Source organism: Coffea eugenioides, chromosome 6 (assembly GCF_003713205.1).
Source record: "Coffea eugenioides isolate CCC68of chromosome 6, Ceug_1.0, whole genome shotgun sequence".
NCBI lineage: Eukaryota > Viridiplantae > Streptophyta > Magnoliopsida > Gentianales > Rubiaceae > Coffea > Coffea eugenioides.
The window spans coordinates 16,592,194-16,657,064 of record NC_040040.1 but is presented as its reverse complement, the minus strand read 5'-3'; the positions used below and the strand labels follow the sequence as shown (position 1 = coordinate 16,657,064).

The 64,871-nt window shown below is 35.2% G+C and overlaps 3 protein-coding genes and 1 non-coding gene across 4 annotated transcripts in view; all 4 read left to right on the top strand.

Annotated features, from left to right (window-relative positions):
- LOC113773705 (U6 small nuclear RNA (adenine-(43)-N(6))-methyltransferase-like) overlaps positions 1-78 on the top strand; it is a 4,406-nt gene extending 4,328 nt beyond the window's left edge. The window contains exon 7 of the mRNA XM_027318329.1: positions 28-78. Coding sequence (XP_027174130.1) covers positions 28-78 — 51 coding nt within the window. The remainder of the gene's footprint in view (positions 1-27) is intronic.
- A 5,591-nt stretch (positions 79-5,669) lies between these two features.
- LOC113773704 (disease resistance protein At4g27190-like) lies at positions 5,670-9,921 on the top strand. The gene is made up of 2 exons (XM_027318328.1): positions 5,670-8,324; positions 9,100-9,921. The coding sequence occupies exons 1-2, from the start codon at positions 5,670-5,672 to the stop codon at positions 9,919-9,921; spliced, it is 3,477 nt and encodes a 1,158-aa protein (XP_027174129.1).
- A 38,577-nt stretch (positions 9,922-48,498) lies between these two features.
- LOC113776555 lies at positions 48,499-48,605 on the top strand. Its single transcript, XR_003469041.1, has one exon. It is a non-coding gene; the product is annotated as a small nucleolar RNA R71 (small nucleolar RNA).
- A 10,448-nt stretch (positions 48,606-59,053) lies between these two features.
- LOC113773703 (disease resistance protein At4g27190-like) lies at positions 59,054-62,089 on the top strand. Its single transcript, XM_027318327.1, has 3 exons — positions 59,054-61,286; positions 61,334-61,926; positions 62,069-62,089. Exons 1-3 carry the CDS (start codon positions 59,054-59,056, stop codon positions 62,087-62,089), a joined length of 2,847 nt encoding a protein of 948 aa, XP_027174128.1.
- The last annotated feature ends 2,782 nt before the right edge of the window (positions 62,090-64,871 follow it).

Sequence of the window (64,871 nt, the reverse complement as noted above, 5' to 3'; positions counted from 1 at the left end):
TTCTAATTGGCAAAACCTTGCCCACAGGAGGACCCGCCATGGGGTCAAGTTGTTGACCAAAATAACATTATCATCTGACGTAATAATATCAGTTACATTTTCTAGAATAAGTAAGGTAAGTTCTCTTTTATCGGTTGAACGGAGGATTCATTTTATATGGTGGGATGTGGTTGGTGGTGCTATTCTGCTGATCCCAAAATCCAGTTGTGTAAATTAGCACAATTTTGATGTAAATTAATATATTTTAATGTAATTATAAAATTTACACCAATTTAGTTATAATTCACGTTTATATTAAAATTATACCAATTTACACTAAATTCTATCAATTTACACAATTGAATAGAACTTGAACCTTTCCAACTTACACCAACTAAGTCCGAGTGGGAAGTTTGTAGACGGTGATTTTGTAAGTATTTTCTGTTTTAATTCTATGGGTTCATACTACAAATACTTTTTACGCGATTAGCCAAAACAAATTGTGGACGGGTTAGCAGTCATTTTTTTCTCAAAATTTCTTGCTAATCCAAATTGCCAACTCCTCAGCATTGTTCTTACTGTTTAGCATAGTATGTGATGGACATTAATGAATAGGATAAATAATCTACTCTAAAAGCTTTGTTCTATTCAATTGGAAATTTCCAACTCTATTGAACAAACTATACATTAAAACTATTTTTGGAAGATCTTGCGTTTCACATGTTAACCTGGCTTTTGCGATTTGGAACTTCAATATTCCTTTCTTGGATGAGATCTAACACATTTGCCTAAAGCATACTTTGCTCCTCTTGATTGTTTTGAGGTTTTTGATTCTTGACTTGTCTCTATAATATAAGCTGTGTAACTTCATTTCCTCTAGAACAGTGATTGGGAAAAGAGTAAAACTGATGGTTACCAATCCAAGGAGCAAAGAATAAAGTGTGATAACTACTAACCAAAATGGGATTCCCATTTGCAGCTACATAAGAAAAGTATATATCTTCTCTACCCTATATTTGCCTTAGTTTTCATTGTAGTTTCTCAAAATTCTCACCAACAATTTGTTGTCCATCACTCTATCTATAACCATACCAAGACCTCATTAGTACATTTATTATTCTATCTCTCAACAATTCTCTGTGGGATTATCACTCTGGTTTTAAATCAAGCAAACTAAAAAAGGTATGTGTTTATGTTTCCCAATCTCTTTCTATGTGTTTATGTTTCCCAATCTCTTTCTCGGTTGATCTGTAAAGATATGTTTGTATGGACATGCAAAACACCAGATTATAAGCATAGTTTTACTTAATTTGCCATGATAAAAATGCATTGCTTAAGCAGGAGTAGAAGAGCAAGAAAGTACTTTGGTGGTTTCTCACAATTGAATGGCAAGTCTTTTAAGTAAGTAACGACTTTGGTTAAATAAATAAATAAATACAAAAAGTGGAAAAAAAACAAAGAGAAAAAAGTAATAACTTTAGTTATAGAGATAGTAAGTTTACTGCAATAAAATATTATTACAATAAACCTAATCTTACTATTTTATAACCAAGCTCTTTTTTTTTTTAAATAAGTGGGAGATCTTGAATTCAGAACTCCTACTTAAAATTACTTCTACCTTACCATCTAACCCAACTCTACCCTCCCCTAACCAAGTTAATCATTTACTTAACAAAACTCACTAATTACTTTATGAAATTAAGCATCCACTTGCAGTGCAACATTGTTAGAGTATTGGTACAACACATATAAGTGATTCAACTCTTTTTGGATTTTTTAGGGTAAATTTTATATACATTGATAGTGTATGAACTATCCCGGTTAGATGTATGATATATAAGCAAAATTTAGATTTCAAATTTAAATTCAGATGAGTTGTTATGCATTCAATAATGATGGTATATACATTGTTAATGTATAAAAAGTTAATCTTTTTTTTTTATCAGTTGATCATAAAAGTAATGGATTAGGTAGTTAACGTTTCTCGAACCCCAAATTAGGTTGATGAAAGTTATTCAAATGTTCTTTTGATCAATTAACAAATAAAAAATGGATTTGGCTGTTAAAGATTCTGAAACCCCGCATTCTTCGCCATATTTTGTGTGTTACTAATAGCAAATTTATAAGTTTGACAGTTACTGTCGACTTGAACTCTTTGTGAAGAAATTTCCTTCTAAGCTAAGCTAGTCAGGTTTCCCTAATAAGAAACTAAAAAAAAAAGGGGAAAAAAATCAATTAGGGTCATGCAAAAATGAAGAGGAATAAAGTACATTTTCTTTTTGCCCCCTTAAGAATAAGGTAGTTTTCAAAAAGAGAAAAAGAAGATTCATGAGGTTACTTTTTAGTTGTGGCTAGCCACACCTATGGAATTTTTTAATTTTCCAATGATGTAATGTAAGCTTTTGATTTGGAAGCATTTTTTTTAACTTCTATAACAATTTATATCTCGTAGTGAAGCTGTGAAATATAGCAAAATCATGGGTTAATTACAGTTTGCCCTTTTGACCTTGACCCTTTTAACACTTTGCCCCCCTAAACTTTAAATATATATATATATATATACTTTACTCCCTTCATTGACTAAGTCAAATGTTAATGATGAATTCTCCATCCAAATTTTTAGGTTAAATTACATTTTACCCCCTTGTGGTTTAGCATTTTTTTACATAACCCCCTTATGGTTTCAAAAGTTTTACATAACTCCCTCATGGTTTTGATTACAGTGTCAAAGTGACGGAAATAGTCATTCGTAACAGAACTTCTAAAAATATCGAAATTACCCTTATAAATACATGACACATTAACCCGTATGATTTTTATATTTTACCATATAACCCCCTTATAGTTTAATATTTTACCATATAACCCCCTTATGATTTTTAAAATATACACATAACCCCCCTTGGTTAATAAATAATTTTCAACTTTACATGAGGGTATTTTTGACATTTTAGGTGATTCCGTTAAAAATGATCATTCCCGTCACTTTGACATTTTAATCCAAATCATAAGGGGGTTATGTATAAGTTTTGAAACCATAGGGGGGTTATGTAAAAAAACGCTAAATCACAGGAGGGTAAAGTGGAATTTGCCCAAATTTTTAACAAAATGACATTAATGCCCTTACATAATAGTTCTAAAATAATGCAATACTTTTAATCGGAATATGAAATATTTTATTAGAAAAAAAACAAAATCATATGATTTAAAAAATTTTTTAAAAAAGATGGTATAATACCAAAGATTTGGAAATTTGAATTGTGGATAAAAAGAAGTTTAAAAATTTCTAAAGCTTGCACAAGTTTTCTGTCGCTTATCTTTCTTTCTTTAAATTTTAAACGGATTAGTTTTGATAATTTTCATTTACTTTGCAGTTTTCACAAGATTTTCACGAGTCAATAGGATGCTATTTGATAATTTTATACTACATTCATACCTTGCTTTTATATTTTCTTTGCATCCTACATTTAAAAAAGTAAAAATTCTCTAAATATATTTTTCAATACATTTTTATTTTTAATCACGTTTTTATCTCATATAAAACACATTAAAAAGTTCTACGATAAAAAATATAAGCAATATTTTTCATTCCAAATGCACTAATTAATTTTATTTTATTTAAAAGAAGTGTTGCTATGGCATTGAAATAAACACATTGAGTTGCTTAAACTTTTTTTTGTGAATTATATAATTCATTTTAGCATTAAAAAATCAAATGCATAGTGTAATTTTGTTTAAATGCATTTAGCAAATATTAAAGAAATTGGTATTTATTATGTTACAATTATTATGTGTGTTTAAGAATTAGTCAGGGATGTTTTGGTCACAAAAAATATAATTTCATCTTAACCCGTCGAAAAGAAGGGGTAAAGAGTATATATTTGGAGTTTAGGGGGGACAAATTGTAACAAGGGCCAAAGTTCAAGGGGGCAAAGATTAATTAATCCCAAAATAATCCATTAGTAATAGGTACTGACACGATGTTCGAACATCTTGAGCCTTTTTATTTGCCCCTATTGTATATCATCTAGTTTTTGTATGGCAATCAAGTGAAAATTCAAAAAAAAATAAATAAATGTACAAGGGAGTAAAAAAAAGAGTATCTTGTGATCATTTAAATATTACATCTTACTAAATAATTTTTTTGATCATAATGTGTTGGAAAAAAGTGAAGTTTCAACTAAATGCCATTGAACAGAAGATTAGTTGTAGGTAGGATCATTTAAACAAGAATTGCATCTAAAAATCTAACATAGTTATACATGAGGAATCCACATGGACTTTGATGGTGTGAGCTTCTTTTTTCTTTTTTTCTTAATGTCATCATAAATAGAATTTTCATAGCTTATTAGCTATTCAAAACATTTCAATGCATTCAATCCAGCTAATACCATAGTAAACAATTTAACTCTTTCTAAGAAATTAAAGTTCTACAAAAATGGAAGGGATTCTTTTTTGTTTGAAAGTGCGTAGTAAGATTTAGACCAACAAGCTTTCTACTAGTAGTTTATAGATTTGGATACACATAGAAGATCTGTGATATACATTAGTGCAGAGCTTAGTCATAGTTTTATAAATTATTAGTCGAAAGCATCATCCGAACAATGCATAGATGTTGATTAGACCAAATAAATCATTATTAATTCTTTCTTGATGTAGTGTCTAATCTCCCATTAGAAATTCTAAATTCTGGTCCTATAATAGTTTTACATATAGTGTCTAATCTCCCATTAGAAATGCTAAATTCTACTGCTATAATAGTTTTACTTGCATTTTTCCTATAATGACATTTTTAGTGATTGCTCCATGACAGATAAAGGGTTTTCTTCTATCCTACAACTCCTAATTTCTTGACTTGCTTCACGCATAAGACTTAAAAATATTCAATTAATCTTGCTATTAAACACGCAGAAACCTAATTGAATATTTGGAGACTTTTAGTGGCTTGAGATAAAATTTATCTAAGACAATAGATATATGCACATTATTTTTATCAAATAGCCTTTACACTATTTTATTGATTGTTGGACATATGAGATTTTAGATTTTCATCAAACAGGTGAAAACATACACATATCTTTGCACCTTAATTACTTTATATAATGTATTTTCTAAATTCTTCAAAAAAATCACGAGTTTAAATAATGTTGCCAATATGAGAAATGTGTTGATGGGTAATTTGCCTGCTCTGACTTATAGTGGTCGCTGAAGTCAAAACTAACTATTCATAATTTTTCCTCCAAAAAGAGTATTTTCTAAATTAATATTGGATAAATCTAAACTAATATATGAGAACAACTGAAACATTACTAGCATCCTTTACGTTTCACCGAACATTTAATTAAACTTAGTCCAACGACCATTAATTAAACTTTGTCTCCTTCTGTTCATAGTCATCATAATCTTTACTCTTAAGGATTTATCATCATCATCACCATTATTATTATTTTGGTTAAGGAAGGCTCTACAGCTTACATGAGAGAAAGAGAGAGAGAGAGAAACAAAGATACGCTTTGATAGTCAAACTAGGAAATTCATGATCATCTGGCCACATCAACTGAATTAGGCTTTGGGGACATCATCACCTCATTTGCATATTCATAAAATATTTTCTTATCTGTTATAAAACCAAATTTTTCTAATTTCCGTAATAACATGGTTATAGACATTGGAACAGAAATATTGGAATAATGGCCATGCAAGATATTGGCGTTTCGATTGTGGGGAAAATCACAGAGAAGTTTATTGATCCAATTATGCGTCAATTTCAGTATTTATTTTGCTATAGAAGCAACGTTGAAACCCTGAGGAATGGCATCAAAAAACTCGAGCTAACGAAAACTGAGGTGCAACGATCGGTAGATGCAGCAAGAAACAATGGTGAAGAAATTAAACCAATTGTTACTGATTGGCTAAGGCAGGCTGATGGTCTAGAGAAAGAGGCAGATACTATTTTTGAGGGTATGGAGAATGTTAAGGTGAATTGCTTTAAAATTGTTAGGCTCCCGAATTTGAAGTCACGTTATTTGATAGGCCGCCATGCTGCCAAAAGAGGAAATGATGCTGAAAAACATCTCAGAGAGAGGCGGTTTGATGAAGTTGGATACCTTCCTCCACTGGGGAAAATGCCTTTTAGTGAATCAACCCCATCCTTTGAGGAAAGTCTAATTACAAGGATGTCAATGAAAAGGGAAGTGATTGAAGCTCTAAAGCAGGATAAAAGAAGTCTACTCGCAATTTGTGGTATGGCCGGCGTAGGCAAGACTTTTTTGTTGGAGCAAATTGCCGACCAGGTTAAGTCTGAGAAACTGTTTGATGGCGTAGCCTTTGCAACTATTTCTCAAAATCCAGACATGAGAAATATCCAAAATCAACTTGCTGAGCAGTTAAGGATGAAATTAAAATCTGAGCACAGTGGTCGTGCAAGAGCTGAACAGATTTATACTAGACTAATCAATAGTGACAAGAGAAATCTTGTTATGCTGGATGACATTTGGGAAGAAGTGGATCTTAGGAGTCTAGGAATTCCCATTAGATCAGGTAAGTGCAAGAGCTTAACAGTTGTATTGACATCTCGGTTCTCTCATGTGTGTAGGAACATGGAAGCAGAAATTTTTGAGGTGAATGCCTTGCCTAAGGAAGAAGCATGGCATCTTTTTAAAGAGGTTGCGGGAATTTCCGATGATTCAGCTTTGAGTGACGTTGCAAAACAAGTTGCAGAAGAATGCAAAGGATTACCTCTAGCAATCGTTGTTGTTGCCAGGGCATTTAGGACTAATTATACAACACCAGAATCCTGGAAACTCGCCCTTGGACAGCTAAAGAAGTACACAATGAGAGACCTAGAAAGAGTTCAAGATTTGGTGTTTTCCAGAATCGAATGGAGCTATGATCATTTGAAAAGTGTTGAAGCCAAGTCACTACTACTGTTTTGCAGCTTGTTTCCAGAGGATTATAGCATTCCAGTCGAATGTTTGGTTAGGTATGGGAAAGGGTTGAAAATGTTCCAAGATAGAGAGACTTTGGGAGATATGAGATACAGAGTAGACCAGAGTATCAGTGACCTTAAAAGTTGCTATTTGTTGCTAACCGATGGTGGAAAAGAAGACCATGTAAAATTGCATGATGTCGTGCGAGATGTTTGCTTGAAAATTGCATCAGAAGGCGAGCATGTATTTTTGGTAAGGAATGTTGGAGGAAAAGAAGGGCACCCGCAACCTGATTCATTTGGTCGTTATACAGCTGTTTCGCTGACATGGAAGGGCAATTCTAATGGACCATTTCCATTGGGAGAGGAATGTCCAAAGCTTAGGCTGCTGCGTTTGGTCTTCCAGTCAGGCAAAATGATCAGCCTATCACCAGATTCTTTTGCAGGGATGGAAGATCTCAGGGTCATGGAGTTTAACAAATTACAAATTGAATTTTCACCATCAGATCCTGGCCAAATGTTGATGAGCCTTCGGACATTGTGCCTGGATTATTGTGAGTTAGGGATTGGAACGTCGTCGATGATTGGATACATGACGCAATTGGAGATTTTGAGCTTCTTTGAGTCCAGACTTCGGGATAATCAGTTTCCAACCGAAATTGCTCAGCTGAGTAATTTAAAGGTGTTGGATTTGAGGGTTGAAAGTAGCCGCCACCCGTTGTCTCTTGGTATCTTGTCAAGCTTGAAAAAGCTAGAAGAATTGTATATGGGATTTCATCGTCCATTGCGGCTAGGGAGAAATGCAGAAGAAGAAAGAGGATGCATTAAAGAGATCACATCACTGGCTTGCCTTGAATGTCTCCAAATTAATTTACATGGCATTGACGACCTGCTTCTATTATTACGCGAATTCCCTGTTGAGAGGTTGTCAAGATTTAACATTAGTTGCAAACAAACTCAGACAAAAAACGGTGGAGACTATCAATTTCGGAGGAATTTCAAACTTTATTTGCCTGACGAGAAAGATTCCGAACTAGCATTGTGTCCTGCAGTTACTAGCATAATCAGGAGAACTGAGAATCTCATTTTGGACCTTGGGTTCTTGTTTCGCTCGGGGAATTTTGTGAATGACTTAGATGAAAGTGGATTTGTCAATTTGAAAAGGCTCAGATTGAAGTCGGGTTCATGGGAATGCCTTATTGATTCCACCACCAACCTAGCTCCTCGACATGTTTTTGAAAATCTGGTGTTCATGGAATTAACATCTGGCAAATTGGAAGAAATATGTTATGGAAATCTTCCACCTCGTTGCTTCAGCCAACTTCAAGAGATGAAACTCCTGAGAATGAATTTTATTGAGTACTTGTGGAAGGGGCCAATTGAACCTCCGTCACTTTGCAATCTCAGAGGTATTGAGGTATCTAACTGTCAGCGAATCACAACTCTCTTCTCACAATCAGTGTTGAAATGTCTAGTGAAACTCCAAAAGATAGTCGTATATAGTTGTGAAAATTTGGAAAGCATTGTTATGAGGGAAGAAAATATGAAGGATCAAGTGCTTGAGTTACCCCAACTCAAAGTAGTAACACTTAAATATACGGGCTTAGAGGGCTTTGGCTGCGAAGGCGATACATATTCCAGAGCTTTTCTCAACCAGGTCTCTCTCTCTCTCTCTGTATTTCTATATGATATACTTCATGTCAAAGAAATAGTTGACCATGAATTTAGGTGATTGCCAAAAACTCATGACTCAAGCATTTTGCTCCAAAAGTGTTAATTAAACATATATAGAAAATTTTTTTAGTAGTCATATTGATCTACTCCTTCAATATATGATCAGTATAAAAAAAAATGTTGTTTTGTGTAGAATTTTTTAGCACCCGTAGAGACCGAATGATAAATTAATGAATAAATTGTTGACGACAATATTATTTTGATAGCAAGGACTAATGCCATTGGTAGAGTTACGTTTCCTACTTGATGTCATTGGCAAGGCTAGTTTCCGTCCCTGGATGTACTAGAACTGTTCTATTATGTAACAATTAATATCGTGAATACATTTGATCGATATTTGCAATTTCTAGACATGCATTTCAAACTTTAAGACGAAGTTAGATTGAAGAGAAATTAAACAAGCTTGCAAATGCCACACTCCAGTTGCATTTGTAATCAATTTACGTTTTAATTTTCAGGTCTCACTCCCTCGGTTGGAAATGCTAGACCTTACAAGTCCTGGTTATCGCCCAGAACAATTTGTAGGAGGTGAAATGCTTAGAGGGTCTCTTGAGAACTTAAGATCTTTGGTGCTTTCAAGGTGCTATGTTATCAGATGCATTGCGAAAGCTGATGGTGTGGCATTGTTAGAGAATCTGCAGAGCTTTTCTATGGGTGATTGTCCTTCGATGGAATTACTTTTCGACCTTGAGGGTCTAAAAGTTCCCATTCCATCAAAAAAGGAGCTTGAAATTCTTCCCAATCTAAAGTCACTGGAATTGAGAGGGTTAACAAGATTAGCCCACATTTGGAGGAATTATCCAAAAGGGATTCGAGTATTCCAAAACTTGAGAATATTACAAGTAGAGGGGTGCAGTTTACCATGTTTGTTTTATCCACCTTGCGTGGCTGATATGCTTGTAAGTCTTGAAGAATTGAAAGTTGGTCTTTGCCCGGCAATGTATGCAGTTATAGCGGGGGAAAATGAAGAGACCAGTCAAGAAGATCATGATGGTGGGGAAAAAAGAGAAATTTCATTGGGAAGAACCAACAAGGAGTTTTTGTTCCCAAAACTAAGCTCCTTAAGCTTTGTAAACCTCCAAAATCTTCAAAGCTTCAGTGGTGGTCACCACGAGGGTTGTGACTTCAAATTTCCTTCACTGACCCAATTGGAAATAATGCGTTGCCCGGAGTTGAAGAATTTGTGTCCCGGAAAATTGGATGCACCATTACTTAAGAAAGTCAAAGTGGAAGAGAATGATGCCAATATTCCTCTGGATTTAAAGGTAGACATATCCTAATACAATATTTAAATTACCCTTCAAATTTTGTCTCTGTACTTCACTATAGTTATGGTTGAGAACTTGCATTTATTTAATTATTTGTGAGTGAGTATTTTCACAGGATAGAGAGATCATCTTTTTTACCTACTCAGAGATAAGGGGGAATAAGCACCTGTTTTGATCCTTTGGCTGTTCACGGCCTAGCCGTACCGGTCGTCCTTTTTCTAGTATCAATCTCAGTAATGCAATTCATCCAATGATAGACCTACAATCGAACCATGGAGGTATGATACAATCAAACCCTAAGGAACAAAACGCTGAATTGAGTCATACTTGTCTATGCTCCATAAATGGAGTTGTTCCTGTGGATGTTAAGGTACACAGTTTTCATATGCTTGCAAAATCAACTCTCTCTTCTTTTCCTTACTTTAAATTTTATCTCTATCATTTTTTTGGGGGTAGGGATGGAGTATAGAGGTTTAATTCTCAATGCGCATGCTTTTATCTATATGAGCGGATCAGTGAATAGTGTTACATGACAAAGAACATTAGCCTATGTAATCCAATTTTTCTTATCTTTTGAAATTTATAATTAAGATCACCTTTCCACGTAAAAGTAGTCTTTCCCTTTATATATGATAGCACCAATGACAGAAGGAGATAATGTGATCCTTCTTCTTCAATTCATCTGCCGAAAGAGCATTCGCTTCCTATTCCTTATTTAATTAGATGAAATGTCACTTCTAAGCCTTATGCACGCTTACATGTAGAGGTATGATTTGATTTGTCCAAATGCTTAGTTAAGGCATAAACATATTTTGACCTCAGATAAGCACTTAATTGTATTACATATTTTCATTGAACCATATATAGATTGGTTCGGATTTGTGCTAGGTTACATACAAATAAATGATATCTAGCTGGCGTTCTGGAATTTGTATTGTTTGTGATCTTATCAACTTCTTTGATTTAAATTTTAGTATATTGGAGTAAAACTATTGCTTTTGAATCCTACTCTTCTTTTGGTCTTGGTTGTATTTTTAGTGTGAGATCCCGATTCGTCCTTAATTTTGAATAAGGAATATTAGTGCTAAATTTTGCTATAAAATTTGATTTTAAGGATGATGGTAATTCTTTACATGTGATTTTGCTTTTTAGAATCGAAAAACCTTAATTTGGAATTTTATTAAAACCCTAATGGATTTACACCTTTGATATTTTTACACAAAACCCTAGTTTACGTATTAATCATAAGTTTATGTGGTAGTAAATATTATGCATGCTAATGTATGTTTTCGTATGAGTAGATACCGGATTCGATTTCTTTTATAAAGGTTAAGTAGGATTAGAAAGCTAAAAAGTCTTACACTAGTAAATTCCCTAGTGTTTTGCTAATTGAACAACCTTAAGTTGGGTATAAAACCCTTAATCTAGCTAATGTAAAAAGATTTTGGTTTAGTTGCTTTTATGTGGAATAAGGAATAATTAAGGATGGGTGATTAAGATAATAAGGTGATTAGTGAAATGATTAAGTGTGACAAAGTATTTTGGATTAGAATAAGTTGTATCCTATGGAGTTAAGTGCAAGAGTTCCAAACATTTGTGGGCAAGAGTGTGAGAAAACAAAAAGGAAGTTGCAAGGACTAGGAAGTGAATAATCATCTTTTATGTGAATGGTTGGTGGAAAATATCTACTAATGGTCTTGACTAAGTATTAATTCTAGAACATCCAAAAGAACACAAGACATAAACCAAATCAAAAACTAAAGAAAGAGAGAGAGGGAAGGCCGAGAGAGTGAGAGAGCAAGAGAGGGGGAAGATTTCTTCCACAATTTTTCAAGTTTCACCATTAATCTTGAGCTTGGAGCCTAGAACAACAACTTTGGAACTTGATTGGGGTGGTTTGATCATCCACAAAGTTTATTTGAAAGGCGGTGACGGGCTAGACGGAGCCGGTGGGGCCCACTAGCTGACGACTTGAATTCATTTCCGTACTTTCTCTTGTTATACTTGCTCTTTAGGTGAGTAATCAGGGTTTCTGTGTAACTCAATACTAATATGAGTTTACTATGAAAAATGGGCACTTAGGCGAGAGTGTACTTTATCGCATTCGATCTAAACCCTATTAGTTGCTATTGATACCTGTGAAATATGATTTTGTGATTTGTTATGGAGCATTTATTGCTTGTGAAACATTTACGGAGCATTTATTGCTTGTGAAACATTTACGGAGCATTTATTGCTTGTGACGCAATTTGGGAGCATTTATTGCTTGAACTACGATTTTAGAGCATTTATTGCTTGATAATATTTTAGAGCATTTATTGCTCATGACTTGAGCTGAGGCTCATAGTCTCTCTATGTGAGATCCTTTAAGAGAAGCGAGCTGTGTGGCTCAGGATCTCAAGGGTCAATTAGTGATCAAGCTCGACAAATGAGTTGGCTTGAGAGCCACCCGTATCCTTACCATGTGGTGTTACTTTTCTGCTTTTGCTTTGCTCTCACTGTGCAAATGTTGACATGTAAAAATTACATTTTTACCCCTGGTTAGTGACTAAGCTTATAGTTTACCCCCTTTTCTTTTGTTTTCCTTAGCAGGGGCCGACGTGGGAAATTTTGGCACCATCACTAGTATAGTTGGGTTTTGTTTGTAATAACCGAATAGTTAATATGTTTTTCCCTATTATAGTGCTCCATGTAAGAACCCTTCTTAGGGTCTACTCTTTGGTTTTGGTTATAATCATAAGGATGTAATGGTATGGGTAGTTACTTTTGGGGATGTAAATAGAACTTTTTTGCCGATGTATATAATGTGAATAGTACTCTTTTGGTACTTTTAGCTTTTATTTGCTTTTGACTTCGAGTTCTGGTGCGAGTTGGGCAAGCGACCCGCTAAACCCTCTGGTTCGCCTTAGGGGGAGGTGGGGTCGTCACATTTAGCACTCTACATATTTCTTTTGAAATTTTCTTTGTTTTTATTTGTTTGAAAAGAAGTCCTAATAAGTGTGCATTTTGAGTGATTTAAGTGTATTTTATTATTTAATTTTGATGTGTGTTACTTATTTTCATAGCTAATCAGCTAGGATTCAAGTGAAGTTGACATTTTGTGGTCTAAGTGTAACAAATTGCATTTCTATGGATTAAAGTGGTGAAAATTTCATATTTTTATAGGTTTCAATGATTCAATCATCAAATGGAGTGAATTGAAAAGATATTTGGATGATTGTTGATGATTTGAAGTGATTTAGAGAGAATATGAAGTGCAAAATATTCAAAAAATGAAATGCAATCAAGTATAAAAGAAGAGAAGCTTGATAACTTTGACACCTATTGGTATTCGCCTATATCTTGAACTATAAGCATCAGACTGAGGTGATTCTTAAGTCATTTTCAATCTAACAGATAGCTCTACATTTCTTATGAAAACATCGAAATTTAGTTCATGAGTTTTCCTAGTCAAAAAGTCAAAATACAGTCGGCCATTTTTGTTATCAAAAGCTGAAACAGGGGATTGACTGGTCAAGAGTATTTCGATCATTTTTTAGTTTACAGAGCTCCAAATTAGATGATTCTTAAAGAATTGAAAATATAACTCAAAGGGTTACAACTTTTATGTTTTGCAAAAAAGGTAGTTCAGCCTCCATCATCAAGAAAATATCAGTTGAAATTGGTGCAAAAACAGAGTAAAGTTGAAGACTAACCAGAAAAGAGCAAACCTGCAGGGGAGGTAAAACGCACCCACAATGCGCAACCTCATGGGTGCATATTTTTCAATCGATTCTGCAACTTGAACAACAACTTTCTCAGTTTTCACACAGCTTTTTCAGCTCATTTACAAATCAATTTTGGCTGGTTTCTACAGAAGTAAAATTGGAAACTTGAAGAAGTAACTTTTGATGACTACTAGAGCCAACTAGAACCAACTTTAACATAATTGATTGGAGCTTGATTCATCTATAAATAGAGGCCTTGGAGAACATTTCATATAACTTTGGAAGGCTAGAAACACTGCAGAAAATGTAGTCTTTACTAGTTTCTCTTAGTTCATTAGTATAGTATAGTTAGTGTAGTTTATCGTTCTTGTACTTGTAACTAGATTTGGATAAAGAATTAAGGAACAAGATGGAGAGTTTGAAATTCATGTTGTGATGAGGGTGACTTCTCTTCTATCACTTTCTCTTTTGTATTTGAGTTCATATTTAGCTAAAATACAAGTATGGTCTTTTCTTTCATTCTCTTCATGTTTTGCTAAAATTTATGCTTAGAGTTATAGATGAATTTTCTATATCTTGTAAGTGATATTTACTTGGTCAATTGATGATATTATTTTGAGTAAGTTATTTAACACTTTTGCTTATCTAATCATGATTAACTGGCTATTAATTGCGATAATTTTAAAATGTTAAGTTTACAATAAGATTGGAATTTAATACTAGTTTAAGAAATTGCTAAATCTAGAGAGTACACTCATGAGAGTAAAGATACACCTTTGCAGCTTTAGTAACTTGTTTTATGTAATTTCATAGAAAAAATGAGTTTGTAGTTAATTTCATAATCACGAGAGTAGGTATGGTTTAGTTACAAGTATAGTTGATTAATTATGAGAGTATGTTTCACATATATTAAAAAATTATGCCATAATTAGCCAAGATAATAATATTCAATTAACCGATAATTTCACTTGCAAGAGTAATAAGGAATTTCGTAGTTCTAGGAGTTTTCTATTGTTATTTTTATTACTTTTATTTCATGCTCTTAGTGTAGATTTCATCTCTTGCAGTTGTGGTAGTCTAAATAATAAAGGAGTTTGAAAACCATCGGTAATTGACAATCTTTCCTGTGAGATCGACATTTAGTATCCTGTACTCGATAAACGATCCGTATACTTGTAGAAAATAGGGTATTTAGATTTTATTAAAATTTGGTGCATGATAGAACTTCGTCAAGTCCCACTATGGATATTCATTTATTTACTTTACGATCTTTATAACTAAGCTTTCAAAAGCTTTCAACCTCTTCAAATCTCTAAAATTGAAATTTTAATGTAGGAATTGGAAAAAAAAATTGAATTGAAAATGCAAGAGTAAACTAGAGCTACAAGTGAGTTGTAAATTGATTTTGGAATTCCAATGTCTAACCATGTACATATATTTTGGACATCATAAGTCATGTCAAAGTTGTAATATTCATGCCTTATTTTTTTTAATGTTGTAGGAATGAGCAAATTAAGCAAGTAATATGGTCCGCTTACTATAGTCTTGATTTGATGGATTGGGATGCTGGACATGGATGGAAATCTTAGCAGTGGTAAAATATGTCTTGAATTTATATAAGCATATTTTGCTTATTTTGTTTTTTATTTTTAAATTATAAAAGTATTTTATGTGTTGTATTATGCCGTTAGGATTGGACTTAGTAATTGTAATACGCAATCATGTGAAATGCCTTTCACAATGTACTTTATCTGCAGTCACAATATATATTTTCTACAATAAATTATGCCTTTGTATATTTGGGTGCCAAAAAAATATCCTTGATAAAAGTCTTTTATCAAAGCCCTTACAAAGGAGTGATATTCAAGAACTATAAGGCATTTACACATTCAATTTTAACTCTTTTGACAACTTTTTTCTTGTTTAATAAAGTTTGCATTTTTTATACATACTTTGTTCAGTGTGAATTTAATTGTTATAGTAATAAATTTAATAACTTTGCTAGATATTGAATATGGATTGCTACGTCTTCTGTATTTCATTTAGAACAATTTTGTAGTCCTAGATTTAGAATCATTGGAAAAGTTTAATAACTATATCAAACAGTACTTGTTAATTTTTTGGGTATACATTGCAATATTTGATGAATATTACCATATTTCAATAAATTTATGTACAAAAGTTTTAAAAATTAGTATGGTAGTTGAATATTTAGAAAGCAATACTTTTATGGAATAAATATGAGTAAATATGTTACAATACTTGCAATCTGACCCGTGCTATACAAACATTTATATTTTAAATTAGAACAATAGAGGAAAAAAAGAGAAGAGTATCATTTTAGTGTTAACTTATGTGAAAATGCATTGTTTTAATAAAAACAAAGTAAAAAATTTGAAAAGAGAAAGCTAAAGAGCAAGTAAAATTTAGTGTCAATTTCTAACCTATTGTGGTATTTAAATAAAATCAAAGGAAAAATATAGTCTAAAAATCATGCATAAATAAATATTAAAGAGTAGAAGAACATTATTGTAGAAATACAAATTTATTTTCTAATTAGTGCTAGGTTAACATATTAAGATCAAGCGAAAAGCATAAGACTTTAAATTTGTAAAAGTGTAAAACAAGACTAAAACAACTGTAGAGAAGATCTTGTCTATAGGCTAAAATTAAGGTCTAAGGAATTAGAAGTCCTAGTGTCAAATCCCCCTCCCTTGTCTCCTTTTTCAAATCCTGTTACTCTCTTGCTAAAAAAAATTAAGAGAAATAGTTACAAATAAAATAAATGCCTAGAAGTAAAAACCCAAACAATTTATTACTTAATATTTAACATTGAAAAAGAACAAGTATAGTCCTTAACTTGGCCTACCCCTTGATTCCAAACCACCAAAGAGTTTAGCCAAACCAAAAAATGAAAATAAGAAAATCAAGGAGCAAGAAAAAGTAAAGAAAGGGCAAACAATAAAACAATTGACAGGTTGTCGAGCCTGTGTAATAATAAATACCTGTTCAAACAAAGTATAATTTTTGTAGATAGTGATAAGTAGAATCGAATCCACAGGAACTGGGGATATTTGTCTCTTTTGAAGTTCAAACTAACAATGGGGGGTTTTTTTTTAATAGCAATGGAAATAATTAAACGGTTCGAATAAAAATGAATAGCCAACTAAAAATTAAATGACAATTTATTAAAACCAAATTAACAATAACTAAGCTCTAGCCAAGAAATAACTTCAACAATGGTTCTCTTAATTGATTATCGATGCAAAGGTAGTTCCAATTATTAACTAATAAATAAGTTATAACTGCCAAACAAGGGATGACAGTCAACTTCTCCTTACTGTATCAGTGATTAATGTACGCCCGTTAATCACTACCCTAATCGAGAAATAATTCTAGGTATGCCCGTAAAATTTAATTCTCCAATTGCTTTACGTATTAGAGGAGCCCTATTCTAACCAAATAACACGTTACCAAGATTATTTTAGATTAGTCTGCGTATTCCCCTGACTCAAATCCAATCATGCCAGTTGCCACTATTTTAGAGCAATTAAACAATTACAAATTTAACGCTCCAATTGACATTAGATTGCTAAATTAATTCAACATTAGGGCCCAGGATACTCAATTAATAAAACAACCATAAGCACTACAATAAAAAAATATGCAAATACTAGTGAATAAGAGAAATAAATAAAATTAGTTCGATCTCACAACTTTTAGATGAACCAAAACCTCTATTGTTCTTTGACTAGAAAAGAAATTTAATTGTGCATAGCCAATTGAAGCAATTCACACTATTTTATCAAAACCAGCCCCGCCAATTATGTCTTTGATAGGCAGCAGAAAGACTAAGCAGGAAAACAAAAGATTGGCCAAAAGGCCAAGCGGCCGTCGTCCCTCTTGCAAAGCAAATAGTCCTCACACTTTTATTTTTAGTTGAAGTCCTAATCAAATGGGAATGGCCTTTTCTCTTCTAGCTTCCTAATTCAAGTCTACTACCAAATAAAACTAGTCTCCTAAAGCCACAAAAGAAAGTATTTCAAGTTTCCTACTTCAATCATAAAACTAATAATTATAATTCAAATCTTCCAAATCTTCCTCTAAGGCTGCCTAGAGTTTGAATCGAACTTGGAAATAGGTCCCGAACGTGCCACTATCAAATTAATTGAAAAATTACCCCTTTTTGTCACGTTTTGCTCCTTTTCCTACAATTAGCACAATTAACCAAATATAAGTAGAATTAATCAATTAACGCAATATTTGGTAAAATAAAGGAGGGAAATAACCATAAAATTGATGACAAAAATGCAACCTATCAATTTCCCCCACACCTAAACCATATTTGTCCTCAAGTGTGAGAACAGCAAATCAAGCAATCAAATTCAAATAATGGCTACTGCTCGAATCATCTATTGTCAAGATACAATTAAAACATATGTCAAGTGTTAGTAGCAATTTTCAAGAAATATCTCTCCAGTTAGCTTTCAAGATTAAGGACTCTTTCAATTTCTGACTAACTAATCTAAGAATATAAAATATTCAACCAACATCCATTAGCAAATGGTTCGACTATTAAACAAAATTTCAACATTGAAATTCATGGATTAGCGGGCTAACAATTCATTAAACGCTTCCACATTTTTCACTATTAGCACATATTTTTTTGTTTTCTAAAATATCCCTACACTTGAGTTTTTTTTTTCTGGGGGAATACTTAGTCTTTAGCCATTTAAGCTTTTTAATGCGAATTCCGACATTTGCCAAATGAAAGAACCCGGTTACTCAATCCTTGATAAGTGACTAATTTATGCTATATTTGAATGATATTTTATGTTATTTTTAGTCACTTTGGCTATATTATTGGGAGAAAATGGATCATTCTGGCTATAATTAATTTAAAATGCTTTCAAGTGATTAAATGAGGTTTTTGTCACTTTTTACTTGCATTTTATCCATAATTTGTATAGGAGTTAGAAATATACTTCATTTGGACGCAAAGGAAAGTTGACAGTTTTGATATATTTTCGTATTTTGACTATAACTTGAGCTACAATGATCAGATTGAGATGATTCTGGAACCATTGTGAAGATAAGAGATAGATCTACAAATCTTGTGGAAACATCCAAATCCAGTTTGAAGGTTTTCCAGCTCACAAATCCGAATTACAGTAGCTAATTTTCTATAGTCGAAGCTGAGACAAGGCAGTGAGCAGTCAAGAGTATTTCTATCATTTCTCTACCTACACAAATCCAAATGAGGTGATTCTATGCATTGAAAGATAACTCAAAGGGCTATAAGTTTCATGTCAAGAGTTAATTCAGCTTCTATCATCAAGAAAAGTTCAGTTGAGGTTGAGACAAAATTGGAACAACATTGAAGATTGAACAGAAATTGTACAAGAAGACAGGGGAGTAATCCGGCCGACAATCCGACCAAATTCTGGCCGGATTCTTGGTTAGAATCTGGTCAGAAATGGCTACTCTCCACTTGCACAACTTGTTTCCTCCAATAATTCACAGCTATTGATGGACATTGACAACCGCGCAATTGTAAAAAGGGATGTTTGAAGCCTCATTTCTTGACTAGAGTCCTCTATATATAGCCATAGACTTTCAAGATTAAAGAGAGCTTAGAGAGTGCAAGAAACACCACAAAAATGTAGTTTTTTTGTTCTTTAGTGTAGAGTAGTGTAGGATAGTTTAGTTTTACATAGTTTATCCTTTCTTGTATGTTAGCTACATGAAAATGAAGATGGAGATGAAGAAGGCAAGGAAATAGCTCATGTGACAAGGGTTACTTTACTTTTCCAACTCTTTATCTTTTGTATTGGATTCTAAGTTTAGTTAATATACAAGTTTTGGATTTTATGTTTATTATATGTTTCTAAAGTTTATGCCTTGGATTTGGTTGAACTTTTTATGATTGTTAGTGTTTATTATTTGGCTATTTGATGCTATTATTTTGAGCAAGTTATTTAGCACTTTAACTCTTTAAATCATGATTAATCTAAAGGTATTGTTTCTTCAATGAAAATTGAGATTTAATACTAGTTCAAGAAGTGCTAAACTTAGGGAGTACACTCACGAGAGTAGACGTGCACCTATATGGTTTTAGTGATTCATTTCATGTAATTTCATAGAAGAAATGAACTTGTAACTAATTTCATAACCACGAGAGTAGGTATGGATTAGTCATAAGTATAGTTGATTCACTATGAAAGTAGGTTTCACATGCATAAGGAAATTACGCCATAACTAGCCAAGATAGTAGTACTCAATGATCCAAAAATAGCACTATAGTTAGGAATATCATAACCTAAGAAGTTTTCATTTGTTATTATCTTGTATAAGTTTAGCATAGTTTTATCTCTTTTAATTCATTGATCATCTAAATAATAGAGAAGTTTTAGTAGTGCCGGTAATTGTTCAATCTTTCTCGTGGGATCGACCCGATATATGTGCTAACTACTAGTTGACATGTATACTTGCAATCAAAACGGGTATAAATTGGATTTAAACATGTACTTATAGTAAAATTCCGTGAAGTTTTTGGCGCCGTTACCGGGGAAGATTTGCCAATATCGGTACCAAGAACAACTTTATTAATTTAGACATTTTTCTTGTTTTTCTTGTGTTTAGTGTCCTTTTGTTGTGTCTTATATGTTTGTTGAGTCTTTATTTGTATGTTTTCATTTGTGTGTCAAGTCATCTATTCTTCTTGACTAAACTTGTTTTTGAATTATTTTAAAAGCATGTTTAGGGGCTCAAGGAGAATAGAATATATGGGCAGACAATGCTTGAGAAGTGGAAGGTCTGCAGCGAATGGTTACTACGTACAAAACTCCTTTGATAGAGGTAACTAAAAAATTACCAAAGGTATGTCTTTCGAAAATGGTTTAAAGAGTTTAAAGGCTAAATTTGATGTTATAATGTTACAAGTTCAATTGAACACCATTATGCATAAAATTGAGCAAAAGAGGAATGTTAATACTTTTAATTCTTATCATATGATTTGTGACTTGTGTGGAGCTTATCATGCTACTCATACATGTAGAAAAGTACAAAATATGAATTATTATGGTGAATTTGGGCATTATAATTCTTGTTTTGATCAAGAAAACCCTTATCGGGGGAATTCTTATACTTATGGTTGGGATAATCAATGTGCATATAGTGATTCTCCATGTTTTTATGATTACCAACCCAAATGTGTCTAATTTGAATCTAAACCCTCTTGGGAATTGGCAATAGAAAGGTTAGCTAATGCACCTCTACCTTGGAAATTAGAAAGTGAAACATTAACTAATGGTTCTAATGCATCTTGGGAGCTAGCTGTAGAAAATTCTATAATCAATTTTATCCATAGAAAAGCTAACTAATGCGACTTCTGGTCGTTTTGATAGGGTTGAGGAAAGATTAGATGAATTAACCTCGCACTTTTGTAGAATACAAGAACAATTACATGTATTGTGTGAAGTTATTTCTTCTAATAATATGCATTATGACCCTAGCATGAATGACGAGCATGTTGCAAGTGAAAATGGATTGCATTTTGATGAAAATGATAAATTTCAATTGTGTTTCAATGAGAAAATGTCCATTTCACATGATAGTACTTTTGGAACTAACCTTGAACCTCAAGAGATGAGCCTTAACGACTCATTTTTCACCCCTCTTGAGAAATGTGTTGAAAGTATAGGTTTTAAAGGTATTATTCCCCAAAAAAGCCATGAGGACGTTCCTTTGGTGAGTACTCAAGTGATGCACATCTAAGGTAATATCTATGACTCACTTGAATTAGGTAACCTACTTTCACCTCTCATATCATTAGAACACGTGGCTCTAGTTGTTAAACCACCTTTTAATGATCCACTACGACCTAAAATGGTGAATTATTCATTAATTAAACCTCCTTAAAAAAATGAGGTGCTATAGTCAAGCTAATGACTATAAAGAAGTGCTTATTGGGAGGTAACCCAACGATTTCTTGTTTTTAGTAGGTTTTAGTTGTTTGATTAGTATTTTTATGTGTTTTGTAGGTGGCAATGGCAAGGATTCATGCAAATGATCTCAATTGTAAAAGTGGCTATATTGAAGCAAAATGGGAGTTTTTATGTTCATTTGATTCATTTCATGCATTTAAAATGTTTCGTTTAAAGTTATATTAATGCATGATCATGTGTTTCTAAGTGTATTTGGTTGAGAAAAGTACATTTTTATGGTTTAAAGTAAATTTTTCTTGAAGAACATGAAAACAGTTGAAAATCGGGTGAGTGTGAAAACTTGATCAAGCAGAAAATTGGACGAAAAACTGCAGAAATAAAAAATTTCTGCAGCAAATCCTGCCAAATATTAGCCGAATTTAAGGCCGGATATACAGGGGAGGACAACAAATTTTTTTTGCTCTCTGGCCAGAATCCGGCCAGTATCGAGCACAAGAGGGATTCCTCACAATTCCCCTTTCTTTCTCCTTCAACCTACACACACTCACACGTAAAACACACATTACTCACTAAAATCGCTTTTTTCACTATCCAATCTTCAAACCAATTTCACCAAAACACTTCTCTTTAGCTCTAGAGATGATTTCATAATTTAAACTTCAACAAAAACAAGTTTTAATTCGAATTTGAGTTTGGCAAGAACAAGGGTTTCAAATTTTGAACTCTCCATTTAAGGCCGAATTAGAGTGAGATTTTTTGGGATTTCTTCACCATTTGCATCCATAATTATCAACCAACAAGTTTGAGGTAACAAATCTTCACCAAATATTGTCATTTGAATTTTGTCATTTTTCACTTTTTTCTAATTTTTTGGTCATTTCGAATTTCTTTATTTTGTGAAGTTTGGTGCTTTCCATTGTGCTTATTAAGGTTATTGATGATTATTGGTGATGTTTAACTCATGGGTTTGTGATTATTTGGTGAATTTAGTAATTTTTAGCTAATTTTGAGAATTAATGTGACTTGATAATTATTAGCCAATTTCTTGAGTTAATTGGATTGAAGAAAATTTTATGAGATAGATGGATTGCTCTAGAATATTTACATGCTAAGTTTATGCCTAAATTGCTTATCGCTTGATTTTTGGCATGTTTATTCTAGAATTTTTGGTGAAAGGTGAATTAATAACCATTTAAAGCTTAAAACTCATGGTTAATGTGCTATTTAGTATTTAATTATGCTTATTTAGGTCATTAAGATGGGAGTGAGTTGTGTATTTGCTTAATTGTTTCGTCTAACTATTTGGACATTATGTGCTTATATGTTTCATTTGGAAAAAAATATAAAAGCACTTGTTGTTGAAAATCGATTTTGATACTTACGTATGGTGTTGATTGCTACTTATTATGTAAGTAAGTTAGTGAATTTGTCTCTTTAAAGATAAAGGTAAACGTGAACGAGTGTTCGTTATCCTTATTTAATAATATACCTATTAAATGAAGTTAATACTTAATAATTTTATTTAGGTACACTGACTGGCACTAGGAAAATCGGGGTGAAATCTTCACGTCCCAAGAGAAAAGGAGAAGTTTCTATGTCTACTTCTAGACCACCGCGTATGAAAAGAAAAACAAGTAGACAACTTGTGTTTGAAAATGAACCATCATCCGAAGAGAAGACTCAACAACAAGTAGAAGAAGAACAAGAACAAGAGGAACAAGAGGAACAAGAGGAGCAAATCCCATATAATCGGTCGCGTTTCACCTCATCCGAAAATGAAACTTAGTATAATTCTCGAAGGAGAGCTAAGGTGTTAGTGGAGAAGGATGCCATTCCAGATGTAAAGGAGGTCTACTATCTCAAGACCTACTTTGTAAATTAGGATGGGAGAATTTTTTCAACCTCCCAAATATTTATTATGAAGAGCTTGTCCATGAATTTTATGCAAATGTGGAGGACAAACAGTCTTTTTACTTTGACACGGAAGTAATTACAAGTACAGTGCAAGGAGCCAAAATCCGAATCCATAGAGCTCATTTGCAATGCCTTTTTCAAGTTTCTGACATTGGATATAAGGTTGATTTGAAGAAAGCATTTAAACCTCATGATTTGGACTCGTAGAACATGCTAGAGGCACTTGCACGCTTGGGAATTAAGTACAAGTCTACTCGTAAAATTGGGCGATACTCCGTGTTGACTTCTTCCTTTCCAGAGTCTCATCGTCTTCTCATCTACTTGTTTGCCTCCAATATAATTCCAAGAGCAAGTAGTACCAATGAAGCGCGCACAAGTGACATCTATTTCTTGAACAAAATGGAGCATGACCTAAGCAACATCCAAGACATTCCATTGGGAAGCATTATCACCAACCACATGTGGGCTGTGGATCGAAGTAATGATGTCAAACATGCATTCCCTTACGCTCGCTTTTTGACTTTGGTGTTTCAAAGGGTTGGAATTGATTTCTCTAATGCTATTCCTACATGCTTCAAGAAGAAGGATATCTTCGCATTGGATTTTTGCAAATTTCTTTTGAAAATCAAAGATGTGGGTGGTCCTTCGACTCAAGAAGATGCTCAAGGTGACAGTCGGCAAGAGAAAGAAGCTGAAATTGCATGTATTGAAGAAGCTCAAGGGGTTGAGAGAACTACCCAACCAGTCTCAACCGATCCTTCCTCCTCACGTCGTCCATCATCACCGCAAGACACTCGGTCTTTTTTCAAAAAGATGATGGATAAGCTGCTTTGTATTGAGGGCGAAGTGAAGAAGAGTAGACAAGAGAACAAACAGAATTCCGAGCGTCTTCGTCACATTGAGGCTAAATTTGGCATTGAAACTCCACCAACTCCACCTTCTTTACCTGACCAAGCGGCTACTTGATGGAGTACTCGTCACCATCACCCTCGTTCATTTTCCCAACCTTGCATGTTTACTTTAGCATTGTCGCTTGTTTTTCTTTTGTTTTAGTGGTTTTCCTTAGTGCTTTTAATGTTTACTTTTTAGTGATTTTTCTTATTTCTTTTATATGAACTCATCCAAGTGATCTTCATTTATGTTGTGGTTTTAGTGTTTCAAGACTTCTTAAAGTTGAAAATTTATCACTTGGCAATGGATTTGGATAGCGCAAGTTCATTAGGGGAGTACTACTTTCTCTTCCTTCCGTTATTTTTCCTTTCTTACATTAAGGACAATATGAAGTTAAAGTGTGGCAGAGGGGAATAATTGGCTTGCTATTTATGCCATGTGACGATATTTTGAGAACTTAAATGCATTAGAAATGTTGGAATTGTGCTTGAAAATATTGCCATGTGGATAATTTTCTTGAAATTGAGTTTGTTGGCAAGGAGTTTCGTCCAGTTACAAAGGAAAACTCTATCAAAATTTTCTAAAATCTTTTTCAATATTTCAATATAGCCCAAAAATTCTTCAAATTTTTGCACTTTTATTTAAAAAGAACCAAATTGTTCCAACTTTAAGTGTCTAATTCTTCAATTTGTTGAAACTTTATATGTATTTTGGAAAATTTAGTCCTCATTTGACTTGAAAATGGTTATTATGCAATTAGAATTTTTACATTTTAGAAAGTATATTCGGGAAAGTATGGAGAATTATGCCTATAATTTTGCATGTTTAATGAGATTTCTCCTCTTTACTTAATTTTGCAAGTAAGTGATTGATATAATCAATAAAAGCTATACTCTTCCTTTGATTATTCTTATATATTTTCTACAAGAAAATATCTATTTATTGTCTTTTACTTTTGAAAATGGAAAAAAGAAGAAGAAGAAGAAAAAGAAAAAAAAAGAAGAATAAGAGTTTTTTGTTCTACTCCAATGATTCTTGTATCGAGTAACCGGGGGTTGGCATCTACAAATGTTGATACTCGCGTTAAAAGGTACTTGAATTAAGAGTATGCATAACAATTTAAATAAATGAAATGTTGAGTAACCGGAACTCTTCACCTAAAAGAGCCAATCTTCGCGTCAAAAGATGTTTTCACAATTTAAATAAGATATCCGGCCGTAAATCCCTCTTAGTTAAAAATTTTGAGAAAAAGATGATTATAGGAAAAGGAAAGTTATAAATTGACTATGTGATTTGCTTACTTGTGAAATTAGGTTAGGGTGAGAGATTAAATTTAATTTGTTAAAATTAGGTTATAATTATGTTGATCTTGATCCCAATCTTTTGATGTTTACAAAATAAATGGATGATACTATATTTCTTCAAGATATACTTTTAGTTTTGAAGTTGTTTGATTCCATGAACAAGTGCATTTGAAAGGGGACAAAGTATGCTGAAACTATCGGACGCTCAAGTAGTCGCATCGGACGTCCGAAAGAATGAAGAACATCAAGAAGGAAACTCTGTCGGACGCACGCTTAGGACGCACATTGATCGCATCGGACGTCCGAGAAATTTCGCAAAGTTTTGATGACTCTCTGATGACGTTCGGACGCAGTGCTGTCGGACTATAAAATACCATCGGACGTCCGAACGTCAACTTGGCTGATTTTCGGACGATGGGATCGGACGGTGATTAATCTGTCGGACGTCCGACGACCCCAACGGCTAGTTGACTGTTCAGCTACTTTCTATCCGTTGGAAGCTTTAATGAGGCATTTTCTTGGTCCTATATAAATAGTGGTTGGTCAGATACTTAAAACGACTTTTGCACACTTTGTTTACAAGATCTCAAGAGATATTTTAGCTAGAAAATAGTCTTCAAAGCTAGGTTTGTTCTCCAAGTGGTGTGAATTTCTTGTGAGCATTTCTCTTGTGGTTGAAAGTTTCATTAGTGTAGCTTTGTTGAGGGTTATCTAAGTGATTATAAAACTTCTTAGCTTGACTAAGTGAGGCTTAGGGCAAGGAGGAAGTGCTCCCTCCATTGTACATCTAGTTGATCATCTTTCATCAAAGAGAAGTTGCTCAACCTAGTGATTGGTCTTCAAGTTTGAGGAAAGCTTGGTAGACAATCGGTTTGATATTCTTTCTTATTCTTTTTGTTTAATAAAATTTTCATTGCTTATCTATACTTGTTTTTCTAATCAACATTGCTCTCTTCTTCTAATCTACTTGGTTGATCATTACTAGAAAAGAAGGTAAATTTTTATTAAAGAAAAAGTGCATAAATTTGATTAAGATTTTAATCAACCTAATTCACCCCCCTCTTAGGTTGTCTTTGGACCTTACAATTGGTATCAGAGCTTGGTCTCCTAGAGTTAAGCTTAACCGCTTAGAGTAAAGATCATGGCAACCATAAAAGTTTCCTTTTTAGAAGGGCAATCTATTGATAGACCACCTATGTTTAATGGTTCTCATTTTAGCATGTGGAACAAAGAATGATGATTTTTTTACAATCCGTTTATATTGAATTATGGTATGTGGTAGAAGATGGTCCTTATGAAGCTAGAATAGTTGACTCTACCACTAATTTGAGTAGATTTAAGACTAGACAAGAATTGAATGAAAAAGACAAGAGATACCTTTCTTTGAATGCCAAGGCCATGTATATATTGTACAATGCATTAGATGTAAATGAATCTAGTAGGATTAAAGGTTGTAAATCAACTAAAGATATTTGGGATAAATTGTGTGAATTTCATGAAGGTAACCAAAATATTAAAGAATAAAAGAAATCTTTGCTTGTTTCTCAATATGAATTTTTCAAAATGCATCCTCTTGAAAATGTTGATAAGATGTGTAGTAGATTTTGTGACATTATTCAAGATCTTAAATTGCTTGGAAAAGAATATTCTTTGGGTGAGAAAAATAGAAAGATTTTGAATGCCTTGCCAAAAGAATGGGAAAACAAAATAAATGCTATAGAAGAGGCAAAGGATTTAAATTCTATGTCCATTGAATCTCTTGTGAATTCCCTAACCTCTTATGAATTAAAGCTGAAATTCAAAGTGCAAGAGGAAGAAAATGCAAGAATGTATAAGAGAGGCATAGCTTTTAAAGCATCTCAATTGAGGGATAACCCATCCTTCATGAGTAATAAAAACATGGAAGTGGACAATGATATAACTCCTCATATCAAAAGTTTCAAGAAATCTTCAACAAGAGAAGTTCAAGAGGAGATTGCAAAATTACATGGGATGAATGCAATTCAAAAAGAGAAAAAGAAGAGTTGGCCCAATTGGCTTTTATGGCCATTGGAGATGATGAGGTAACATCTTCTAACTCTCAATTTGAAAGTGATGATGAAACTGATGATGATATTGAATCTTTCATTATAAAATTGCATGATAGTTTGAAAGAATCCTATGCTAGAAACAAGGATTTAAAACAGAAAATTAGTTTTTTGCTTCGAGATAATGCAAATCTTTTTCAACAAAATAAAAAATTGAATGCTGAAAATGATTACTTCAAAAAGAGTGAGACTGCTTTACACTTTGAGTTTGATAGAAAAACAAAGCTTTGTGAATTGTTCAAAAAGAAACAAGGTGATTTGAAAAAAAGAATGGATTGTTTAAATGAGTTGCTTAAACACAAGAAACAAGTCTGTTTTCAAAAGAATAGGTTGAATTCTAATTCCAATGAATTTGCTATCCATAGGAGAAGACAAGTAAGATTTATTAAACCTGTTCATATTAATAACTCTTTGGTTATGTGTAATTTTTGTTGTCAAAAAGGTCACATGAAAAGTGATTGTTATGTGAGAAAGAATATGAGAAGAGGCATGAAATGCATGTGGATAGTTAGACATGATGCTAACTTTAACAAATAGGAGATTTTGTTAATCATTGTAGTGATTCTTGTTCACAATATTTTTTTTGATATTTCTGATACTTTGATCTGAGTTTTCGCTGATATTTTTGAATACTACTGAATTTGTATGATGTCAAAAAGGGAGAGAAAAGAACTATTCTGATCTAACGATGATTTGCTAATCTCTCTGTGATATGTTGGTATGTTGGTATTGCTGAATTCTGGTATCATTTCTCTGTTTTGTTTTGAATATTGGATTCTCTGTTATTATTGTTGGATTATGGTTGTTGGTTTTTACTCTCATCTTATGATGACAAAAAATGGGAGAAATAGATGCAATGTGTAAGGGAGAGTTATGATGAGACTATGAGTTTGGCTCTTGAAAGTTTTGGTTGCAATGATTGAGGGGGAGCTTATACTTATTTTTGTTTCCTTCCATCAATTGTTTTGTCATCATCAAAAAGGGGGAGAATGTTGATCTTGATCCCTATCTTTTGATGTTTACAAAACAAATGGATGATACTAATATTTCTTCAAGATATACTTTCAGTTTTGAAGTTGTTTGATTCCATGAACAAGTGCATTTGAAAGGGGACAAAGTATGCTGAAACTATCGGACGCTCAAGTAGTCGCATCGGACGTCCGAAAGAATGAAGAACATCAAGAAGGAAACTCTGTCGGACGCACGCTTCGGACGCACATTGATCGCATCGGACGTCCGAGAAATTTCGCAAAGTTTTGATGACTCTTTGACGACGTTCGGACGCAGTGCTGTCGGACGATAAAATACCATCGGACGTCCGAACGTCAACTTGGCTGATTTTCGGACGATGGGATCGGACGGTGATTAATCTGTCGGACGTCCGACGGCCCCAACGGCTAGTTGACTGTTCAGCTACTTTCTATCCGTTGGAAGCTTTAATGAGGCATTTTCTTGGTCTTATATAAATAGTGGTTGGCCAGATACTTAAAATGACTTTTGCACACTTTGTTTACAAGATCTCAAGAGATATTTTAGCTAGAAAATAGTCTCCAAAGCTAGATTTGTTCTCCAAGTGGTGTGAATTTCTTGTGAGCATTTCTCTTGTGGTTGAAAGTTTCATTAGTGTAGCTTTGTTGAGGGTTATCTGAGTGATTGTAAAACTTCTTAGCTTGACTAAGTGAGGCTTAGGGCAAGGAGGAAGTGCTCTCTCCATTGTACATCTAGTTGATCATCTTTCATCAAAGAGAAGTTGCTCAACCTAGTGATTGGTTTTCAAGTTTGAGGAAATCTTGGTAGACAATCGGTTTGATATTCTATCTTATTCTTTTTGTTTAATAAAATTTTCATTGCTTATCTATACTTATTTTTCTAATCAACATTGCTCTCTTCTTCTAATCTACTTGGTTGATCATTACTAGAAAAGAAGGTAAATTTTTATTAAAGAAAAAGTGCATAAATTTGATTAAGATTTTAATCAACCTAATTCACCCCCCCTCTTAGGTTGTCTTTGGACCTTACAAATTATCTTTCTTTTTCTTGATATTATGAGTATTTAGTGTAATTTGAACAATTGTATAATGATTGTTTGCCAAGTCATGAGGAATTAAATTTCAAAAAAAGTGCATATATTATTTCGCCTTTTGAATCATTGTAGTTGATTATGTGTTAATTGCTTGAGGACGAGCAATGATTCAAGTGTGGGAGAATTGACAAGTGACAAATTTACACTATATTTGAATGATATTTTATGTTATTTTTAGTCACATTGGCTATATTAGTGGAAGAAAATGGATCATTCTGGCTATAATTAGTTTAAAATACTTTCAAGCGATTAAATGAGATTTTTGTCATTTTTTACTTACATTTTGTCCATAATTTGTATAGGAGTTGGATATATACTTCATTTGGATGCAAAGGAAAGTTGAGAGTTTTGACATATTTTCGTATTTCGGCTATAACTTGAGTTACAATGATCGGATTGAGATGATTCTAAAACCATTGTGAAGATAAGAGATAGATCTACAAATTTTATGAAGACATCGAAATCCAGTTTGGAGGCTTTCTAGGTCAAAAATCTGAATTACAGTAGCTAATTTTCTATGGTCGAACCTGAGACCAGGCAGTGAGCAGTCAAGGGTATTTCTATCATTTCTCTGCATACACAAATCCAAATGAGGTGATTCTTGATGCATTGAAAGATAACTCAAAGGACTACAAGTTTCATGTTTTTGTCAAGAGTCAATTCAGCTTCTATCATCAAGAAAAGTTCAGTTGAAGTTGAGGGAAAATTGGAACAACATTGAAGATTGAACATAAATTGGACAAGAAGACAGGAGAGTAATCCGGCTGACAATCCGGCCAGATTTTGGCTTGATTCTTGGCCAGATTCTGGTCAGAAATGGCTGCTCTCCACTTGCACAACTTGTTTCCTCCTCCAATAATTCACAGCTCTCGATGGACGTTGACAACCACTTTGCAACTGTAAAAAGGGATGTTTAAAGCCTCATTTCTTGACTAGAGCCATGGACTTTCAAGATTAAAGAGAGCTTAGAGAGTGCAAGAAATACCACAAAAATGTAGTTTTTTGGTTCTTTAGTGTAGAGTAGTGTAGGATAATTTAGTTTTAGATAGTTTATCTTTTCTTGTATGTTAGCTACATGAAGATGAGGGTGGAGATGAAGAAGGCAAGGAAAGAGCTCATGTGATAAGAGTTACTTTATCTTTCCAACTCTTTATCTTTTGTATTGGATTCTAAGTTTAGTTAATATACAAGTTTTGGATTTTATGTTTATTATGTGTTTCTAAAGTTTATGCCTTGGGTTTGGTTGAATTTTCTATGATTGTTAGTGTTTATTATTTGGCTATTTGATGCTATTATTTTGAACAAGTTATTTAGCACTTTAACTCTTTAAATCATGACAAACTTGGTACCATTAATTGTGATTATCTAAAGGTATTGTTTCTTTAATGAAAATTGAGATTTAATACTAGTTCAAAAAGTGTTAAACCTAGGGAGTACACTCACGAGAGTAGAGGCGCACCTATGTGGTTTAGTGAGTGATTCATTTCATAGAAGAAATGAACTTGTAGCTAATTTCATAACTACGAGAGTAGGTATGGATTAGTCATAAGTATAGTTTTTTTTTTCCTGCTAACCCCTTATGTGGGAAGGGACGCCACCTCCTTTTATTATTAGAGACCATAAAGCAAAATTACAAAGCCTTTAATTACGAGCAACTCTAACACGAATAACAGGTAGCTGTGACCTATCTAAACCCAAGGCCCTCATTGCCAATCTTGGTAAATCTGATTGTGATGTATAGAAGACAATACCCTCTGACAGTGCCCCCACCTTGGCTAAAGCATCCGCCACTTGATTTGCCTCACGATAACAATGCCCCACTGTCCATCCCAAACCCTGGATTGCCACTAACGCATCTTGCTCCGACTGAATTAACCACGGGCACCTCGATATTTAGCAGTATGTTGACTAACACAAGAGAGTCCACCTCCACCTGAATCCGCGAGAATCCCCGAAGGAGACATTGCTGCACCCCAAACAGCAAAGACTTAATCTCCGCTTGGATACATGTCAGCTCCCCAAACGGAGTAGAAAACCCAAACAACACTGCACTGGATGAATCCCTGAGCACACCACCCCCGCCACTAATGTCTGGGTTGCCTAATTAGCAACCATTCGTATTTAGCTTGAAATCCCCTTGGGCTGGAGCCTCCCAACAAACCAGTCTATGTGAATAACGAGGCCTCCATCCAGAGATATTGGAGTAAAATGCCAACTAGGAGCCAAATCCAATAACCTCCCCTGCATACTTCCCGCCAAATAGCCCCACAACATCTGCCAGGATACGATCCCCAATGGTCTGACTACTCAGGAACTGCCTTTCAAAAATTGCAAGATTTCGTGCTAACCAAATATGCCAGTAGATTATACTAGGCAGCACTGTGTATATTGATTCCATACGAGAAAGCCAGTCGTGAGCGCACCCCTATCCCTCGGTATATCACGCCCGCGCCGTTCCCAAAAAAAGTCCACAAGAACTGAGCTAATTCTCCTTCTGCGAAGATATGCTCCAATGATTCGGAATGCGAGGCCGAGCAACAAAAACACTTAGATGGGCCATACACCTGCAATCTCCCTAGCGATGACGCTAAAGGCAACCGATCCCGCAACAATAGCACCATGAAAAAAGATATCTTTATTGGTATTGAAGGATGCCAAACCTTGTCAAACATGAATGAAGAAGGTGTCTGCCTACTGAGTAGCACGTAGGAGGAAGCAATCGAGAAATCCCCTGACTCCGTCAATGCCCACACCGCACAATCGTCCGTGGACCCCATTGGGGCCGACTTGGTAACGATCTCTGAAACTATGTCATCCGGGACCCAGCGCCACAACAACTGTCGATTCCACCATCCATTCAACACAAAATCTGCTACTAAATGATCCGAGACACTTTGTAGGCACCGACATAGAGGACCAGAGCCCAGCCAATTGTCAAACCAGAAGTTACACTGACCAGACCAGACCAGCCACCAAAGCTTTTGCTCCGCCACCTCATGTATTTGAAGCATGCGACGCTACACATATGAGCTGCCCTGCATCGCCCCCACCATGCATGGATGACTCTGTCGACAGTACTTTGCCCGCATAAATGTTGACCATAAACAATCACTTGTACGGAACCGCCACCATAATTTGAGCGAGAATGCTGAATGGACCTCCAGTAACGAATGAACACCTATACCCCCCGAGACGAGTCGGCACACAAATCTTCCCACTTGATCCAATGATCCAAGGAGTCGCCACCGCAACTATGTCATTCGCCTTGAAGACCACCGCCGGCTCTCCACGATGGGTAGTAATTGACGCCTGAACTTTCGCAACCTCCGCCGGCGACTGGTGCGCGAACAGCTCAGAAAAAGCCTTTTTTCGAAACGTGGGGGAAGAGGAAGTCGAATGCCCTCCACCCGGAGGTGGAGGGGCAGCCTCAGCTGCCATGCCGCCAAGATGCCGAACCCCTAAACTTTCTAAATAAGGAAGCCCTAAACTTGACAGAGAAATATTCGTTTGCCCTTTATGTGTTCTTGAACATATCAGTATAGTTGATTCACTACGAAAATAGGTTTCACATGCATAAGGAAATTACGCCATAACTAGCCAAGATAGTAGTACTCAGATATTCAAAAATAGCACTTGTATGAGTAGTTAGGAATACCATAATCTAAGGAGTTTCCATTTGTTATTATCTTGCATAAGTTTAGCATAGTTTTATCTCTTTTAATTCATTGATCAGCTTGGGCAATTCAAGGCTTAACCCGGTATAAGCCTATCCAATATCTCTTAATGTTTAGTGTTAAAATTTTGTATACATATGTATGTTCAATTATTGTATCAAAAAATTATGTTATATGTTGGTTATTTTTAACACTAGTATTATTTAAGAAATTGAGGATACTAATTAAAAGTATCCAAAAATTTAAGTTTTTCCCATTAAAATCTTACATCTTTGGAAAAATATCAATTTTTAACGATAAGGAATCTGTTAAATATTTTATTTTGGGTCAAGCCCATTTTGAGCCCAAAGCCTCATTATCTAATAGGGCAAAGCTTGGGCGGCATTGTTTTGAGCTCGAGTGGGCCAAATTTGGGCTCAAGAATAAGTTATGATATGAGCTTGGATTTGGATTTAATAGAGCCCAACCCAAACGACCCAATTGAAAGCTCTAAACCTGGGGTTAACAAATTGGCCAGAAGAGAACTTTGCTCCATTAAGATTTGTTTTGAGTTGATTATTTTTTTTTTTTTTGTATGATGGCGCATCTAGACTAACCTACTTAAGCCTAATGGGGTGAACTACAATCGGCTAATTTACTCCTACTCAAGTCTAACAGGGTGAATCATCATCGGACCAGACAGGTGCACCATGCCGTATAAATTTTTAAAAAAGCCATATATAGTGGCATATTGATGGGAGGTAAGGTGTGAATCCTTGACCTCCCACCCCACAATTCACGTGGTGGCCAACTCCTCTAAAGGAAGTTGGTTATTCTTGATGCTTGACTTGCACCCATAATATTAGTTCTGTAACTTTCATTTCCTTTAGGACACTAAAGTGTAAAAGGTAAATGGTTAAAAGATTGACGTCTGGTTACCCTTCCAAAGAAAAGGCTGGAGTGTCATATACAAAAAGCAAAAATGGGATTCCATCCCGACCAGACCGAAAAGGTATCTTCTTCGTCTTCCCAATAAATTTGCTATAACCTTCGTTGTAGCTTCTCAACTTTCTCAAAACAATTTCTTTGTCCAGCATACTTACCCATTGCTCTTTCACGTAAATTATTTCTCCATCTATCTTTCAACAAGTCTCTGTGAAGGATTAAAACTCAAGTTTCCACTCCTTCAAACTAAACCAGGTACGTGTTTTATATTTTGCAATCTCTAGTATGTTTTGATTGAGCATGCAAGCAAACGCTTTAAGCATACTTTTGCATAAGTTCCACTGATTTTTATGTCTTATCAAAGTAGAAGTATAAGAATAGGAAAGCTCGGTGGTAATATGTATACTTATTATCAAAATCTTTTATACGTCTTGATTTCTCTTTTAGTTTGTCCAAAAAAATATTTTTCATGGTTTAGAAATGGAAATAAATAATGCCCAAGTTTTCTAGTGTACCCTTCATACGATTTGTGAGGGGAAAAAAATTTAAGTCTTGTTCTTCCAATAAATAGTGTACGTACATATCATCTTTGTATCTGGTAGTTGTGTGGTTTTAAAATTCTAAACTGAACTCACACAATGTTGAATATTAATAGATGGGCAATAATGGGAAAAAAGTTGCTTTAATAGTTAGTAAGTTGTGGTTGAAATTTATACCTTTCTTGAATTGTATGCAAAGCTGACTATGATAGGTAAACTGGGACAGAGTACTAAAAAGTGTTAAAAGAGTTGTCAAAGATAAACCTTATTTAGTATAAGAACATAAATTGATTTTTTTTATTCTAGGTTTTTTTTTAGCTGTTTCTAGATTTGAACAACTAAGGCACTCCTTTTTTTTTTCTTTTTTTGTGTTCAGCTTGACGTATTTTCCCAGATTAAGATTTGTATAAGTAAATTTTTTTAATTATTGTTTCCTCTCATATAGTTTGTTTTTTATTTTCTAAACTTAAATGTTTTCTCTCAGTTCAAAAATTGTACAAGGAAATTTTTTTCCTGTCTTTTCCTCTTTGGCCAGTGTAATAGCCCAACTTCTCAATTTGATAATTTTTCTTAGAATTGTATAATTTTTTAATTACCAATTTTATTAGCATCAAAATTGAAAGATTAGTGGTGTTGTGAACATTTTTGTGCTTAGAAAACTTTCAAGTCGGCAACACCACTTTGAATCTCTTATCAACCTAAGGTAGACTAAGTGCTTAGGAAAGTCTCCACAGGGTGTGTGGTTTGGTGACGTGTAAGTTCATGATTTGATGAAATGTTGTCGTCCTCCATGCGCTGATCACGTGACCTGATGGTTGGCAATTGGGATGTGAATTCCGTTTGTGAGCCACCGAGTCTTTTTGCTCATCCAACGGTTCCAACCACTAAAGAGTGATAATAGTAGCAGTAATAGTCCTTATTCTTTTTCAAACAGACTGTGGTTTGGGGCCTATTTCTCTTTGCCACCTTACCTAATGTCAGCTTTTTTGGTCACAGCTATTGGATCAGAACCATCTTTTATCTCTCCCTCTTCGTTCATCCTCTCTCTCTCTCTGTCTCTGCTTCTCTTCGTTTCTTCATCTCCGACGAGAAAGCCCCTTTTCTTCTCTTTTTCTTTATCTTTGTCTTCGTCTTCTGATTGAGAATAATGATAAGCCAAAAAATATGGTATATATATATATACTTTTAAAGGTTCTTGTTTCTTCCTTTGCAGAACTTCTCTAGCCCTCATTTTTTTCTTTTTTTTTTCAATGGGTTGTAGTTGTCTAATTTACATGTTTCTGATGTTGCGGGTGACAAATTGGAAATTACTTCCTGCAACCTGATGAGATCTTGCAAGTCTTTTGTTTCCCTTTCTAAAGTGCATTCTGTATGCTTAAAAGTTTTGATTCTTCTAATTCCTCCACTTTCGTATGCCTGGGTTCTTTTGTACTTTTTTATTTTTTGCTTTCTGAAGAAACCGTGTTGTGGGTTTTTCAGTTTTTTCCCAATAGAGCAAGGGATCAATGATAAAGGAGGCATCATTTTCAGGTTTGACGTTATGTTTAATACTTTTATCAATGATTTTTTAAATCAATAGCCTATTGTTGTTTTTTTGCTTGAACTATTTTTATTTATCGGTAGCCTTCTTGATTTTGAAGTTTAGAAGAGATTTTTGCAGTTTTTTGGGACAAAAACAGGTTGGATGAGTTTTCAGGAAAATTGCCTCGGTGAGTTTCTTGCTACAGATTTATGTGTTTTGAACTATTGTTATCTAAGCGCTTTTGTAACGTTGTCTTTTTTATGAACTGACTTCAAGTTTTTTCCCTCGTTTTTTTATAAATGCTGTTGGTATATGCTTTTGCCGTTGTGGCGAGTTCATTTTAAACTTCCTGCCTTTTTCTTTCTGTTTTCAGTTTTTCTTTCTATTCTTGTGATTGCCGGTTTTACATCCGTATGGTATGCCTTTCTTTGTAGAATTCGCTGGCCTTTTGATTCTTGCGAGGAGGCTTCTTTGAAGCTAATCCTTTGTCATTTGTTGGGACAGGAATTCTGTTGCAGGTCAGATGCTTGTTTTTTGTCTTGTTTGCTTTTTCCTTTTGTCGTACATCCTTTATTTAGTTGCCATTTTTGCTTTTCCGTTTTTAGTTCATGCATGAGTTTCTCCTCTGCATAATAGTTGTTAGCCCGCATGTAAGAGTTGCCATACATGGTTTAAAAATTTATGCTCTGTTCTTTTTCCTTCTTCCTTTTTTGCAATAGAGCTGGTATGCATGCATGTTTTTTATTTCATTGTATCATATATCTTATGTTGTTCTTTACAGCAGTTTGTAAATGTTGTTTTTGTTCTTCTTTACAATGATTCTACTATAGTTTTTGGTGGCTATTGTAAATTGTCATTGGCTGATTTTTTTTTTGGACTGGTGGTTCTTAGTCATTTAAGTCAGGTGGATAGAAATAATATTCATCAAAAATGGTATGTTGAAATGTCAGAGTGAGATGGCTGTGCTTTCATGTCGGAGGCGTGATGCCAGGCTTTTGGAAAAAAAGGGAGAAATCCTCACGCTCTTATATTCATAGGGTACCGTTTGGTTACATAGAAACCAGTGTTTGTTTTCCTGGTTCTACGCTTGAGGGCGATAGCAAGCTACTCTTGAAGGCTGTGGTTTTACTCCTCGAGGTATATGTGCCATTGTAGTATTTTACTCATCTATTCTGTATCTGTTAGTTTATTTAGCCTTGCATCAGATCATTATCTTTGAATGGCTTCACGTTTCTGTGCCATTTACGATTGAAGCCATCTATTTTTGCACATTGCAGTAGCTCCATTAAATGACATAGTTCAGGTTACAAAAGGTCAACCAGAATCTATTACTGGAAAAAAAAAACTGTGTCTTCTCATCTTTGGCCTAACGCTTGGCCTTCTGCTAATGATCAGCCTTCTTAGCACATTCATAGAGAAGTCTTACCTAAAGAATTGCCTGACCTTTTAGATAACATTACAGTCTTCAATGAGAACGAACAAACTTGTGATTCTCAAAATGACAACCAAATAACATCTTTGAATCTTTGAAGGACTCAAACTCTGGAATCCTTAACTCTTTGAACACTCCGTCTTTAAATTGTTTATCCAGAGACTGTGTTTCCTCTTCTATTGCATTGAATCCCTGATCTTTCAGCATTCCGCGAGGTAGAGATATTACTGCATTCAACAAATCATTCTTCTTGATTTTCTTATTCAGCCTTTAGTATTGTTGTCTTTCATAAACTATTCTGATATAAATAAGGCCGTCTATTTATACACGTTGCAGCAACTGCATTCAATGATAGAGCTCAGCGTTAGAAATGTTAGATAGAAACTAATGCTGGAAAATGGAAAAAAAAGGGACATCTATCTTTTGATTCCTTACCTGATGACCAGCCTTGTAAGCAGAGGCATGGAAATGCATTGTCTAAGGCATGGTCTCCTGTTTTAGAAGTTAACATTGCGATCTCTGATGACGATGAACAAACCTGTGGTGCTCGATGCTAAAATACAGCTAACATCTTTGAACCCACGCGGAACTTCAATTCTAAAATTCTTGGTTCTTTGAAGAGTCCATTTTTGAACTGCTCGTCAAATGACTGTATTTCTTCTACTACTACATTGAATCTCCAGTCTTCTAGTACTTCTCAAGATATAAATATGATTATATGTACCAATTATTTTGCTTGCTTTTCTTATTCAATCTCCGGTACTTAAAAAAAATTCTTCTCCACTTTAAGATAATGTTGTGTCTTTTGGGCACCTTATTAGAATTTGCCATTGCAGATATCCCATCGATTCAGAAAAATGTGGTGGTTCATTCTCAAATAATCAATGATGTGTCGACTAACAAAGATGGGACCAGCAAATCATCTGATATTCTTGTTGGTTTTACAACTCGAACGAAGGATCGTACAAATGTTATGCCGACAAGAACGACGCAGTCAGGTTAGCTGAAAGGGGGCAAAAACGCTTCATCCTTGTTGGGGAGCATATCGTATATGTGATGAATATGTATTTCTGTCCTTGAAATATTAAAAAAAAAGAGCAGCTGCTTATAAAATCCTTGAGCATTAACTGCATTAAGCTTGATTATGCTACTATTTGATCATTTGTTTCAGGAGGGCTCCTGACAGGTGTCGAGCCTGTGCAATAATAAATACCTACTCGAGAAAAATGAATTTTCTGTGTATAGTAGTGAGTAGGGTCGAATCCACAGGGACTGGGAAAAATTTGATTCCTTTCAAGTTCGGGACACGGGGGATTTTTATCAGAAATAAACTAAAAATAATTAAACAATTTAACTAAAAATAATTAAATAATTTAACCAAAAATAAATAATTAATTAATACAATTGTAAATAGCAATTAGATAAATGATAAATAAATTCTAGCCAAGGATACAACTACGCAGACACAGTCCATTCATCCGATCATTGATGCAAAGAAGGTTCACTTAATTTTATTAATAGGCTAGTTATAGTCGCCGATAAACTCTAACGACCAGCTTTTCCTTAATTTATTGATAACCAAGGTACGACCGTTGATTACTTCTAACCAGGAAATACTCCTAGGTACGACCGTAGAAATTAATTTCCTAATTGCATTAAAAACTAGAAAAGCCTAACCCAAATTAATAACACGCTACGAGGGTTATTTAAATCAGATTGCATGTTCTCCTAGTATGTGAAAATACTAGTTGTCACTAATATTAACCAACTAAACAATTACGGATTTAATTGATTAATTTGACAAGAGATTAATAAGTCAAATTGCACATCGGGCCCTTGATATCCAATTAACAAAATAATCCCATGGAAATTAAAATAGAAAACATGCAAATATTAATAAATTAAGGAACACGTAAAATTAATTAGATCTCACAGATATTTAGGACTGCGTCTTCGCGTTGATCCTTGACTAGAGGAGAAAATTAGCCACGCCTCATAAGAAAATTCCCACGCAATTTAATTGAACTCAAAGACATTTATCTCTTACTAATAATTAAAAATAAGAATTGTATTCTCTGTAGTCTAATACAATAAAAATAGTCTCATGGAAGAGACGGAAGAAAACAAGACACGCAAGAAATCTTCACCCCAAAACTAAAAACTTCTCTGCCCAGACGGAAGAGAAGAAGAAAAACTGACTCGCAAAATGTGCGGCTCTCCCACATAAAACAAGCCAATTCGAAACTTCACTCCACGCTCACAAAAGAAAACATTCCTTCCCTACCTAATCAACTCCACCGAAAACAAAAGCAAAGCCAACTATGGTTTGTCGGTTTCCTTTGACCAAGTGCACACGTTCACAAATAAGAAAGCAAACCAAAAATGTGTCTTTACACAATGGTCAAGTCTTCGCGGTCCCCACCTAATTGAGATGTTGGCCAGCCAAATGCAATTCAATTCCTTTTCATCATAGAAAGAAATGGACGTTGGTTTACACCATGCATATGGGCCAATTGTATAGAGTTTCACAATAATCTTCTCAAGAAGGTTTCTGCTCCACTTTCTGAAAGTATATCCAAATACCAAATATAAATATATATTGACAATTAAAGCAATATTTGGCAAGGATAAAGAGGAGAATTAACAATAAAATTACTAACAATTAACACCCTATCAATTCCCCCCACACTTAAATCATGCTTGTCCTCAAGCATGGGAACACTAAACTCAACAATGGCTAACTCTCATTTCATTTACTGCCAAGCTACGCTTATCCCAAAATCAAGTTTTAGTGGCTAAGTGTCAAGACATATTTCTCCCGGTTAGCTCCTGAAATCATAGACTCGTCCAATTCATGGCTAAGTCGTCTAAGAAATCAAAATATTAAACTAGCAAAAGTTAGCAATTGGGTCAACTGAAAATCAAAATCTCAACATTGAAGAACAAGGATCGGCAGGCCAACATGATCATAAGCTTACTTATTATTTTCTTTTTCTTTTTTTTAATAAATGCTCAGTCCCAAGCTATTCAAGTCTTTTGACGTGAACTCTGACATTTTTAGATGAAAGAGCCCAGTTACTCAACTCTTCACAGCTTCAGGACTAACTACTCATATATATAGTCACTTTTTGACGCGAAAGTCGACACTTGTGGTGAAGACTCCCGGTTACTGGGTGACGACACTAGCGGAGTAGGGTCATTTATTAATCACAATTAAAGCACCAGAAAACCAGATAATTAAAGATCATGGCCCACGTCATCTCCTAATATGGAGAACTAAGATCAACAATTGCCTAATCCACACAACAATTGCTAGGAAAATATTTATATTGCCTAAACAATTTAACCACAATTTGCACCAAGTCATTAAACTCATGATATTCACCAAGATAACATGCTTTTACTTGCCACTTAAACTAAATTCATAGAATAAATCATAACCAGCAATAGACGAGTGAGATGCCACATTTATTCATCAAAACACTAGTAAGAAAGGCAGCAAATTAAAGAAACACCAATCAAAACTAAACCCAAATCCCCCCCACACTTAAATCACACATTGCCCTCAATGTGATAATGAAACAGTAAAAATAAGAAGAAGGACAACAAAACTCCCCTGAAGCTGGTGCCAGCTATTAGCACTTGTAGTTGGAGGAGGCGAAGCGGAGGTCAAAGGATCGGGATCGTGGTTTCACCATTCTTTCCAAATTGCACTCCAAACCACAATAGACAACAGTTGCTAACGAATAATGGAAACAAGAAATTCAAAGCACTAACAAATGAAAAATCAATTCAATGAACAAAATGCACACTGCATTCACTCGCAAGTTATACAGATATCTCAATACTTATAACAAATGCAATCAATAAACACTCGTGGTTCCAAACTTAGCCAAATGTAAAAGCACCTCCCAATTGAACAAACAACTGTAGCAAATTACCCACAGTTAGACACAAAGTACAGCAGATTAAACAAATTCGACCAAAATATATATATATATATAATGATTAACGATTGGACATTCAATTCACAAGTCAATCTACTAAATAAATAAAAATCAAGCAAAGTGAAAAGAAACAAGCAAAGTAACACAGAAGTACCCAACTAAGGAGGAATAGAAATGTCAGGTAGTCCAAACACGCAAAATTTTCAAAAACGTACTGTAATAAAAATAATAAAAACATACTGCAATAATAAAATAAGAAAATAAAAAAAAATAATAGAAAGAGATTGAGGCAGGCGCGTGCATACGAAGCCAGTAGTGCGATGAAGGTGGTGGCTGTGAGAGAGAAGAGTTTGCGGCAGCTGGATCTGGTGGTGCTCGGCTTTCGGGGCTTCAGGCGGATCTTGGAGGCGGTGGCTATGGCAAGGGTGAAGGAGGTCAGATGAGCTGGTGGTCACCCTTGGCGAGGAGAGCCGAGGCAGCGGCGAGAAGAGCTGGGGTGGGCGGCGGTTGGGTGAGGTTCGCAGCCGAAGAAGAAAGAAAAAGAAAGGGACAGCGGCTTGGCTGCTGGTGGCGCGCAGGTGGTGGTTGGACGAGCGGAAGAGCTGCGATGAAGGTGCAGCGGCTGGCGGAGCTCGCGAGGAAGAAGATGAAGCAGGCAGCGGGGGAAAGAAGAAGAAAGAAAGAAAGGAAAGAAAGAAAAGAAAAAGAAAGAAAGAAAAAGAAGAGAGGAGAAAATGAGAGGAAAAAAAATAGTTTTTGGTCTTACATTTTTTTTTTTTTAAGCATTCTGGACATTTGGCCGGATTTATGGCCGGATTTGCTGCAGAAAAAGCTGTTTTCTGCAGTTTTTCCTCCAAATTTGCTTGGCCAACCTTCCACATTCAACCTACTTCATGTTCTTTGAATAAAATTCAAATTTAATATGATCATGCATGAATATAACTTAAACATGAAACACTTTAAATGCATGAAATGCAGCAATTGAACATGAAAACTCCCTTTTTGCCTTAATATAAACACCCTTGCAATTGAGATCATTTGCATGAACTCTTGCCATTGCCTCCTACAAAACACACAAACATTAATCGAAGAACTAAAACTTACTAAAAACAAGCCAACATAAAGAAAAGTAAAGTTGAAAAGTGATCCAAGCCTTCGTTTTTTAAAAAGGATCCGAGGTCGTATCATTGTGCTCAGAAAACGCGGCTCAAGAAAACGCGCCTCAAGGTGCGTTTTGTGAAGTCGCGTTTCTTCACCAAATTTGCAGCATTGAAAACGCGACTATGTGAGAAAACGCGACTTTAAGTCGCGTATTTGAAGGCGCGTTTTTGGTTTCTGAACAGGCTGGAAAACGCGACTGGGTAGAAAACGCGACTTCCTGTCGCGTTTTGAAGGCGCGTTTTCTTAATTATAGGTGCAGATTTGAAAACGCGATTCTATGAAAACGCGATTCAGTGGCGCGTTTCATTGAAAAACGCGTTTTCTGCTGCAAAATTTAGCAGAAATTCAACTTTTGAATATTTACAAATGATACCCCAATTTCCCAAAATGCATCATAGATCATTTCTATGTCAAAATAAACCATTCACGCATATGTAAAATGATCTATACATGCATTCTAAACCTCTTTAATGCATCAAAAACCACAATTACTGAATTTGAGGTATTGAGATCTTTGATCAAATTTCGCCTTTTTTGCCTCATTTGGTCACTTTTCCAAAACCTACAAATGAAAAATAACAAAATTACTCAAACTTATACTTTAAACATAAAATCACTCCAAAGTAACAGCAACTTAAAAAAAATTGGGTTGCCTCCCAAAAGCGCCTTTCTTTAACGTCTTTGGCTAGACGGAGTCCAGAATTTGCTTAAACTAAGCAAATCGGGTCTTCCAGTTGCATCATCTCCACCCGTTCAATTGGAAATCCTTCATAATACGGCTTGAGACGATGACCATTCACCACAAATTTCTTCTCTGTTTTCAAACTTTGGATCTCTACTGCACCATAATGAAAGACATTAGTCACAACAAAAGGGCCAATCCAACGAGAACGTAATTTACCTGGAAATAGTTTCAATTTGGAGTGGTATAGTAAAACTTTTTGCCCACAGACGAATGTCTTCCTAGAGATCTGTTGGTCATGAAAGATCTGATTCTTCTCCTTATAGATCACTGCATTCTCGTATGCTTCATTTCGAATTTCTTCCAACTCTAGTAATTGTAACTTTCTTTGAATTCCGCCTTCCTCGATATCCATGTTGCATTGTTTGACCGCCCAAAATGCTCTATGCTCAAACTCGACCGGGAGATGACATGGCTTTCCAAATACCAATCGGTAAGGGGACATGCCAATGGGTGTCTTGTATGCTGTCCTATATGCCCATAGTGCATCATCTAGTCTCACACTCCAATCCTTCCTATCGGGTCGGACCATCTTTTCTAGAATTGATTTGATCTCTCGGTTCGATGTTTCCGCCTGACCATTTGTCTGAGGATGGTATGATGTAGAGACTTTGTGCAAGACACCATATCTCCTAAAAATTGCAGCGATCTTTTTGTTGCAGAAATGAGTACCCCGATCACTTACAATTGCTCGCGGCATCCCAAAGCGAACAAAAATATTAGACTTAACGAATTCTGCAACCACTTTGGAATCATTAGTGCGGGTGGCCTTTGCTTCTACCCATTTCGAAACATAATTTACAGCAAGCAATATATACAAAAAACCAAAGGAAGAAGGAAAAGGACCCATAAAATCAATGCCCCAAACGTCAAAAATTTCAACAAAAATCATTGGGGTTTGAGTCATTTGATCCCTACGAGAGATATTACCCACTCTTTGACACTTATCACATGACTTACAAAATGAGTAGGCATCCTTGAATAGAGTTGGCCAATAGAATCCACTCTCTAGCACCTTACGAGCCGTTCTCTTCGGTCCAAAATGACCTCCACATGCAAAAGAGTGACAATAGGCTATAATAGATTGAAATTCAACTTCACTTACACATCTACGGATGATTTGATCGGCACCCCGCTTCCAGAGGTAAGGATCATCCCAAATGTAGAACTTTGCATCGCTCCTCAACTTGTCTCTCTTTGCCTTAGGCCATCCTGTAGGAAATTTGTCAGTGACTAGAAAATTAACAATATCTGCACACCAAGGTAAAGATGAGTTAATAGAAAATAAATGCTCCTCGGGGAATGCTTCTCTCAATGGGATGTCATCTTCGACGACTTGTACTCGACTCAAGTGATCTGCTACCAGATTCTCCGCCCCTTTCTTATCTCGGATCTCCAGGTCGAACTCCTGTAGCAATAATATCCACCGTATCAATCGCGGTTTTGCCTCTTTTTTTGTCAACAAATACCGCAAAGCTGCATGATCAGAAAAAATAATAACTTTAGCACCAAGTAAATAAGATCGAAATTTTTCTAAGGCAAAAACAACTGCTAAAAGCTCTTTTTCGGTGGTTGAATAGTTCAATTGAGCTCCGTTCAAGGCTCGAGATGCATAGTAGATAGCATGAGCTGCCTTTCCTACTCTTTGACCCAATACCGCACCCACTGCATAGTCGCTGGCGTCACACATGATTTCGAATGGGAGGTTCCAGTCAGGGGGTTGGATAATAGGTGAGGTGGTCAATAACTCCTTTAACTTATTGAATGCCCCCTTACATGTTTCATCAAATTCGAAGGATACATCTTTTTGCAAAAGTTGGAACAAGGGTGCTCCAATTTTCGAGAAGTCCTTGATGAACCTTCTATAGAAACCTGCGTGACCCAAGAAGGAACGAACTTCCCGCACACTCGCGGGGTAAGGTAAAGTAGATATAACATCTATTTTTGCCTTATCAACCTCAATACCTGTAGATGATACAACATGACCCAAAACTATCCCGTGTTCAACCATAAAATGACATTTTTCCCAATTAAGCACGAGATTAGTTTCTATACACCTTACTAAGATCAATTTCAGGTTATCTAGACAGTTTTCAAAACTTTCACCATATACACTGAAATCGTCCATGAAAACCTCAATAATTTTCTCAACATATTCTGAAAAAATACTTACCATGCATCTTTGGAAGGTAGCAGGTGCATTGCACAATCAAAATGGCATCCTTCGGTATGCAAATGTCCCAAATGGGCAGGTGAAAGTAGTCTTCTCTTGGTCTTCGGGTGCGATGGCAATTTGAAAATAACCTGAAAATCCATCCAAGAAACAATAGTAAGCTCGACATGCTAATCGCTCCACCATCTGATCAATGAAAGGGAGGGGAAAATGGTCCTTTTTCGTGACGGCATTTAGCTTTCGGTAATCGATACACTGTCGCCATCCGGTGGGCTTTCGAATTGGTACGAGCTCACCCTCTTGGTTTGATTCCACTGTCACCCCTGCCTTCTTCGGGACCACCTGTACTGGACTTACCCACGGGCTATCTGATATTGCAAATATAATTCCAACGTCCAGCAGTTTTAAAATCTCTTTCTTTACGACCTCCATCATGAGAGGATTTAATCTCCGTTGAGCTTGCCGTACGGGTTTAGCATTCTCCTCGAGTCGAATTCGGTGCATACACACCGCAGGGCTAATTCCCTTGATGTCGGCGATGGTCCATCCTATCGCCTGCTTATGTTCCCTAAGAACTCGAAGTAGTTTCTCTTCTTGAACCTTTGATAAACCCGCGGAGATGATCACTGGAAGTGTCTCCCCTTCACCTAAGTATACATACTTTAGGTGTTTCGGCAGTGGTTTTAGTTCCAAGACAGGTGCCTGCACCACAGATGGAAGTAACCTTTGGTGAGGTTCGGGTATGAAAATCGGTGCAAGATCATACCTTGTCTTCGTGGTTGGTAATGTTTGCAACGATCCAATCACGCATTTAAGCTCTTCACTCAACTCTACCCTAGAGGTCGTTTCGGACTCAAAGTGCCTGGTCAGGACGACCTCTAGTTCATCCCTGCCTTCAATTTCAAAAACCTCCTGTATAGCATGGTCAATAACATTTACCGAGAAAACAGAGCCAATATTTGAATCGGATGGATATTTCATGGTCTCAAAGATGTTAAAGTGAACAATCTCACCATCAAATTCCATAGACAAAGTACCCTTATTAACATCAATTTTGGTTCGGGCTGTGCTCAAAAAGGGTCTACCTAACAACAAAGGTGACGGATCACGGGAGTGTTCATCCTCCATGTCGAGCACATAAAAATCAGCTGGAAAAACCAATTCGTTAATTTTTACCAAAACATCTTCAATCAACCCGTCAGGGTATGCATTGGTCCTGTCAGCTAATTGGATTATTATCCCAGTCTCTTTCAAAGGGCCTAAGTTTAAGGAAGCATAAATGGACTTTGGCATGACATTAATTGAGGCTCCCAGGTCTAACATGGCCTTTCCAATCAAAGTATTACCTATCCTACAAGGAATAGTAAACATACCTGGATCTCCGCATTTTGGTGGAAGTTTCCTTTGTAGAATTGCTGAAACATTCTCCCCAACTATAACTCGTTCATCCCCCTTTAACCGCTTGCGGTTGGCACACAGGTCCCTCAAAAATTTTGCGTACCTGGGTACTTGTTTAATCGCATCCAGCAGGGGTATGTTGATCTCCACCTTGCGAAAGATCTCCAAGACCTCTTTTTCCTTGTCTTGCTTCTTTGGTTTCTCTAACCTGCTAGGAAAGGGAGGTGGATTAGTTTTAGTTGTAGGAATTGGGTTCGAGGGTACCTTTGCATTTTTGTTGTCTGTGCCCTCCTCTTCCAATTCTTTCTCAATCCGTTCCTCGTCCTTGTCTTTAGGAATCACCGGTTCGGGTCCTTGAACTTCCTTGCCACTCCTTAAGGTCATTGCGCTTACATTCTTTGGATTTGCCTCAGGTTGAGATGGCAACTTTCCTTGAACTTGGGACTCCAACCGGTTGATTGTTATAGCCATTTGATTCATTTGATTTTGCAATGATTGCACCTGTCCCAGTTGATTCCTCATACTTTGCAAGTCTGAATCCGTCTTTTGTTGATTAGCAAGTAATTGCTTCATCATCTCTTCCATGGACGGACTTGAGTTTGAAAGTGGTGGTGGTGGTGGGGCGATGATGGTACTGCTGTTGGTGTCCTTGCTGTCTATTTGGCACAAAGTTAGACTGCCTATTTCCTCCATAACTAAGGTTGGGGTGATCCCTCCAACCAGGATTGTAGGTACTTGAGTATGGGTCGTACGGCTTTCTTGGCGCGGGCGCGTGGCCAGCCATGTTCACCTGTTCAGCAGTTTCTTCTTGAACCATGGACACATTTCCGTAGGATGACCCACGGCAGTGCATACCCCGCACACTTTGACTTGTGAATGTACTCCCCACAGCTAGTTGTCGCACGAAAGATGTCAATTCGGAGAGTTGCTGTTGAATAGAGGATGTTTCTACCTCATTCACCCTACGCGTCGGGATGTCCTCTCTTGAACCAAACTGCTGTGAGTTCTCAGCCATCCCTTCAATCAACTCCCAGGCTCCTCGAGGAGTTTTGTTCACCAATGCCCCTCCACTTGCAGCATCGATTATGCTTCTGTCCCTGAAAAGCAACCCCTCATAGAAATATTGAATGAGCAGTTGCTCACTTATCTGATGCTGAGGGCATTTGGTGCACAGTTTCTTAAACCTCTCCCAGTACTCATAGAGTGACTCGCCTGGGTGTTGTTTGATGCCACATATCTCCTTCCTTAGGCTCGCAGCTCGAGACGCCGGAAAGTACTTGTCCAAGAATTTTTTCTTCAGTTGATCCCACGTGGTGATACTACCAGGCGGTAGGTAGTAGAGCCAGTCTTTTGCGGAATCCTTCAAAGAGAAGGGGAAGGCCCTCATCTTTATTTGCTCTTCAGTAATTCCCGGAGGCTTCATACTGTTGCAAACGACGTCAAACTCTTGCAAGTGCTTGTAGGGCTCCTCACCTGGTAGACCATGAAAAGATGGCAAGAGATGAATTAGACCAGATTTTAGTTCAAAGGGAGTGTCATCATTTAAATGTGGAAAAGTAATGCACAAGGGCTGCTGATTTAAATCTGGAGCAGCCAACTCCCTTAGTGTTCGTGCATTTGCCATAGTGACTTCCTCTTGGTCTGAATCACTTGAATTGTCACCAGACAAATTTGTCGGCTCAACCTCTGGATCAAGTCCCTGAGGTGCAATATCGTATTGCTCCTCCCTGAGCCGCCTGGTTTCTTTCCTCGTTCTACGCGCGGTCTTCTCTACTTCAGGGTCGAAAATTAATTCGCCTGTACGAGAAGAGCGAGGCATAAACTAGAAAAATACCAGAAAAAAATGAACTTAAAAAAAAAACAAATGATTAACGCTAGTCCCCGGCAACGGCGCCAAAAATTGACAGGTGTCGAGCCTGTGCAATAATAAATACCTACTCGAGAAAAATGAATTTTCTGTGTATAGTAGTGAGTAGGGTCGAATCCACAGGGACTGGGAAAAATTTGATTCCTTTCAAGTTCGGGACACGGGGGATTTTTATCAGAAATAAACTAAAAATAATTAAACAATTTAACTAAAAATAATTAAATAATTTAACCAAAAATAAATAATTAATTAATACAATTGTAAATAGCAATTAGATAAATGATAAATAAATTCTAGCCAAGGATACAACTACGCAGACACAGTCCATTCATCCGATCATTGATGCAAAGAAGGTTCACTTAATTTTATTAATAGGCTAGTTATAGTCGCCGATAAACTCTAACGACCAGCTTTTCCTTAATTTATTGATAACCAAGGTACGACCGTTGATTACTTCTAACCAGGAAATACTCCTAGGTACGACCGTAGGAATTAATTTCCTAATTGCATTAAAAACTAGAAAAGCCTAACCCAAATTAATAACACGCTACGAGGGTTATTTAAATCAGATTGCATGTTCTCCTAGTATGTGAAAATACTAGTTGTCACTAATATTAACCAACTAAACAATTACGGATTTAATTGATTAATTTGACAGGAGATTAATAAGTCAAATTGCACATCGGGCCCTTGATATCCAATTAACAAAATAATCCCATGGAAATTAAAATAGAAAACATGCAAATATTAACAAATTAAGGAACACGTAAAATTAATTAGATCTCACAGATATTTGGGACTGCGTCTTCGCGTTGATCCTTGACTAGAGGAGAAAATTAGCCACGCCTCATAAGAAAATTCCCACGCAATTTAATTGAACTCAAAGACATTTATCTCTTACTAATAATTAAAAATAAGGATTATATTCTCTGTAGTCTAATACAATAAAAATAGTCTCATGGAAGAGACGGAAGAAAACAAGACACGCAAGAAATCTTCACCCCAAAACTAAAAACTCCTCTTTCCAGACGGAAGAGAAGAAGAAAAACTGAGCTGCGGAAATGTGCGACTCTCCCACATATAAAAACAAGCCAATTCGAAACTTCACTCCACGCTTACAAAAGAAAACATTCCTTCCCTACCTAATCAACTCCACCGAAAACAAAAGCAAAGCCAACTATGGTTTGTCGGTTTCCTTTGACCAAGTGCACACGTCACAAATAAGAAAGCAAACCAAAAATGTGTCTTTACACAATGATCAAGTCTTCGCGGTCCCCACCTAATTGAGATGTTGGCCAGCCAAATGCAATTCAATTCCTTTTCATCATAGAAAGAAAAGGACGTTGGTTTACACCATGCATATGGGCCAATTGTATAGAGTTTCACAATAATCTTCTCAAGAAGGTTTCTGCTCCACTTTCTGAAAATATATCCAAATACCAAATATAAATATATATTGACAATTAAAGCAATATTTGGCAAGGATAAAGAGGAGAATTAACAATAAAATTACTAACAATTAACACCCTATCAGCTCCCGCAATATATGTTAACATTTTCTCTTGGGAAGCTATGGGGCAAATTTCTCTTGCTACTGTTACTGACTGTCCATTTGAGTATCAATGTTAATTATTATATATTCTAAGCTGTATAATATTCTGCAGATCTTGGCAGATGCAATGGGGCTTGGGAAAACTGTGATGACTATTGCTCTGATTCTTGCAAGGCAAGGCAGAGGTACCCTGAGGATCAAGAATCGATTGCCAAAAGTGAGGGTGATACAGAGTACATCAAGAAAAAGAAAAAGGAATCTGATCTCAAACCTTTTAGAAAAGTGAAATGTGGCACCCTCATTATTTGTCCTATTGCGTTGCTTGGCTAGTGGAAGGTGAGTCCGTATAATATATTTGATTCAGTCAGAATAACAAAGTTTTCTGAGTTTGTATGCATTCTGAATAGGTTTAGCTGCATTGTTCTGAAACTGCATTACTGATTTTCTGATCGTATGTTAGTTAATGGATAGGCACAAGGATATACTGTCATCTTCTCTGAATAAGAATTTACTGAATGAACAGGATGAACTTGAAACACACTCAAAGCCAGATAGTATCTTCATTTCTGTCTTTATTGGTGGAGATCGGAGCAGTGACCCTAGAGTGATTGCTGAACCTGACGTGATCTTGACCACATACGGTGTCTTAACGGCTGCTTGTAAGAATGTAAGCTAGCTATTTCCATTTTTTGTTACTTTCCACCACTGAAATCCATTTACTTGCAGCTTATACGAATGAAAAGCTGGCCATTTCCATTTTTTTAGTTTCCACCACTTAAATCCAATTGCTAATGCTGCTTGTTCTTTTCCCCTGTTGAAACATTTTTAATGATTACTATTTTATATGTTCAACACAGGATGGGGAGAATAGCATTTTTTGACTACAGAGTTGACTGGTACTAGAGTGGTTTTGGATGAAGCTCGTACCATCAAGTCCTCTAAAACTCTAGGTGCCCAGGCTGCCTTCAAATTGTCATCCTATTGCAGGTGGTGTCTTACTGGTACCCCTCTCCAGGTATGGCAGCAGCAAAGAATTCTGGCATTAGTTGAACAAGTGCCCGAGTAATGTTTTTCCTGATTGTTATTAAACCACTGGCTATTGTCTAGCATGTATCAATTAAGGTCATTATCAATTGCTGCAGAACAAGTTGGAAGACCTTTATAACCTACTTTGCTTCTTGCATGTTGAACCATGGTGTAACTAGGCTTGGTGAGCTCTTTTTTTTTTTTTTCGACAATTTTATGGCTGATGCTCGAGATGATTTAAAAACAAGCAGTTACTATTCAGTTTTTGCGTTACATTTCCTAGAAAAATTGTTCAAAGAGTTAAAGATGGCCAAATCTTTTTTTTTTTGTTTATTATTATTTTTTTAATCAACATTATAATGCAAATGAGCTTGTTCCCTCGCTCTTCCCATTTGCTGAAATTTGTTTACTGCTTGTTATAGGTGGCAAAAACTAATTCAGAAGCCATATGAGAGTGGTGATTATAGAGGGATAATGCTGATCAAGGCTATTTGGAGGCCACTAAAGCTCTACTATTTACAGACAGAAGTAATTATCATTTCTTTTTATGTAATAACTGTTTCCTTCTATTTCTTCAACAGCTTATAGTACTTTCTTTTTTAATCTCCACCAAAATGTAGATTTAACTCAACATCTCATGACTACTCTACAGGGAAATATGGTTATCTGTTACATCAAGCCTTCTCCTCCTAGATTTAGACTAATCAGATATGTAGCTCATGAAATAATCACTACCTATGGATGAAGCTCTCAATATTGACAACCTCAACAACCTCAATCTTAACAACTGACAATCTACTTTTTGTGTTATTTTTACTTGTACCTTTGCTACACCGACAATCTACAATCTACTTATTGTCTGTTTTTAGTCATAACTTTACTACATCAAAAGCCTATTATGTCCTTTATTATACTTTTCGATTTCATTTATTTCTATTTTATACATTCTTATTAGCTTATTGAGCAAAATTAGGCATGCCAGTCTTTGAATTCTACACCGCGCATGTGCGCGGTGTACACCTCCTAGTGTCAATTAAGTGATTCAAACTCGTTTACGGTTCTTTGATCAATTGATCTTTAAATTTAAAATTTAAATTAGGCGATTAATGGTTTCTCAAACCGTACATTCTTCACCATCTTTTGTATGGTGTACACACATGCACACGACTGTCTATATATATAATATATGCATGTACTTATGTATGTAAATACACACACATATATGTTTATTTGTGTGTGTATATATGTCTATATATAATATATATATATACACACATATTACATACATACATACACAATACATAAACATATATTTGTTGAGGGTTTGACATCACAAAGCACATTCGCTGGTTGTGCTCAGGTAACTTGGTATTAAAGTCTTACTCGGACTGTTTGAGTTTCTGGGAAGTGATAAGAATGCCCCTCTATACCTACTAGTTATGACGGTCTCGCACGATAATTTTGATAGGAGAAGAAAGATAAATATAAGATTTATTCTATTAGTAGAAAAAGTTTTTTTTTTTTTTTTTTTTATTTATTTCTCAACAACTTGCTGGCAGCAAGGTTCGAACCGCAGAAAAAAGTTTAATTTCTATTACAAGAATGAAATGCAGGAAAGAAATATAGAAAATCTTCTAATAGGTACTCAAATGATATTTTAACATCTCCATATATCATCTTGGAGCTCTTTATGACTGATTAATGTTCTAGGTTTCATATATCAAGATACTGAAATTGTAAAAAGGATTTAAAATGAACAAGCAAGGGATAAATAAGGACGGATGCCGGCGAATCATTAAATTTTCAAATCTTGGTAAATTACTTAATTTAAACATTACATAAATTACTTGATTTAAACATTACTTTGATACAAAATGATGTTTTATCTAAATACTGTTTAAGAAAAGGTTAGTCATAACATCAGGTAACCCATAATTTTATCCAAAAGCTACAATTATAGTTCATTAGTGGTATTAACAATGTTTCAGAGACAATGAAAATTTATAATTTCTTGAGATTATTGTGTAAAATTGAAATAAAGCTCTATTAATTCTCACAAACGTTAACTCCACCTATTTTTCCTTCATTTTGTGATTGACTCTTTAGTGTTATGCTCGTCAATAAAACAGTCACTTCTTTTACAATTAGTTGGGTAAAAGACTTATGAAATAACGAGACGTTTGAAGGGTAAAGTACACCATATGTCATGAAAAGTTTGGGTAAAGTACACCATATGTCACTAAGGCTGCAAACGAATCAACCCACTCCCAAAGAGCTCGAGTCCGAGCTCGGTCAACATCAAGTTTGAGTCGATTTCGAGCTGATCAAGTCGAATTCGAATTAAACAATAATCAGCTCGTTAGCTCATGACCGGCTTGATTATATATATATATATATATTATTTTTTATTTTAATAGTAAAATTACATATATATTTCTAATATTTTATTATTTATTAAGAACAATTATTATTTTATTTATTTTAAAAAATAAAATAATTATTTTTTTAAGATCTAGCTTACATTTTGAGTTCGTTGACCTCGAATTCGGGTTCGAATTTTATAAAACTGAGTTGAGTCTTCTCGATTAGGCCAAGACTCGACTCGTTTGTACCCCTATATGTTACCCCTTTTTTTTAAATATCGTCTAATCCATTATAATTTTTTTCATGCCAATTAACCGATCAAATTCCTAAAAAGCTCTATTTTGACCAATCCATTTATAAATCGGTTAAACGAGATGGAACTTGCGGCCAAGTCCCACACTTTTCTATTATTTTGTATTTTTAACCCCAGCTTCTGGTAGTTTTACAATATAGCCCTATGTAATCTAATTTTAATGTAGTCTACATGTAGCATCCCATGAGGTGCAGCATATTCCATTTGGGTTAATCCATTTTTTAGACGGAGACCAAAATGAAGCAGATAAGATTTTGAAAAAGTTTCATAACTTTTAGTTCACCTTACCCAAATTTAATATACAAAGTATTATGATTGAAATAGAAGAACTTGTTCTTATTTTTTGAACGAATATTTCTTTATCACATGCTTCTTCGATTGCAATAAGTATTTCTTCTTTGACCACCCTTTCAAATGCAACTTATATGTATACAATAACAATAGTAGTAATAATAATATTGATACTAATAATAACTAATAATAATTAATAATAGTAGGACTAATAATGGTAATACTGATAGTAATATCTATTTCCAACTGTGCAAATTGAAAGAGCGCACAAGAAATGATAAGATGAATTGTTCCTAGCCAATTAGTACTCCTTATGTTAAAAAAATGTAAGTATTTTAATGCATCACCTAAAAAAAAATCTATTTCTCTAAATTTTTTTTCAAGCAAATTATCAGCAAAAAGGATAGATACAAACTCATCATAATTTGAAGTCAGAACAATAATTAGGTGGAGAAAAACAGGCAATAGTGTATTGTGTTTTGGAGATGAAATATAATTCAAAGGAACTGCAGACACTATATAAGATTGCTTCTTTACTATTTTGCGTTTTGCACCGTAGAACTAACATCTAATTAATTTCTCAGTACATATCTCTTATCGTAACCTCTTGACGTATAATCTTGATACATTTTAATGGTCATTATGTTTAAATGAAGAATGTCTAATCAAATTGATCCCCAAATTAAGGTTTTAAATGCGTGTCTGTTTGTGCGTATATGTATATACATGTGTATGGAAACATTTAAATTAGTAGGTTTCTAACAAAGCATACAATTAAACTTCATTAAAAATAGGTAAAGTTGATCAAATGAATAGTTAGTTATCTACCTCAACAGATTCATGTTCATCATACTTAAAAATCTAGTTATTCATATGGGTGCATAACATAATAATAATAGCTAAAATCGACATACTTTCAGTGACAGAGCTAAGAAATGTTCTTAATTAGTGGGGGCAAAATTTATTAAACTATTTGCTTAAAGGATAATTTCTTTTTTTTTTAATCTCTTACATTTCCTTCATTTATTAATTTTCAAGTCCAATTGTGTATACCATTTTGGGTTGATTTTCAGGTTATCCAACAATTTTTTTTTCACTTTTTACTCATCCCAATTTTATTTTATAGGGTTAACTGTAGAATGCAAGAAAAGCAGACCTATGTACAACTTACAAGATGACAAACAGTTTATATTTAACTTTCAATTTGAAAAAATTATATTGGAATTGGAAACTTTATATTTTTCATGAATGTTCCTATGATTTTTTGTTTGTCTTCTTAGAAATATATAGCTGTGTAGTCAAACCTTTATTCTAAGTAATTTTTTTTCAATTAATAAAATAAAATTACCAGAATTCATGACAAAAGTAGAAACAAGAAAATAATGTAGCTTAGTTTATAAATGGTTCGAATAAAACTCACTGCAAATGGTATAGACCTTATGGTTATTAATGGTCTAACATTGCCAATGTACTGGTGATTGCAAATAGTTGAGTTTATCAATATGATTTTGAAATTTGCACAAGTTTATACCATGCTAGACAAAGGGTCATGGCGGAGGCAGGGGGCATCTACTTGATTGATGAGACATAAGACGATCTTTTGAGAAGTGAGGAAATGGTTACAAGCCATAGTTGTGGTGAGGTTTACTTCAATTTGATTTGTGTTTGAGTAAGATCCTAGATTGTCTTATACAAAGAAAAATTTTACTCTTTTGATTGTTTATAATACATAAATGCAGATGTCTATTTTGAGGTCGGGATGAAGATGTTAATTGCAATATAAGTACAGATTTCTATATTTAGGTCAAAATCAAGATATTTGTTAATATTTTCAGAAGTTATTCAGACAACTTGTAGCCACCTGCCCAAAACTTAGATATATAAAGGATACGAAAGTTCAAAAATTTTCAATTTCTTGTAGACTGTCTTATTTCTGCATTTGATCATCTAAAATCTAAGTTTCACCAGCGCAATACTCAAAAGAAAGTTATATATGAGGAATCCCGTCATTGACTTTGTTGGTGTGAGACTTTTTATCTTATATGTCATCGCAAATACGATTTTTTATTGTTAGTTGATTGCTTATTAGTTACTCAAGGACATCTAAATGAAAGCAAACCTACTAACAATTCAGCTCTTTTCATAAAATTAAAGTTAAGAACAATTAGGAGATCTTTTTTTTTGATGATCTTAAGCTTTAAACCAAGGAGCTCGGCTACGAGATTTGGACGTATAAAGTAGATGGGAGTTCTTAAACATTAGCTCGGCTACGAGATACGTAATGGACACCCGTTAAGAACGATTTCATAGATTGGTTTTTTTGAAATAATATAGCTAATTTTAATAAAGTGACTAAATGTAGTGAGTGGATTAAATGTGACCATGTGTTTTAGTATAATAAGTTAGGTGTAATTTAGGTGTGTTAATGAGTGTCAATTAGACACCCCTTAGAAAAATTCTGTAAACATTACCAATTGTATCTGGCATCGTTTCTGCAATATGCATGCTTAGACTAAAAGAAGAAGGATTTGAAAGGAAAGGTTTTCATAAATTTTTTTGAGAGATCAATTTTCCAGGCTTAATCTTCACATTAGGATTTCTAAGTTTGAGGGCTACAATGGTTTTCCATGTAATGTCCCTAATGAAATTATTCAATTATTTCCCCGTTTCATATTAAGTCCTTCCTTTTATTTTAAATCTAAGACTCCTAATTTTGATGTCCCGAATGATTTTTTACTTTTCTTTACTTTTCTAGTAAGAGCTCCCAAGTTTCTTAAACTTTCATATTCATCATGATTTCATTAAAACTGAAATTATCATGAACAAATAATAATTTACTCGTAAGACTTGAAACATTTTGAAGTTATCTTAAAATCAAGCGGGAAGAAAAAAGTAAATGAAGATTTGGAGACTTTTTGGCGGCTGGAGTTTAAAAATCCTCCTGTTTATTCAACTAGCCTTTTGAGATGTCATATCATATACATACAATTTTAATAGAGACTAACATATTTGAAACAAAATTAATAGGAAAAATCGTAAGGAACGTCCCTCACATTTTGTAAATTGACTTTTTTCGCCCCTCACTTCTAAAAGTGTAATTTTACATTCTTTATAAATTCACATTGGTTAGGTTTGGCTCCTACCTAGGTTTTTGACTAGTTTTTGGCCGGAATCCACCACATGCCTTACACATGATCATTTTTTAGGGGCAAAATTGTCAAATCAAATTTCATATAATTTGAACTTTTCGTCTCTCACATTTTACAAAATGAATTTTTTCATACCTCACATCTCAAAAAATAAATTTTTCCATCCCTCACATTTCACAAAATGAATTTTTCACCTCTAATTGATCATGTGTATGAATAGTTTCTTTTGTTTTTTAAACCCATGTGTATATCTATTTGATTTCACCCAAAATAATACGAGTAACACGTAATATATTTGTATTTGATTTCATCTACAACTACAATTAACTTATTCAAGTGAAGTTAAATAGAAATATATTACATGCTATTTGTACTGTTCAGGTAAAATCAAATAGACATATATATAAGTTTTCAAAAATAAGAAAAGACTATCACCCACATGATCAATGAGGGATCAAAATTTTCATTTTGCAAAATGTGAGGGATGAAAAAATTTATATAAGGGACGAAAAAATTCATTTTATGAAATATGAGGGACTATGGATCAGATTATATGAAATATGTTTGACAATTTTACCCCTCAAAAATGATCATGTGCAAGGCACGTAATAGATTCCAACCAAAAATTAGTTGAACACTAAGATAAGGACCAAATTTGACCAATGTGAATTTGTAAAGGACGTAAAATTACGCTTTTAAAAGTAAAGGATGAAAAAAGTTATTTTACCAAATGTGAGGAATATTTTGAACGATTTTCCCAAATTAACATTTTCCCTTACATTTATACAATATTTTGCTAGCAGGTGAACGTATTGAAATTTTATATTTTCTTCATAACATTAGTCTCAGATGAATACAAAATAAGGTATGCATAACATTTTTCTGGTGAGAGCAATCTAAATGTTACTAATATTCTTCCCTTTTTATGTAACCAAAACATTTCTGTGAACTTACTCTAATGGCCTAGAATTTCTTTCTCTATCCTGAATCTTTACATTCTTTACTCTTTAAGTATTTAGTCTTCCCTCATTCAATTGTTACAAGGTTTATATTTATATCTCACATATTTAATTAGATCTCTATATCTCTATTTTCTAAAAACATAACGGACATTAATTTGAACAGAAATATTGGAATAATGGCGATCAATGATTGTGCTCTTACCATTGCAGGCGCAATGGCAGCAAATTGTGTCGATCCAGTTCTGCACCAATGTCAGTATTTGTTTCGCTACAGAAGCAACGTTCTAACTCTGAGGGATGAGATGAAAAAACTTGAACTAAAGAAAGCTGATGTGCAACAATTAGTTGATGCAGCAATTAACAATGGTAAATCAATTAAACCAAATGTCATTGACTGGCTAAGACAAGTTGACGATCTAAAGAAAGAGGCAGACGCCATTTTTAGGCATATGGAAAATGTCAAGATGAATTGCCTTAATGTCAGGCTTCCAAATTTGAAGTCACATTATTTGCTAGGCCGAGATGCTGACAAAAGAAAAAATGCTGCTCAAAAACTTCTGAGCGAGGGGCAATTTGATGAAGTTGGATACACTGCTCCATTAGAGAAAATGTCTTTTAGTGAATCAACCCTACCTTTAGAGGAAGGACTAGCTACTCTGATGTCAACAAAGAAGGAAGTGATGAGAGTTCTAGAGCAGGACAAAACAAATCTTATTGTGATTTGTGGTATGGCTGGTGTTGGCAAGACTACCTTGGTGAACCAAATTGCAGACCAAGTTAAGTATGGAAAATTATTTTATAAGGTGGCCATGTTAACTATGTCTAAAAATCCAAGCATGAGAAATGCTCAAAATCGGCTTGCTGAGCAGTTAGGGGTGCAAATTCCAGCACATATTGATGGTGCCAGATTTGGACAAACAATATATAATAAACTAAGCGGGAGAGTTCTTGTTATATTGGATGAGATTTGGAAAGAAGTTGACTTCAAGAGTCTTGGGATTCCTGTTAGCGAGAAGATAAAGGTTATAGTGACATCTCAGTCCCCCTGTGTTTGCAGGAACATGGGAGCTAAAATTGTTGGGGTTAATGCCTTGCCTGAGGAAGAAGCATGTTATCTTTTTAAAGCGGTTGCGGGAATTTCTGATGATTCCGTTTTGAGTGATGTTGCAAAACAGTTTGCAGAGGAATGCAAAGGTATACCTCTCGCGCTCGTTGTTGTCGCCAGGGGATTAAGGACTAACTGTAAAACACTAAAATCCTGGGAACTGGCCCTTGGACAGCTGCAAAAATACACATTCAGAGAATTAGAAGGAGAAAAAGATTTGGTGTATTCAATAGTTGAGTGGAGCTACGACAATTTGGAAAGTGTCGAGGCTAAGTCACTGCTTTTGCTTTGCAGTTTGTTTCCAGAAGATTATAGCATTCCAGTTGAATGTTTGGTCAGGTACGGCAAAGGGCTAGAATTGTTCAACGAGAGAGACACGTTAGGTGATGTAAGATGCAGAGTAGACGTGCTTGTTAATGACCTCAGGAGTTACCATTTGTTGCTGGATGATAGTGAAAGAGAAGACCATGTAAAATTGCATGATGTCATGCGAGAAACTTGCTTGAAAATTGCATCAAAAGGCGAGCATGTATTTTTGGTAGGGAATGCTACAGAGGAAGAAAGGCACCAACTACCGGATTCATTTGGTCCTTATACGGCTATTTCACTAACATTAGAAGGTTCCATTAGACTATTTCCATTTGGCGAGGAATGTCCAAGGCTTAAGCTATTGCGTTTGGTATTCCAATCAGGCAAAGTGAACCTATCAAAAGATGCTTTCGAAGGAATGGAAGATCTCAGGGTCATGGAGTTAAACAATTCACACACAGAATTTTCGCTATCATGGCCAGGCCAAATGTTAACGAGCCTTCGGACATTGTGCCTGGATTATTGTGTATTGGACACTGGAACGTCATCAATGCTTGGATATATGATGCAATTGGAAATGTTGAGCTTCTTTAAATCCAGACTTCAAGGTGATCAGTTTCCAGTAGAGATTGCTCGGTTGAGTAATTTAAAGTCGTTGGATTTGAGGGTCGAGCGAAGTCAGCAGCCGTTGCCTCATGGTATCCTGTCAAGCTTGAAGAAACTAGAAGAATTGTACATGGGATCTCCTCACCATTTGCGGCTGGGGAGAGACAAAGAAGAAGAAAGAGGATGCCTTGAAGAGATCGCATCACTCTCTTGCCTTGAGTGTCTCCAAATTCATGTCTATGACCTTAACCTCCTATTTCAGTTATTGCACCAACTTCCTATTCAGAGGTTGTTAAGATTTCACATTGTAGGAGCTGATCATAAAATTAACCGGAGAGATCTTACTAGAGAGTATCAATTTCGGAACAGTTTCGAACTTATTACTATCGGTATCATAAGAGGAGGTTTGTATTTAAACAAGCATTGGATCCTATAGTTAGCAGCATTGTTAAGAGAGCAGAGAATCTCACTTTTGAGGGCGTGCCCTGCTTGAGGAATCTGGTGAGCGACTTGGATGAAGATGGATTTGTCAACCTGAGAAGGCTTAAATTAGACCATGAGGTACACCAATGCCTTATTGAATCCACCACCAATTTAGTTGCTCGACAGGTTTTAGAAAATTTGGTGTTCATGGAATTAGGTCATGTGAATTTGGAAGAAATATGTCGTGGGAATCTTCCACCTCGGTGCTTCAGTCAACTTCGGGAGATGAAACTTAAGTACACAAATATTAAGCATTTGTGGAAGGGGCCAATTGAACCTCCGTCACTTTGCAGCCTCAGAATTGTTGAGCTAAGATACTGCCATCGAATTGTAACTCTCTTCTCACAATCAACGCTGAAATGTCTAGTGAAACTCCAAAAGCTAGTAGTTCATCAGTGTACAAACTTGGAAAGCATTGTCATGAGGGAAGAAAGTGTGAACGAGGAAGTGCTTGAGCTACCCCTACTCGAAACTTTAGTGATGCAAGAATCAGGCTGCTTGTGTTTTGACTCCAAACGTGAAACAGCCAGAGCTTTTCTCAACCAGGTCACTCTCTCTCTCTGTTTCTTTGTCTCTCTTTCTGATATACTTCCTTTGTGTCAAAGAAGTATTTGACCATAATGAGCTCACTGAAGAAGCAATTTATTTTTCCCAAAAACTGTTAATTAAATATTCAAAATTGTTTCAGTGGTCATATTCTAGTCCTTGAATGAGTTTGCCAAAAAAAAAATTTTGTTTTTTATTTAATCTTTTAGCGCAAGTAAAAACCAAATGGTGATGAATGAAATTTTGACAATGACAAATTTTGATAGCAAGGATTAATGCTATGATTGATAAAAGATACCTTTCCTCCAGGTCATTGACCGGGCATACATAAACATACATACATATGTGCGAAGATACATGTTTGTATTACATAAGTAACTAAATTTTCCAGGTTTCGCTGCCTCGCCTGGAAGGACTACAGATTAAAACTTATAGGCATCGCCCCAAAGAGTTAGTGGGAGATGGAATGCATAGCGGGTATCTTGAGAACTTGAAGTATTTGCAGATCACCGATAGCTGTATCGGATGCATTGCCAAAGCTGATGGGGTGACAATATTACAAAATCTGCAGAAACTTGTGGTTAACAGTCACGGGATGCAATTACTTTTTGAGTTTGAGGGGCTGAAAGTTCCTGTGCTAACAAAAACAGAACTCGAAATTCTTCCCAAACTGGAGTCATTGGAATTACAACAATCCTCAGGATTAACCCACATTTGGAGGAATTTTCCAAGAGGGGTTCGAGTATTCCAAAACTTAAGAAAGCTTATAGTATGGGAGTGCAAATTACTAAAGTTTTTGTTTGATCCTCCTTGTGTGGCGAATATGCTTGTGAGCCTTGAGGCGCTTGAAATTAGTGATTGCTTGGAAATGTATGGAGTTATTGGTGGGGAATTAGGAGAAGATCAGATCAGTCAGGAAGATGATGCTCAGCAACAAGATATCGTTGGAAAACATAGAGAGAGCTCTGCATTGGAAAGAAGCAACAAGCTGGAATTTGTGTTTCCCAAACTGAGCTCTTTAATTTTGATAGGCCTCCCAAATCTTTTGAGTTTCGCTGGTAGTCGCCGCGAGGAATGTGAACTCAAATTTCCCTGTCTAACACATCTGAAAATACTGCTGTGCCGGCAGTTGAAGCAATTGTGTCCAGGAAAGCTGGATGCACCAAATCTTGAGAAAGTTGAAGTGGTCGAGAATGCCATTCCTGTGGATTTAAAGGTACATTAATACATATCCCAATTCTAATTTACCATTTTAATTTTGTCCGATCACTCCACTATCCTTCAGTTTCCCTAGCTGAGAGTTGAGTATTTACGTTTTTCTTTAACTATTTTTGAGTATATATTTCACAGGATAGAAAGTTCATCTTTTTGAGGGACTCAGCGGCCTCTGATTTCTACCGAAGGAAGAAATGGGAGTTGTCGTGATGTTAAGGTGCACACTTGTCATGGGCTTGCATGCACTCTCTCCTTTTCTGTTTATTTTAGTTCGATCTCATGCATCTTTCATTTATTTATTTCTTTTTTTAGGGGCGGGGTGGGGGTGGGGAAGGCTTGGAGATTTGATTTTCAATGTGCATTTATATGTATATATTTTTTGAGGTATATGAATGGATCAATGATATGCTTACATGGTAATTGAATCTGGTTTGACTTGTGTTCAAATGATTAGGACCCTAAACAGTTTTTTTTTTACCTAATATACATACTTAAATATACTCACTTTTGGTGAACTTTAATTTGATTTACGTTTGTGCTATCTAACATACAAATAAATAATATGTAAGGGAAAAAATTTAAATAATAATAATAGGTAAGTTGGGGCTGTGGAATTTTGTATTGTCAGTTCTCTTATCAACATCTTTGATGTAGATATTAGTTTTTTTTTTTTTCAAGCCGTAAATATTAGTATGTTGGATTAATTTTTTTGGGAGTTTCAATATCTAACCATGTAATTTTATGTTGGACATTATTCATATTTAATGTCGGATTGCAATATTCATGCCCTTTGTTTTTTTATCTGAGTATTGCAGGAGTCAAGAAGTTAAGCCAATAGTGTGCTTTTATGTACTTGGCAGTTGGACATGGATGAAAATCTTAGCTGTGCTAAAAGAATATTTGTGGAGCTCATAACTATATATTTAGGGCCCAATAAACAAATCATTGATAAATGTCCTTTTAGCAAATGCCTTTGAAAAGGACAAGAACTATAAGGCATTTTCAATCCGTTTAAATTTATTCCTAGATTGCAAGAAGTTTCTTTTCAAGATTCATTATTTTTAAAAGTCATTTTTTCATGCATTGTCAATATATACATGAACAAATGTAGATGCATGTCAGATAATTGACAGTAGGAATTGACATGACCTACAAAAGTACAAATTGGATGTCCCAAAATGCCTATACGAGTAATTGATTCTATCCTACTTATTCTCTTCTCTTTTCCCTTCTCCATAAAATACAAACCCTAATAGCGAAGCTATATGCCGTCTTAGGCCATTCATCACCGCCTTCTGCTTACTCCACACCATCGCCAATTCTCACAAGCTGATTTTGACCAAATTTTTCGAAGAATCATTTGCGAACTATTGATAATTGTATACAGAACGAGTGCAGTAGCATCAATTCGTTATTGGGGCTTTCAATTGTATACAGCTATTTGGATTGTTGGTCACCATCATAGCATTTAAGGTTTGGTAGGGTGGAAGGTCACAAGTTCAAACCTTACCTCTCATCAATTGCCACTATATACGGCTTGCCACTTTAAGTGGTTTAAATCCATACGATTTTACCATATTTCGAACTCAATGAACAAACCTTAGGGGAGGTAAATATAATTAAATCACACAAACATATATATACATATATTGAAAGCACCAAAATGATCTGGTGATTTAGTTTTATTGGTAATATTAATGACTTTCTTCTATTTTCAAACATAAATGTAA

Bases quoted from the DNA above. Each gene is read 5' to 3' on its own strand.
- LOC113773704 (XM_027318328.1), top strand. From the start codon at position 5,670: ATGGCCATGCAAGATATTGGCGTTTCGATTGTGGGGAAAATCACAGAG. The intron at 8,325-9,099 runs GTATCTAACTGT...TTTAATTTTCAG, and splicing joins GCAATCTCAGAGGTATTGAG to GTCTCACTCCCTCGGTTGGA.
- LOC113773703 (XM_027318327.1), top strand. From the start codon at position 59,054: ATGGCGATCAATGATTGTGCTCTTACCATTGCAGGCGCAATGGCAGCA. The intron at 61,287-61,333 runs GTATCATAAGAG...TGGATCCTATAG, and splicing joins TTTCGAACTTATTACTATCG to TTAGCAGCATTGTTAAGAGA. The intron at 61,927-62,068 runs GTCACTCTCTCT...AAATTGTTTCAG, and splicing joins CCAGAGCTTTTCTCAACCAG to TGGTCATATTCTAGTCCTTG.